Source organism: Pleurodeles waltl, chromosome 11 (assembly GCF_031143425.1).
Source record: "Pleurodeles waltl isolate 20211129_DDA chromosome 11, aPleWal1.hap1.20221129, whole genome shotgun sequence".
NCBI classification, from domain to species: domain Eukaryota; kingdom Metazoa; phylum Chordata; class Amphibia; order Caudata; family Salamandridae; genus Pleurodeles; species Pleurodeles waltl.
The window spans coordinates 613260459-613332547 of NC_090450.1; positions in this window are offsets into that span (position 1 = coordinate 613260459).

The following is a 72089-nucleotide window of genomic DNA, read 5'->3' on the forward strand; positions in this document are numbered from 1 at the left end:
GTTGATAAAGAAGCAATCACTGGCTTCTTATTTGTCTACTATTCCCTTGATGGCAACAGCTATATTTCGTGCAACCATGACTCGTAATTGGTATTTGCCTCTTCTTCGGATGCTGCATTTTGTTGACAATACTTTAGCCTTGTCTTAAGATCACCCTGATTCTGATCGTCTTTTTAAGATTAGGCCTGTCCTTGATCATTTTGTGGATCATTTTTCAGAGGTCTATATTCCAGGGAAAGAAATATCTGTAGATGAGCCTTTGGTCCTGTTCAAGGGCCTTTTGGTTTTTAGGTAGTACATTCCTAGCAAGAGGGCACGTTATGGAATTAAGATGTATATGCTGTCTGAAAGTAGTACAGGATATGTTTATAATTTCCGGGTCTATACTGGTTGAGATTCCAGTATTGACCCCCCCTAGTTGTCCGCCCAGTTTTGGAGTTAGTGAGGAAATTGTGTGGGAACTTGGTAGACAACTATTAAACAAAGGTCACAATTGTACCTAGATAACTTTTAAACTGGAGTGCAGTTGTTCAGGGAATTGTTCAGAGTAAACACTGTTGCTTGTGGCACATTACACTTTAACCAGAAAGGCTATTTAAGGGAGCTTGTGTGTAAAACAATTGAGAGGGGCAGTGCAGTGACTTGCGGAATGACGAGCTGCTAGCTGTGACATTTGCAGACAAGAGGGATGTCTACATGTTAACTACCATCCATGATGAGAGCACTTCCCCTTTGACTGTTTCGGGTCAGGTTGCCGAAGTGCACAAACTGTGGGCATTTTGGACTACAGTAAGCACATGGGTGGTGTTGATAGAGTAGATCAGAGGTTGGAACCTTACAGTGCTGTTCGTAAGTCTTAAATTTGGTATTAAAAGTTGGCTATGCATTTGTTTCATTTAGCAACTTTTAATGCTTTTATTGTGTTCAAGGATGGTTCCCCTGAGTCAAGGATGAAATTTGTTATATCTCAGGAGTCAGTGATAGAGAGCCTTGTTGTGGTGGAACAGGCAAGAGTTCCTAGAGTGGCAGTGGTGCAGAATGTGGCTAGATTGAAACATCACCACTTTCCTGATCAGATTCCTCCCACTCCCAAAAAAGAATGTCCTGCTAATAAATGTTGAGTCTGTGCCCAAAGAGGTATCTGGAGGGAGACTCGTATGTACTGGCTCAATTGTCCTTCAAAGCCTGGGCTGTGTGTGGTCGGCTGTTTCAGGAGTTTCCACACCCAAAAGAATTACTGGGAACTACCGTGAGCGACAACTGCTTGTTTTATATTTTCATATGTTTAGTTTCACGGTTGCCATTACTGTCATGTATTTAGTTAAAGCTTTTGTGTTTGTAGTTTTGTACCTATAATTAGTTAGTGTTTTCTTGTTTGTTGAAAAAACAGTGATGGCGGTGTGCATGTAGTGGCGCTTTGCTGGCAGTATAAATAGTGACACTGTTAGCCAAATGCCAGTCCACAGTTTCCGTCACCTGGTGTGAGTGCTGTGCAAGGCACGTGGGCGTACAGAAGTGATGGGACTTTGAATGGTGCTGTCTGTTGATGTAGAGTGTTGTAATGTGCTGGGCCCATGGCTGGCGGCGTGAATGGTCTTGTGAATGTCATGTATGAAAAGTGTGTGAATGGACTCTAAAGCAGTATGTGCCTTGTCGTGGCTTTACAGCTCATGAGCTGTGAGTCATTGGTTCCTTTTTTTGGCCTTTCAGGTATTAACAGTGCATTTCATTTTTGTGAAATCTCTTGTTAATAAAATTTGATCTATTGAACCATCACTCCCCCTTGTGCCAAATCCAACCAGTATGTGTCGTAAAATGAAAAATGAAAAAACCCCTCCACTGTAATCAAGCGTTGAAGCACACCTGTGACATGCTAGGTGACTCGGTGGGACCCTGATGATGAAGCATGCCACCAAATAGGTTGGTGGGTGAGGGGTCTTCTTAGCATAACCCAAGGGCATTTCTTTTCACAATTTGAATGTTTGGATGTTTGGAACATAACAAAAGGGTGTGGACACATCAAAATGATCTCTTACGGAACTACTTGTTTTTGCATGGGGGGCACCTGCGTTTTTGGTCCTAGGTGCGGTGGTCATCTAGGGAAACCTACCAAACCCAGCAATTTTTTAAAACTAGACATGCAGTGGAGTACAGGGAGGTGTGGTTTGCATGGATCCTCCAACATTTTCTTACCCAGACTCACTGCAAACCTCAAACTTTGCAGGGAGTCTGGGTAAGCATCTTTTCCTCAATTTTCTTTGCCCAGACAAATTTCCTACCACCCAATGTTCCCCTTGGTCTGCTGATAAAAGTGATACCTCACTTGTGTGGGTGGCCCAGGTGCCTGCAACAGGAAAGGGCCAAAAACGTGTAGAGATTAGGGGGATAGCACAGTGAGTTGATAAGCACAATTTTTTAGGCTGACTCCGCTTTGGGGACCCACACAAGTGAGGTATCATTTTACTTGAGAGACTGAGGGGAATGCTGGGTGGTAGGAAATTTGTGCGGGTGCAGTGATTCTACAAAGAAAAGTGAGGAAAATATGCTTTTTAAGGCAAATTTTGAGGTTTGCAGGGAGTCTGGGTAAGAAATTCTTGGGGGATCCATGCAAGCCACCCCTCCCTGGACTCCACTGGGTGTCTAGTTTCAAAAAATGTCTGGGTTTGGTAGGCTTCCCTTGATGATGCCGCACCCAGGACCAAAAACGCGGGTGTCCCCTGTCCCCTGCAAAAACAGGTCGTTTTGTAACAGATCATTTTGATGTGTCCACTTTGTGTGTTGGGGCATTTCCTGTCACGGGCACTGTATCTACCTACAGAAGTGAGGTAATATTTTTATCGGGAGACATGGGGAATGCTGTGTAGAAGGAAGTTTGTGGGTCCCCTCAGATTCCAGAACTTTCCATCACCGAAATGTGAGGAAAAAGTGTTTTTTGTTTTTGCCAAAGGTTGAGGTTTGCAAAGGATTTGGGGTAACAAAACTCAGGGAAAGTCCCACAAGTCACCCCATTCTGAATTTCCCTGGGTGTCTAGTTTTCAAAAATGTATAGGTTTGGTAGGTTTCCCTAGGTACTGGCTGAGCTAGAAGCCAAAGTTCACAGCTAAGCACTTTGCAAAAAAACATGTCAGTTTTCTTTGGGAAAATGTGTCCATGTTGTGTTTTGGGGCATTTCCTGTCGCGGGCACTGAGCCTACCCACACAAGTGAGGTACCATATTTAACGGGAGACGTGGGGAAATGCTGGGTGGAAGGAAGTGTGTGCGTCCCCTCAGATTCCAGAATTTTGCAGCACTGAACTGTGAGGAAAAAGTGTTTTTTGCCAAATTTTGAGGTTTGCAAAGGATTCTGGGTGACAGAACTCAGTGAAAGCCCCACAAGTCACACCATTCTGAATTTCCCTAGGTGTCTAGTTTTCAAAAATGTATAGGTTTGCTAGGTTTCCCTACATGCCAGCTGAGTTAGAGGCCAAAATCCACAGCTACGCACTTTGCAAAAAACATTTCTGTTTTCTTTGGGAAAATGTGATGTGTCCATGTTGTGTTTTGGGGCATTTCTGGTGGCGCGCACTGGGTCTAACCACACAAGTGAGGTACCATTTTTATTGGGATATGTGGGGGAATGCTGGGTGGAAGGACGTTTGTGGCTCCCCTCTGATTCCAGAATTTAGCAACACCGAAATGTGAGGGAAAGGTGTTTTCTGTGCCAAAGTTTGAGGTCACCATGGATTCTGGGCAATAGAATCTGGTGAGAGCCCCACAAGCCACCCCATCCTGGATTTCCCTAGGTGACTACTTTTTAAAAATGCACAGGTTTGCTAGGTTTCCCTAGGTGCCGGCTAAGCTAGAGGCCAAAATCCACAGCTCAACACTTTCCAAAAAACATGTCAGATTTCAATGTAAACATTTTTATCAGGAGATATAGGGGAACACAGGAACACAGAATAGAAGAACAAGTGTTCCTGCCCATTGTCCTTCTCTACATGTCCTCCTTTGAAATGTAAGACAGTGGGGGTCATTACGACCATGGCGGTCAGCGATAATGTGGTGGTAAGTACCGCCAACAGGCTGAAGCCAACCCGTCAATGTACCAATCCAACAGCCATGGCGGTAACAGCCGCTAGGCTGGAGATATCCATCTCCAGGCCGGTGGCCACCATTGTTCCGCCTGCGGGATTATGACCCCGCCTACCACTGATTTTCATGGCATTTGTAACGCCACGAAAACCATGGCGATAGGCCATATCAGTGACAAGGAATTTCTTCCCTGTCACTGATAGGGGTCTCCCCCCCATCCTCTCCACATCCGCACACACTTCCAAACATGCACGCAGACATGCATTCACATTTCACAACATACACGCACTAACACGTCCGTACATGCACACACACAACGCACACCCGCATTCATGCACACACATACATTCACACACCCCCACACACACACAACACCCCCCATACCACTCCCCTGTCGGAGACCTGACTTACGTGGATCCAGGGGGTCCTCCGGCAAGAGAAAGGATGGGGCGCAGTGTCCGCCAGCAGCGTCCGCTAGCAGAACACCACCAGGCCGTATGATTGGTCATAATACAGCTGGCAGCGGTCTACTGGCGTGGCGCTGCTGGTGGTAGCAGCGCCACCTTACCGCCATCTGCCAGCATGGCCACAGCCAGATGTCCACCATTCTTGTGGCGGAAATACGGCTGTGGCCATAATATGGCGAACGGCTGGTAGCCGCGACAATGGTTTTTTGGTGGCCGTCGCCGTGGAGGTAGGCGTTTTTTACCGCCAAAGTTGAAATGAGGGCTAGTGTGTAATAAAGAAGTGTATTTGAGAAATGCCCTGTAATTCACATACTAGTTTGGGGACCCCCGAATTCAGAGATGTGCAAATAAACACTGCTTCTCAACACCTTATCTTTTGCCCATTTTAGACATATGAAAGATTCCTTGATAACTATATTTGACTCTTTATATTTTACCAAATGAGTTGCTGTATACCCAGTATAGAATCAAAACCCATTGCAAGGTGCAGCTATATTTATTGGCTCTCGGTACCTAGGGTTCTTGATGAACCAACAAGCCCTATATATCCCCCCAACCATAAGAGTCCAGCAGACGTAACGGTATATTGCTTAAAAAAATTCTCCATAGATGGAAAAAGTTATACAAGAAAATGTGGACAGAAATGGTTCTTTTTCCACCTCAATTTCAATATGTTTTTTATTTTAACTGTTACTTTCTGTAGGAAAACCTTGAAGAATCTACACGAATGTCCCCTTGCAGAATTTAGAATTTTGTCTACTTCTCAGAAATGTTTACCTATCCGGGATTCAGCATTGGTTTTATACCCATTCTGTCGCTAACTGGAAGGAGGCTGAAAGCACAAACAATAGTTGAAATTGGGTATGTCCCAGTAAAATGCCAAACTTGTGTTGAAAAATGTGGTTTTCTAATTCAAGTCTGCCTGTTCGTGAAAGCTGGGAAGATGGTGATTTTAGCACCGTAAACCCTTTATTCATGCCATTTTCAGGGGATAAATCACAAGCTTTCTTCTGCAGCCCTTTTTGCCATTATTTAGGTCAAGCATTCAAGACCTCTTGTATATACTTTAATATATACTTCTATACTTCTGTGTGGAGTCTCTGTTTTTTCACTTGTTTGTTTTAGTGTCCTTAAAAAATCCTTGCTTGCTAGTGGTCAATCCTTACTCTTTGTCCCACCTTTTCCACAGTTGAATACTCCCCTGGAGCATGGCCCTAGTACTTGTAGCCTTCCACTTGTGCCTATGTAGCACGAGTGAACGTGAGACCCAGTACAGTTCAAAAGCTTTTCTTTTTCTTCCGAGGAGGTAGGTAGCATTTGTGCTCTTGGAGTGGGCGTGCCCGCTTTCATGTTTCACCATCACACTAGAGGGTTGAAATGTGAGCTCCCAGCTCTGCAGATCGTTCTTCCCTGTCTGCCTTCTGCCCCCTCCTTCACACAGCAGCTGGTCCATCCTACATCATTGAAACTAAATAAACAATGACATTCCGCTGCTCTTCATACAACCCCTGTTTTTGTTTTCTGAATTCTATTGCTTCAGAAGTCAAGCTTTCCAATAAAAGGGGCACCTCTTTAATTCTCCAGAAAGGCCCGGAACTCCACATTTTTCCTGCCTACCTTTGCTTTGTACATTGACTCTCATGTAATGTTGCATGGAGCACCTAATTACGTAACAACGGCCTTTGCTAAATCACAGAATATTTTAGGAGGTTAAAACCTGCCCTTTCCTCCTAAACACAGAAAGAATCCAAGTTAACAAATCCCACCCGGTGCACTCTACATTTTGGTACTGATTCCAAAACAGGTAGAGTGCCGACGCCTCTCGTCAGAGACTGCACTTCCCCATTCATAGACGGAAGTCCCTTCTCCGACCCCTGTCGGACTGACACACCCATGCCTTCACTCCCAGGAGTTGGTAAATCACTGGCATGAATGCTAGCCTCACTGTTTGTCCTAATCCTGCAGTCAGAATGCAGTTTCTCTTTTGTTGTTTAAAACAAGGCATAAATACTTGTGTTGTGTTTTTCCCTCCCCGCTATTACTCTTTCCATTTCCATGTCCAGCTCGTCTCACTTTGGCCCTCATTATGACCTTGGTGGTGAGTGATAAAGTGGCGGTAATACCGCCAACAGGCTGGTGGGAATTATTGCCAAATGATGACCATGGCGGTGATAACTCCCATAGACAGCCAATGTACCACACCAACCGCCAGGGCAGAAACAACACTCACCACAGCGGTAGCGGTGAACAGCCAGGCTTAAGACAAAGTAACACCCACCATATTTTGACCCATCAATCCGGCATGTTTTCTGAGTGGTACCAACGCCATCAAAAGCCTGATGGAAACACATCACAGAAGAGCAAGGACTCACCATCGGAGACACAGGGACGAACAACGCCGCCATGGAACCAGAACTGCAAGTCTTCCCGATGTTCATCTACATCATGCTCCACCTGCAACACCAATGCCGACGAAGACGACAACAGTGTGTACAGCCACCTAGCACACAAGGGAGGGAGGGAGGAAAACGAGAGTGACACACACATGCATCACACACACCCGACACACACACCATACATACAACCAGCTGCAAATGAAAAACAATGGCACACAATACACGGCAGAATAATGCTAGGACAACAAGAGTGCACTAATGAGAATGTATTGCTATAAACAGCAACTAAATAATCCAATTGTACGTGAAACAGATATGTACAAATGTACACAAAGGGCCACTGCCCAGTCCAATGTACTAAGGGCCCATATGGCCACATGGTACAGTCCAAGGCCCAACTCGAATCCTGACTTCATCCGGATAGAACTCTGCAGGGTCATCCGTTTGTTAGTGGGCAGGCACCTCAGGGGAATGGGGGGCGGGGGGCACCTCAGACGAATACGAGAACAAGCCCACTGGTTCTGGAGGGGGCTCCATGCCCATTACTCTGTGCTGAGGAGTGCAAAGCCACAGTCTCTGGAGTGTGTGTCTTTCCCACTGGTTCTGGAGGGGGCTCAATGCCCATTTGTTAGTGGTGGGGAATGCAAGGCCACAGTCTCTGGAGTAGGTGTCTTTCCCAATGGTTCTGGAGGGGGCTCCATGCCCATTACTCTGTGCTGGGGAGTGCAAGGCCACAGTCTCTGGAGTGGGTGTCTTTCCCACTGGTTCTGGAGGGGGCTCCATGCCCATGTGTCAGTGTTGGGGAGTGCAGGACCATGATCTCTCATGTGGGGAACATGCCTACTGCTTCTGGAGGGGGGCCCTCGTACAACAGCCCCTGGAGGGTGGCCTACATGCCCTCCGCTGGTGGTGATGGCTGCATTGTGTCATCTGGAGGTGAGGGCTGAACTGTGGTGGCAGGTGAAGGCGCCTCCTGGGCAGCCTCTGCTGGTGGTGGGGGCTGAACTGTGGTGGCAGGTGAAGGCGCCACCTGGGCAGCCTCTGATGGTGGTGAGGGCTGAACTGTTGTGGCAGGTGGAGGTACCTCCTGGGCTGCTTCTGCTGGTGGTGGAGGCTGAACTGTTGTGGCAGATGGAGGTGCCTCCTGGGCAGCCCCTGCTGGTGGTGAGGGATGCACTTACTCAGCTGGCGGTGGGGACCCTGTGACCACTGGTGGTGGTGGTGGTGAAGGTGTCACCCTGACAGCCTCTGCTGGAGTCAAGGGCTTCTAACCCCTTCGTGGCCTGAGGCGTGGAACCCTCACCCTTCCTGGCAGGGGTTGAGGGCTTCTTCCCCTTCATGGCAGGTTGTGCGTGTTCCTTAGCCTCCCAGGCAGGAGTCAAGGGCTTCTTCCCCTTCATGGCAGGAGGTGCAGGCTCCTTCCCCTTCATGGCAGGAGGTGTGGGATCCTTAACTTTCTTGGATGGTGGAGTGGGATCCTTCACTGACTTGCCACCATGATTAGGTGGTACCACCACTGTCTGCGTGGACTGTTTGGCTGAGGAGCTGGGCTGGGATGTTGGAACCCTGCTCATACGGGCAGGATGGGGGGAGAGGGAGGTAAGAGGTCAAGTTGGGCAAGGAAAAGCTTCTTAGGGACAGTGAGGCGGGAGGAGGGATGGGAGTGGAGGTTGAGGGAGTGTTTGTGGGTGGTGTATGTCTGCTAGATTTGGGTGCAGTGGCATGGGCAGTGTGCTGATGTGAGGTGGATGGCTGTTGGGTCTGTGACTGCTTGCGTTTGTGTCCTTTAGGATGGGGGGCAGACAGGGTGAGAGAGGAAACAGGGGATGCATGCATGGATGTTGTGGAGGTGTCTGCTAGTGAGGTGTGTGTGCTGCTTGGTGTGGTGATGCTGGTGGTGGATGTTGATACAGTGCATGCAGGTGTGAGTGTGCACATGACTGTGAGGGAGGTGGAGGAGGAGGAGGGGAGACAGTGGAGGCAGTGGATGTGGTTGTGTCTGAAAATGTCTGGTGTTTGTGTGAGTGCTTGTGGGATGAAGTGTGGTGCCTGTTTGACTGTGCGACTCTTGGGTGTTGTCTTGTGTGTATGCTCATCTGTATGTGTGCATGGGATGGGCTGGGGTTGAGGAGACTGGGACTGGGAAGTGGTAGTTGGAGGGGGGATGGTAGAAACAGGGACAATGGCTGCCATCATAGAGGAGGTCAGAACCTAACTCGATCTCTGTTGGGCCGCCAATCCACTGAGGATGCCCTACAGGAATGCACTGCATTGCTGCATCTGGGATGACAGCCCCTGGCTGGCATTCACAATGGTTGACTGCCCTACAGAAATGGATCTCAGGAGGTCAATAGCCTCCTCACTCAGGGCAGCAGGGCTCACTGGAGCAGGGCCTGAGGTGCCTGGGGTGAAGGAGATGCCCACCCTCCTGGGTGAGCGGGCACGGGCAACTCGCTGAGGGGCTATAGGGAGGGCATTGATGGTATGGGGGTGGCGGTTGTACCTTAGCTGGGGTGGTCACAGAGGTGTCCACCACCACCAGGGAGCTTTCATCGGAGGAGGTATCTGAGTCTGTGTTGTCACCTCCTGTCTCCACCTTGGTGTTCCCCTCACCCTCCGTCCGACTGGTTCCCTCGGCAGCAGTGGACTCTGCCTCCTGGGTCCTGTGGGATGCAGCTCCCTCTGTCGCCGGTGCCCCTGCTCCTCTGCCAGATGATGCTAATGCACACATGGACAGGATGACAGAAGAAAAAAGGGAGGGAGAGAGAAAATTGAAACACTGGGTCAATTACTGCACCAACACCACAGTTGGCACACACAGCACCGTCCCACACAGGGATCAGGCTTCAGCACTATATATTGCACCACCAGTGATTTGGCTAGATGCCACGGCAAGATGTGGGCCATATACTGGCAACTGCACCCCTCTTGAGACCAACAAAGCCCTGACTGACATGGAATGCTAACAAGCTAGGTTACTTGCATTTGCCATACACCCATTACCCCAAAGTTGACTCACGCTGCAATGTCTGGCCTGGCCTTAGGGGCACCCACTAACTCACATCAATCACCCGGATCCCATGCCACCTGCCAACTTTTTTAATAATGCTCACAGTACCCACTCCCTTGTGGCTGCTGTGATTCCCTCAAGCGTCCATCCAGCTCTGGGTAGGTCACCACCAGTATGTGGGCCATCAAGGGGGTCAGGTTCCGATGGGCACCCCTTCCTCATTGGGAGGCCACCCCCAACTGGGCCTCAGCGGTCTTCTGTGCCCAGCATCTCAGGTCCTCCCACCGTTTCTGACAGTGGTTGCTCTGCCTGCCATGGACCCCCAGGGTCCGCCCGTCCTTGGCGATGGCACGCCATAATCCCTTCTTTTGATGTGCGCTGACCTGCAGAGGTAATACAGACAGGAGAACACCATTACACATACAATCCAGCCTGTCACACAAATGGCCCACCAATCCCATTTCCATCACCATTGGCACATACATCGGCCGGTGTGCACACCAGGTACACCACCCAAGACATTCCTCCCCCGATGACACGATGCTTGCACACACATCTCCAAGCATCTTTCCCACATGCATTGTGCCAAAATGTGTACTCACCTGTTGGTCTGGAGGCCCATACAGCAGTCCGTACTGGGGTAGGACCCCATCCACCATTCGCTCCAACTCCTCCGAAGTGAAGGCAGGGGCCTTTTCCCCGGTCACATGGGCCATGGTAGTTTCCAGACACAGCAGCACACGTAGTGTAGGTATTCTCCAGTTGAAGGTCAGGAAACAAGTGAGGAATCAAATAGAAAATGGCGGTGACGTCCGTGGCGGTGTACACCATCACCACCAGTGCAGATCCCCATTGGCCACTGTACTCCATAGAGTCCCATATTATCTAATGAGGAATTGCACGGTGGTGCAAGACCGCCTTCCGCCACAATGCCCAACGTCGGCAGAGTTACCTCACTTCCACCTGTACCAAGATACAGGACAGGCGGTCGCCATTTCATGGTGGCGGACAATGGTCATATCAACCTTAACTGCATCACAGCCTAGATTAGCACATACCTCACCAATCCCACTGTCCCATCACATAAATGCACTATGTACACTGAAGTTGTGGTTCCATTGTTCAAATTGTGACAGCCTACTCACTCTTGTGTCCCTTAGGTACCTACTGCTGTGGATGAATAGGAGGAGGAGAAGACATACCCCGTGCACAGCCCCCTTGTGGACTTGGCTACACTGGAGGACAGACTCATTATACTCACCTATAGACTGGACAGGGCCACAATAATTGAGCTGTGTGCCCAACTGGAGCCAGACCTACTATCTGCTATCCGTCATACCACTAGGATCCCCCCTCTTGTGCAAGTGCTATCAGTGCTCCTTTTCCTGGCAACAGGTTCTTTCCAAGTGACAGTGTGCTTGGCAGCTGAAATGTCACAGCCAATGTTCTCAATGGTGCTGGCAAGAGTTTTTTCTGCCCTGGTAAAAACACATGGGCAGCTACATTTCTTTCCCCCAGGTGGAAGATTCGGCCACAGTCAAGGCCTGATTCTATGCAATGGCACATACCCCCAATATTATTGGAGCGATTGATGGAACACAAATTGTGCTTGTCCCCACTGCCAGAATGAACAGTTGTTCAGGAATTGTAAGAGTTTCCACTCACTGAATTTGCAAATGGTGTGCCTGGTGGACCGGTACATCTCCCACGTCAATGCTAAGTATCCTGGGTTGGTGCATGACACCTTTGTTCTAAGGAATAGCAGCATCTCAAATGTGCTCAACTACAGAGACACAGGGTGTGGCTAATAGGTGAGCCAGGGTCCCCACCCACTGTATGTTGGTGTATGCCTTCAGGTGTCATCCATATAGCATTGTGTGAGGCTAAATGTTGTCCCTCGATACTTGCAGGTGACTCTGGCTATCCAAACCTGTTGTGGCTGCTGACCCCTGTGAGGAATGCCAGGACAGGGGCAGAGGAACATTATAGTGAGGCACATGGGCGAACCAGAAGGATCATCTATAGGACCCTCGTGCTCCTTAAGGCCAGGTTCAGGTGCCTCCATATGACAGGTAGATCCCTGTGCTATTCACTTTGGAAGGTCTGCCAGATAGTTGTGGCATGCTGCATCTTGCACAACCTGGCCCTCAGATGGCATGTACCCTTTCTGCAGGAGGAAGAGACTGGAGATGCCCCTGTGGCAGCAGTAGACCCTGAGGACAGTGAGGATGAAGAGGCTGAGGATGAGGACAACAGAACATCAGTTATCCGTCAGTACTTACGATGGCACACAGGTGAGACAGTGCATCTGACCATTCTTCTGACTATTGATGTATTCTGTGTGGCTGTAGCATGATGGCATTAACATCCATTGCATCTAAACTTGCTGTCACCTATGGCTTGTCATTTTACAGATGTTGGGATATAACAACTGTGTACTGATGTGCTGACTACAGAGAGCTACTGGTCCTTATTTCCATGCTCTCACAATGTTCAGCACTAGATGTAACTGTTTCCATAAATGCACATTTTCAAAACATAAAATACTAGTAGGTACGTTGTATTCAAGGGTGTTTATTGTAGCGCTATGAAACTGAGGGAAAAGTGCAATGGAATGGGTGATGATGGAGGAATTTCCAGGGTATTGTCGTGGCACCTACTCTCCGCTGACATTGGCTGGGGTACCTGTGGGGATGTAAGTGATGTATTATGCTTCATGTCTGTGACATATTGTACATCCCTGGCTTCCCCTCTATGGTTGCTGTTGCCCTGCCACCTTTTGTTTGTGTATGGTGATGTATTGTGTGATTGTTAGTTTCCCTATGCTGTGCATGATTTGGTGATGAATGTCCATTCAGGGCTGGGAGGGGTGTCTATGCATTGGTATGGCATGCACGGCTTGGCACTGGGGTTAGTCATATGTGTAGGTGCAGTGTGTGGGATGGAGTAGAGTGATGGGAGTGAGGGTGAGGGCGTGAGATGGCCTGCAGGTATGGGGGTGATAAGTGGTAAATGTTGACTTACCTGTGTCCAGGCCTCCAGCTACTCCAGCGAGTCCCTCAGGATGCAGGAGTGCCAAGGCTTCCCATGCTGCTGTGAGATGTGGTGGAGGAGGTGGGGGTCCATCGCCAGTCCTCTGGATGGCGATCTGGTGCCTTTCTGCTATGGAATGTGCCTTCCCCGTAGGTCATTCCACCTCTTCCTGATGTCGTCCCTTGTTCTTGGGTGCTGTCCCATTACTGTTGCAATGAATATTTGCTCTACTTGTGCTCCAAACAGCTGTGGCTCTACCCTGACAATTTCCTCCACCATGACCCTTAACTACTCATCAGTGAAACAGGGGTGTCTTTGTGGGGACATGGGTGTTGTGTGGTGTGTATTGGTGAGAGTGTGTTGAGTAATGTTGTGGGGTGCATGATGTGGGGTGCGTGAGGGATGTATGGGTGCATGTGGTGTGTGTGTCTAGTTGTTTCTGTGCTGTTTGTGTCAATCTCCTGACAGTAATTGTTGTTCGTAAAGGGTTGAGGGTACTGTGGGTGTGTTTTTTATAGTGCTGTGGGCGGGTGGGTGTGGTGTGTGTATGAGGGTCAGGTGTGTGTTTTTGGTATTGGCCAATATAGTGTTGTTTTGTATGTGGGTGTCCATTCTGAATGCAGTGGTTTGTACCGCCAATGGTTTACCGCCATTGAATGTCCGCTGTGGTGATTTGTGGGTCAAAATGTGATGGGCGTTGTTCTGTTGGTGTAACGGTATGGGTGTTGGTACCGCCACTTTATCACTGATCTTTGGGCGGCGGATTTGTGTGTGTGATAGGAATTCTGTCAGATTGTTGTGTGCGTGTCATAATATGGCGAATGGATATTCGCCACCGTGGCGGTATGTTGGTTGCCGTCACCAAAGGCAGTAAGCAGCATTTACCGCCAATGTCAGAATGAGGGCCTTTGTCTTGTTTACTTTGGGGGTTGCCAAACAAAAAAACTTCACATACAATCTCTTCAGTCTTTTTGTTTCTGGCTAAGAAAGCATTGGTGCACATCTGTGACCATTTACTCCTCCCTATCGCTGTTAAGTAATAGTCCAAACAGGACACTTTGGCATTTACTGCTCTGGCCACAGAAAAATAATCCTAAGCATACCACCAGTGAACTTGCATACCCTGCCTCTTGTCGTCTGTAGAGCTGGTGCCAGACACACAAAATATCTTACGCAGATTGCCCATCTTGTGACAACTGACAAGACCATTACCAGGAACAACAATAAACGTGATTGTTGGTGAGAAGTGAGCATAAATGAGTTTGGAGTTAATAGTAAATGTTGTAGCTCTCAGAATAATGTGCTGCATGGCTAAATACTTATAAGGTCCAGAAGGCGCGACCTATTGGCTATGCCAATGCTTGTTTTAAAAGAAACAACATTTTTGCTGTATTTTGGTTAATTTCTTGGTTTCCTCCAGGGGAACACACAAATTCTGGATACCTCTAGAATCCCTAGGATGTTGGAAAAAGATCACAAATTTGGAGTGGGTAGATTATGTGGTCAATAAGTTATGACGTCCTAAGCGCGAACTGCCCCAAATAGCTAATAAAAAGGCTCAACACCTGAGGGGAAAAGTTCTGGCAGCGAAGGGGTTAAGTGTGTTCATGGTGGTTAATGACGGTTGCATTTAAATAACGTCCTGTAAAAACGTATTGGATGATATGATATTTCAAATAAAAAATAGTACATAAAAACTCTTTCAGTGTCATAGGTAAAGAAAAATCTAGAAACCGTGCTGTTTGACAACACTTTTCTTCCTACCCTCAGTTATCCCTTCCCATTTCCTTTTCTCTCATTCCTTTCCTCCTCAAGTCACCAAAGCGAAACCATCAAAGCCAACGGAGTATTTGAGTTAACTATAGCTATACAACACCAGAAGTAATTTTTCAACCAATTACCTATATGAGCTTTGACCTACAGTCTGCATTTTTCTACAGGATGAAGGCATTTCTGTGAACTAGCAATCGTTTTTCGGCATCCACATTCCAGCTTTTATTGATAACGTAGAGTTACAATGATTAACCTTTAGGAGCAACAACTAAGTCTCCACAAGACTGACGAAAAGTTGCAAGATGAGTCAGAGGGGCCACAAAGGAAACCAAAATCTCACGTTGTGAAAGCAAGACGACTAAGAAAAACCCTATGTCGAAAAATACAATTCACTTTCTGTTTGAAATCAGTACCCAGCATATTGACTGAGGCCCATATTTATACTTTTTTGCGCTGTATTTACGTCATTTTTTGATGCAAAAGTGGCGCAAACTTACAAAATATAATTGTATTTTGTGAGTTTGTGCTGCTTTTGAGTCAAAAAATTATGCAAATGCGGTGTTAAGAAAAGTATAAAGATGTGCTTGAGGAACTTAATGTAAACACATTTCCAACAGGGCCAGCCTTTGGTGTAGTGTGGATCACTGCTGTTTCAGGATGTAATTTCTTTTAATGGGGTGAATGCAAATAACTTTGGGCCTTATTTACAAGAAACTGACGCATCGTCATCCATGCGTCAGATTTATTGCGCCTGCCGCACATCCTCTAAAGACGCCATGGATGTGCTGTATTTACTATACAGAGCTCCATGGGGCACGTTTTCAAAGATAAGTCAGAAATTCTGATGCATTTCTTGGCGTTAACGTGATGCATTGCTGGAGTTGTGTTGTTAGACTGCTGCAACTCCAGCAATGCGAGGAGGGTCCGATTGGAAAAAGCCCTGCGTCAATTTTACACCTGATCGGAGCAGGCAGTAAAAGTTTGACACAATGAAGTAGTAGAGTGACGCAGTGAACATTTTTTAATTTCACTGTGTCAGTGCTATACGGCTTTTTTCCATGGGAATGCCTACCCTGCATACATTATACTTGGAGCAGGTATATTGTGATGCAGGGCTTTACATACTGATGCGTTGAGCCCAATGGGTCAGTTTGTAAATGTGGAGCAGTGTAGTGCACCACTAGAGCCACTGCTGCATTCAAAAAAATTATGCTGCAGCGGCACAAGAAGCTAGTAAATGAGGCCCTTTGTTTTGATGTTGCACATATTTCCACATACGCATGAACAACCTTGAGGGCCATATTTACAAGGCTTATGGTGCAGGATGGTGCAGCTGCCCTGCACCAATGCAAAAAGATAGAAATGTGCCATATCTACAAGATACAGCACATTTCTACCCTCTCCCACTGCACTGGCACACAAATGGCTGACATGCACCAAAGCATGCACCCTTGCTCCATGGTGCAAGGGTGCCTGAGTTGTGAGGATGATTGTTTTTGTGCAGGAAGGGGCACCTTCCTGCATAGTAACAATCAATGGAGGCGATTTCCTCCTTCTATGTGTGCTGCAGAATGCAGCACACATACAAAGAGGAAAAAGCGGAAGAAAGAATGCAATTCTCTCCGTTGCGCCACTCTTATGCCACCACTGGGGAAGCGTAGGCTTTTGATGCATTTCCAGGCTTACAATACCTTGTAAATCTTGGAATGCATCAAAATCCATGGGTATTGCTTGGTAACACCTACGGAAATACCTCCCTTGTGCAAACTAAGGAAACACATTGACTTGTGCTGCGTTGTCTTACTCCATATCTACAAGGCCATGTAAAACCATGCAAAGTGGCTTTGCGTGGCCTTGTAGATATGGTGTGCAGCCTGCGCCGCTAGTGCATCCCAAAAGGTGACGCAGCAGCAGCACAGCCTACTTGTAAATATGGACCTGAGTGTTGATTTGGAAGAATTCTTTGGTGGGTAAATCGGGCCAGTATGTGCCACTGTATGCCCAGTGGCACAGGCCTAACGTAGCCACATAAAGAATAAATGGCTATTGAGGATGCCCTTGCAGCAAAGTCCATGACAGTTATAGGCAGGGGGGCTGAGAATGAGGAGAACCAGTAGGAAACAAGGTTGCCTGGCACACCCTGCATGAGGAGCAATGAAGCCTCATGGCAAAATGTTTGGGCCTGGCAATCAGTGTACCCTGGCTGTTAGTGTCCTGCTCTCTTCACGTGACTCCAACAATTGGAGAATATTGTAAACAACTATGGGGCATATTTACAAGCCCCTAGATCCACCTTGCGCTGCCCTAGCGTAATTTATTTTACGCTAAGGTGGCATTAAGGAGGCCTTTCTACCATGCCATATTTACAAAGTGGTGCAATGCTCACATTGCACCACTTTGGAAACCCTTGCGCCACATTATGCCTGCATGAGGCACAATGTATGCAAGAGGGGCGTACCGATGCCGGGATGCCCGAAAAAATGGCGCAGTGAAATTTACAGCATTTCACTGCTTCTTTTTTCCATCATTTTTAACGCCTGCTCAAAGCAGGCATTAAAAGGATGCACCCATTGAAATCAATGGGCCTCCTTGCACTTTGATGCAATAGCGTCAATGTTTATGACACTAGTGCAGCAAAGAGCTACAATAGCATAACAAATGTTGACGCTATGGGCCTAACGTGCGCCATGGTGCATTGTATTGTAAATATGGCACACCCATGATGTCATTGGGTAATGGGGGTGCGCAAGAAATCTGGTGCCTCAGTACTGAGACACCAGATTCTTGTAAATCTGAGACTGTGTGCTGCATTCTGCAGCACACACAGAAGGAGCAACTCGTCATTAAAGACTGTTTTCTGACTAAATTGGTCTTGGGTGGTTTGGATTGAGTGGAGTGGACTGGTGAGAGGAGAGGACTAGTGTGGATTGGAGTGGGGCTGAATGGAGTGGGGTGGATTGGGGTGATTATGTGTTACAGCATAATTTCAGAAATTACACATAACAAAGAAGCAATGTTGTTTTGTAATATTTAGAAGAAGATAATCCTCATCTTTTGATAACAGCACCCATGAACAAAAACAAAAGATAACATGAGTTCAAAGTCAGAAAACGAGACTTGGCAAAATAAAATAAAGTCAACTATTAAAAAGAAATCTTTGCAGTTTTATTTGTCTTGCTGGGCATGTTTTTGCCAGTCACATGCCTTTTGTTTTCATGGCACTAAGGGCCTCAGTAATGAGGCCTGTGATGCAGGGCAGCACAGCAAGTAGCTTGCTGCTCTGCCCTGCGCCACCAGGAAAATGCAGAAATGCATTGTATCTACAACATACAGCTAATTTCTGTCCTCACCTCCTGCGCTGCTGCACAAATTGCTCCCTATGCCCGATGAATGCACCCTTGCACCATGGTGCAAAGATGCCTGTATTGCACGGATGATTGTTATTGTGCAGGAAGGCACGCCTTCCTGCACAAAAACAATCAGAAAAGGTGTTTTCCTCTTTCTATATGTGGTGCAGAATGCAGCACACATAGAAAGAGGAAAAAATAGGGAAAAATAAAGATATTTCTCCTGTTTTGTCGCTCTTACACCCCCCCTGAGGTGACGTAGGAATCTAATGCATTCCCAGACTCGTAAATCTGTGAATGAGTCAGATTCCTCCCAGCTCCATGGGCGTTACGTGGGAACAACCCAAGCAACACCCATGGATCCCCCTTTTCACACAGTGTGCCATTAGGGTCTCGTAAATGAGACCCCTAAAGTTAAAAGCAACAAAATAGTACATCAAATACAGACCCTAATTAAGCTGAATCAGTCCGTGCTTGGCCCCTGCTCCACAGAGAGGAAGGGAAATTACGCTAGCCTTGCAGGGACAAATTACAAGGCTGTAAAGAAGAGTGCCATGCAGGCCAATAAATGGTAATCAATGGTCGGACTCCAAGTCCTTTTTGTTAACAACAGTTTCTTGCAATCCAGATGAATGTGCTCACACATGCTCTCACAGACTCGATTATAAAATAATTCTAGGCCATCCAGGAGATTCTTACTGGTTTGAGAGTCCGAGAATTGTCCACGGTCTCACATTTATGAGTGTGATGTTTAGTAAGGAGCGTTTATACTGGCATGTGGCAGTGATGGCAGTTTCAGTTGGTCGTGCAGTCTGCAGTGTCCTCCTGAGCAATACCTTGGGCCCTGGCAGTTTATTTGCAAATTAAGCACAAATATCAATGCATGTAGAGAAATAAAGCTCAAAATGATGGAAGGCATGGTGGAGTGGGGAAGCTGAATGCATAGTTTAGATCCTTTGTAAAACTACCACTGACATTTTCTAAGACTGCCGAGAGTGTAGCGGTAAAGAGTTTTACACACTGTTTTTTGGGAATTGGAGCACTGGGAGTTTATCAAAGCCTTTCACTTTCCTCTGACACTTCCCTTGCCAGAAGAACCTATGTATGATAACAGCAATTGTTCTTCCACCCAGACCCCACTGAACGTCAATTACTTGGTCTCCATGTCAAGACCCTCATGTGTTTTACGTTTATTGCTTAACGAGTTTCTAGAATTTGTTATATCAGTAAGTGGTAGCAGGCAAAGTCCAGTGTTGCATGAATCCGTAAACCGAGGCCCTATTTATCTTAATAACCTTGTGACGACTATAGGAGACATATTCTCACCACCCATAACTGCTGTCTAGCATCAGATTCCTGACTCAGTCTGTGGCTTCCTTGCAATGTGAAATTAACACATTCGTCATTCCGCTGCACGACACCATCTGCAAGGTGCTTCAATCGGCGATTGACATTTGTCTGGACAACTAGTAATTAACTATGTCTATGTCTAATTTAAAATCAGTGGATAATCAGGCCCTTTCTTACTGCATATTAAAGCGCACACCCTACACCACCAGCATTTTCAGATCGGACAGCGCCTTGAATACCCTCTGAAGCAGAGCATTCATCTAGATTTCCAATCTTTTGTTACAAGAGACACAGCAGGCGATTCCTCTTCTACTGAAAAGAAACAGAATCAAGATAAACTGGTATTCTATCAGAAGTCTAAAATCCACTTTGTTTTGTCTGTCCTCGCAGTACTTCATTCTTTGACACGAATAATTTTGTTCTATATTGTCGTGTTCTGCTTCTCAAGACAGCTGTACAACTGGAGTGCGAGGTAAGTACGTCATGACTTCTTTCTTTGCCACTGATTGATGCAGCATATCTATAGCGTTTATTGATCTAGGCATCTGTGCCAAAACACACAGAGCCATTTGAAAAGCAAGTGCTGGCCAAGCCAATAGGTTTGGCTTCCATTGGAGCCCTGACAGAGACATTAAAAATAGACTGCTGCAGTGAATGCATCCTCTGAGTAAAGCAATTTGTGTAGGGGATTTTGTGCTGGTAAGGTGGGATGTGTAAACAGGACACCGTTCTCACTACGTGGCAGGATTGTCACTGGCACACCATCAGGGGTGACGGCACACACTGTGACGGCCGCATGCAATCACAGGCATGCAAAGAGCATGAGGATAAAGGTGTAGTACTTTTTTCCTCTCCCAGCAGGGGCGCACTCAGTAGGATGCAGTAGAGGAGGATGAAATGCGGGAGAATCTCTCCTCACTTGTAGGTAGTTCAAAGTGGAGAGCACTGGCCATGAGAGGTCCTTCGGGGATCAGGCAGCATTTAAGTGGATTTCGGGGTGTGAAGGTAGAGTGTGGAGGGTTGTCATTTGCAATAAAAGTCGGGGAGCTCAGGGGATCAAGGTCTTGGGGTTTTACAGAGACGGGTGAGGGCCCTTGGTGGGGTTTGGGGAGCTCGGAAGTGTGATGCTGTGGAGGGGTGGGTAGTACCTATCTGTGCCTGGGATTTGAATTATGACTCTGCACCACTAGGGGATACACTATAAGGAAGAAGAAGGAATCAGAGGCAGGGAAGGGTTTGGGGCAGCATAACATGAGGAAGTAAGGGGACACCATTGGACACCATTTGCGCCAAGGGAGAGTGCAGACATGGAAAAAGTGAGTGCAGGAGAGAGGACAAGAAGATGAGATCAGAAAGGAGAGCGAGGATAAGCAGGGGCAAAGATTAGACTGAAATGGAGCCATGTTAGGCAGGGTGAAAAGTGGGCATGGAGGAGGGTGGAAAGCTGGAAATTATTAATGGGCTCGAACAGTTAATGTAATTGCTAACAGCGATAATTGCGAAGATAAGGGCCAACCAGTGCACACGGGCTGAAATTAATGAGAGTCAGGAAAAGGATTACAGTGGGTAGGGCAGACTAAGGAGGTGGTATGGCTTGGGGCAGTGAGCCATAAAGGAAGAGATGTCTGACCATTGGGGTAGGTGCACAGCAACAAAATGACAGTGCTGGAGGAGACTACAACAGAGGTATATGAGTGACAGGTGGCAGTCTAGACAGAAACCTGCTGAGAGCGGGAGATGAAGTGGAATATTGTGGCACTGGTTTTAGGCCGTGAAAAGTGGGAACTGTTACGTAGACGATAAGAAGAATGGACTAAGGATGCTAAAGGGTGATGGACAAGCACTAGTGGGGTCAACAGCAAAAATGTAGCATGTTTATAAGAAGTCAGGGGTAAAGGTAGTAGACAAGTCTCAGGATGAGGTTCTGGATACCCCGATAAGCTCGCAGACAAAGAAGGAGGAGGACAGGAATGAAGAGGGTCAGAGGGGCAATAGATCCAATTATGTGAGTGATGGATGAGGAAAGAGGTGGATTCCTGTGGGAGGCTGGCCTGGTTTGTAGTGGGTACCTTGGGGTCTTATACCTTGTGCCAGGTCCAGTTATCCCTTATTAGTGAAGTAGTAGTGTTCTAGCAGCTTAGGCTGATAGAGGTAGCTATAGAAGAGCAGCTTAGGCTGAACTAGGAGACATGCAAAGCTCATGCAATACCACTTATAGTTACACAGTACTTATACACAAGTAAAGACAATACTCAGTGATACAAAAAATAAAGGTTTTTATTTGTGTGGCACAGTACCAAAAATATCTTAGAGACAATACTCTGGAGGTATTATTATACACAATATATACACTAGTCACCAAAATTAGACCAGTAAATAGTCAAAGAACAATGCAAACAGTAGGAAATCCTATAAAATGCAATGGGAGAAAATAGGTCTAGGGGCAACACAAACCATATACTAAAAAAGTGGAATGTGAATCACAAATTCCCCCCTAGACAAGTGTAGTGTGTGCAGAATCTCTGGGAGAGTAATAATACAGTAAAGGTAAGTAAATTACCCCACCTCAGAGCCCAGAAAAGCAGGAGTAAAGTACTGCAAGTTTCCTTAGGACAGACTACACCTTGTTTTGGGGATTTTGCAGCAGCCAACCAAGTCTGCAAAGAACAACTGCTGGATTATTGGACCTGAAGACCTGCAAAGGAAGGGGACCAAGTCCAGAAATCGAAAGAATTTCCAGGAAGGACAGGAGCCCCTGCCAACCCAGAAGAGAGAGCAAAAGAAGAGTCCCCAGTTAGTTGAAGACTGCAGAAATGCACCCTAGGAAGATGCCAGTGGGTTCCTGCATGATGCAAAAGATGTCCCATGGCATGAAGATCATTGCAGATGAGATTTCGTGTTGGAAGTCACCAACAAGCCTGGGCTATGAAAAAAGTGAATTTTTTTGTCAAAATGGCTCTGGATGGACCCAGAAGGGACCTGGGGGTCTCAACTCTGTGTGAGGAGGAAGAGAGGGCTCTCAGCACCTCATAGAGCCCTTCAGATGCCAGCCAGCACCCCCAGGAGTCACAGGATCTGGGTTCAAAGGAGGTACAAAACACAGTTCATGCAGCACAACAAAAGAAGGCCCCAAGCCGCCGAAGAACAACTCAGTGAGTTGAGCATCTTAGGATGGGGTGCTGGGGACCTGGGCCAGGACGTGCATGAAAGAATTTTGCAAAGAGTGCACAGAGGCCTCAGGAGGCAAAGAAGACACAGTACACTGGTGTACCGTTGTTCTCAGGGAAGGCAAGGTCTTACCTCCTCCAAATTGCGCCAGCAGGACCTCAGGACAGTCTATGTTGATGATATCCACCCTCTGTGTCCTTAGGTGCATGTTCGTCATTGTGAGAGGAGCCGCTGGGTACCGGTCGTCGTCTTGAAAGGTGCCTGCTTGGAGCAGGGGAGAATTCCTTCACTCCACTGGAGATTTCTTCGGTTCTTCTGGTGCAGGATGAAGACAGGGAGTCCCCAAAGCGTGCACACCATGGAAACTGTTGCAGTTGCTGACGTGGAGCTGAGGTTGCTGAAGAAAAGTGTCTCTTGTAGACACTTTGTTGCAGTTACAGCATTTCTTGGAGCAGGCTGCGGTTGATCCGAGGTCAGAAGAGTCTGAAGTTGTTGCAGAGGATTCCTGAAGGAAACTTGTAAGCAGAATCTGAAGAGAACCCACAGGAGAGACCCTAAATAGCCCAGAGAGGGGGATTGGCTACCTTATCGGGTATGGACCTATCAGGAGGGGTCTCTGATGTCACCTGCTGGCACTGGCCACTCAGAGCCTCCAGAGTGCTCCCACACCTTGCAAAGCAAGATGGCTGAAGTCTGGGACACACTGGAGGAGCTCTGGGCATTACCCCTGGGGTGGTGATGGACAGGGGAGTGGTCACTCCCCTTTCCTTTGTCCATTTTCCTGCCAGAGCAGGGGAGAATGGGTCCCTGAACCAGTGCAGACTGGTTTATGCAAGGAGGGCACCATCTGTGCCCTTCAAAGCATTTCCAGAGGCTGGGGGAGGCTACTCCTCCCCAGTCTGTAACACCTATTTCCAAAGGAAGAGGGTGTAACACCCTGCTCTCAGAGGAAATGCTTAGTTCTGCCTTCCTAGGCTGCCCAGACCCCAGGAGGGTAGAACCCTGTTTGTAAGGTGTCAGCAGCTGTAGCTGCAGTGCAAGCGTCAGAGAGCTGGTTTGGCAGTACTAGGGGTCCATGGTGGAGCCCCCAGGATGCATGGAATTGGCTCCCCAATGCCATATTTGGAATGGGGGGACAATTCCATGATCTTAGACATGTTACATGGCCATATTCGGAGTTCCCATTGTGAAGCTACATATAGGTATTGACCTATATGTAATGCACACCTGTAATGGTGTCCCCGCACTTACAAAGTCCGGGGAAATGGCCCTGAACTATGTGGGGGCACCTTTGCTAGTGCAAGGGTGCCCTCACACTTAGTAACTTTGCACCTAACCTTCAGCAAGTGAAGGTTAGACATATAGGTGACTTATAAGTTACTTAAGTGCAGTGAAAATGGCTGTGAAATAACGTGTGCGTTATTTCATGCAGGCTGCAATGGCAGTCCTGTGTAAGGGTTTGTCTGAGCTCCCTATGGGTGGCAAAACAAATGCTGCAGCCCATATGGATCTCCTGGAACCCCAGTGCCCTGGGTACTTAGGTACCATATATTAGGGACTTATAAGGGGGGTCCAGTATGTCAATTGAAATTGGTAAATTACGTCACAAGCCTACAGTGACAAACTTAAAAGCATAGAGAGCATAAGCACTGAGGTTCTGATTAGCAGAGCCTCAGTGACACAGTTAGGCACTACACAGGCATACACATTAGGCCACAAACTATGAGCACTGGGGTCCTGGCTAGCAGGATTCCAGTGAGACAGGCAAAACACACTGACATATAGGTTTTTATCTATGAGCACTGGGGTCCTGGCTAGCAGGATCCCAGTGACACAGAAAAACACACTGACACACACTCACAAACAAGCCAAATGTGGGGGTAACCATGCTAGAAAGAGGCTACTTTCTCACAATTCCCTTGGAAAAGTAAGGGAGGTTTCTCTTTAAAAATAAAAATAAGTGGTGTGGAAAGAAAGGAGGAGGAGAGAGAAGTTGGAGAAGAGTTAGTCATTGGCAGAGGACTGCAGGTGGGTAGCAGTGAAAGTGGGAACAACCGATTCATATGAAACAGGGCAGAGCAGGGAGACGTATGAAAAGGGACACAGGACTGTCAAAGGAAAGACTCAGAGGGTTCAAGTCAGAAAGAAAGTCATGCGCAGAGGAAGAGTTGTGTACTATTAGAGGCTAGGGTATAGGCAAGGGTGTATGTAATGTCAGTGTGTAATGGGAGGAGGAATCAAATGAACAAAGCAGCCAAAACGTTTGACATGGAGTACCGGGAAAGAAATGGAGGTAATGATGAAGGTTATGGTACCCGAGCCGGGCCCACTTGGGTAAATTGGCAGCGGGGAATTTTATTTTGCCAACTGTGAAAACATCAAAGCCACCATGGTTAAGCAGGGATTTGGAGGCGGATACATCAGATCATGTGTTAAAGGATTTTAAAGGACAGATTCTTAAACTTCAGTCCTTCTTTCTTCTTGCACTCTTGCTCTTGGAAGCAGCAGTGAAGGGGTTGTTGTAGTACGAAGATGTAAGAATAGATCTGGAAAAGTGTTGCCAGTGCAGCAAGTGTATAGGTCATTTGTGAATTGAAGATCAACATTTGCTATTATGATGTACATTATGTGGGAATAAAAATCATAGCTGGCTTTAGGACTACAAACAATTGGGGAAGATGTTCATATGTTGCATTACAGTAATGAGAATAGTTATACATGGACTTACTATGAGTGGTTCAGACGATACAAGAAGGTGCATCCCGAGTTTCGCAGGGAAAGGAAACATGCTGACATTTGGATGGATGCAGGGGAAAGAGCATAAGCCCCATTTTATTCAGCCCCCAGCATAGATGGGGCAAGCGCTGAACGAAACATGGTTTAGAAGAAAGGTGTACTTCTGCCAGTAGATGAGGGTCACTCATATTTGCAAACAACTTGCAGATTCCCCCTAAATGCAGCAGGTGTGGAGGGACACACTCCACAGAGCAGTGTCGGGAAACATCAGCTGGGTAGTTTTGGGAAGAATGGATGGCTATGAAGATCACTGAAGCCAGTAACAATGATGGTAAAAGACACAGAGATAAGCAGCGGAAGTAGAAAAAGTGAAGTAATAAAGCAGGGTCAAGGCTTACACACATCTACTAAGGAGGGCATTGGTGGATTGTGACAAGGTGGAAGATACAGAGGGACAGATTTCAGAGCCCCTTGCACCATCTAACAGCACATTAGTGTCATTTTTTACGCCTCTGTGGTGTTAGATGGCCAAAAACGCTGCACCAGATTTACAAAGTGATGCAATGCATGCAAAATAGTTCCTTCTGTATTGCAGGGAAGCAATCTATAGCATTATGAGATGTAAAAGTAATACTTCATTCTATGAATATTTTAAAGAATTGTTAACAACAGGGCACTGCGGTAATCTTCCATCCCTGACAGCCCTCTTTTGTACTTTTCCTTGGCTTACATTACACAAATTACATTCATAAATGTATAGGAAATCAACAGTTTACGTCCAAATAATAAACACATCTCTCTTTGGATACTGCAAATTAATAAATGAGGGCAAAAGGGCAAACCACTATATTTTGATTTCAAAAATTAAAAACCTCACTTCACAAATTGATCTTTCTTTACAAGTCGATAACACAGAATACCCTTGGTTTAGTAAGCATCTCCCCCTCTCTATTTTTACATTCCTCAGTAGATAAAAGGCTAAATGAAGTTGGCTTTCTTTAGGAAGAGCCTGAGGACACATTTTTAGGTCGAGCGTAAGCATATGACCTCTTTTATACTTTTAAGTATACTACTTCTGCAGGCTTCCAGCTATTTCATTTGTTAGTTTCAGTGTCATTTAAAAATCCTTAGTTGCTGGTGGTGAGTCATGCCTCTTTGTCTCTCCTTCTTCTATGTGGGAGCAGGGACCAACTACTGTATAATTATGCTTTGTCCTGTTTATCTGGTCTGTAGAGGGCTTTTAAAAAAAAAACTGTTTCCTGCTCCTGTCCAGGGAAGCTTCCTTTTTCATTAGCTGTAAACAAGGCTATAAATCAGGCTGTTACTGTGGACAGATTTGGTCTTTGAGGGCTCTCTGCACCCTCTCTCAGCTTCCTGGCACCTGCCCTTCCTTGGCTTGGATTTTCTTTAGCACCTGTGGGATGCTGAAATCAAGGGCAGAGGATTGCATATAATTGCTTATAGTCTAGGCACCCAGCTATACCAGAGCTTTGCAATCCTTACAGACAGTGCCCACTTCTGCCCCATACTGGGATCCCACTTGCAGCTCCATCAGTGCATCTCATTTCACACACTCCAAGCTCTCAGTCGTGGCAGGAACCACGCATGCGTTGTCTGCCATAGAACCTATGTTTTTCCAGTCAGAACACTGCTGCTCCAGTACTGGAACCTCAGGCACAGCTCCATCCGTGCACCTCAATTCACACACTCCAAGCCCTCAGCCGTGCCAGCGGAAGGAGCCCCACATGAGCTGCATGCCAGAGCACTTCAGTTCTTGCAGTCAGTACACTCTGCTGCTTCTGTACTTGGACCTCGGGCGCAGCTCCATCAGTGCATCTCAGTTCATACACTCCAAGCCCTCTGCCATGCCAGTGCCAGGAACCCCATGCACGCTGTCTGCCAGAACACCTCAGTTCTTCCACAGTCAGTACACTCTGCTGCTCCAGTACTGGGACCTCGGCACAGCTCCATCAGTGCACCTCAGTTCACACACTCCAAGCCCTCAGCCCTGCCAGTGCCAGGAACCCCACACGTGCTGTCTGCCAGAGCACATCAGTTCTTGCAGTCAATACAGTCTGCTGCTCCACTACTGGGACCTCGGGCACAGCTCCATCAGTGCACCTCACTTCACACACTTCAAGCCCTCATCTGTGCTAGTGCCAGAACCCCACACACGTTGTGTGCCAGAGGACCTCAGTTCTTACAGTCAGTACACTCTGCTGTTCCAGTACTGGGACCTCAGTCACAGCTCCATCAGTGCACCTCAGTTCTACCCTAGCAAGGTCATTTCCTTTCCTATACTAGGACCCCACGCACATACCTTTCTATTACAGCATCTCAATTCTAATATTCTGTTCCACTGCCAAGCCAATAGTGGACTAAAAAGAGCAAAACATAGCTGAGCCAACGCACCTTAAGTCTAACATCCAATGCCACTGTTGATGGGAACCACCACAACTCCGTTAGAATCCATCAATTCAAACATTTAGTACACATTTCTTCTCAGGACTCCTTGCTGCTGTTCTTCAGAGGCAATGCCACTCCCATGCTGGGCTCCACTTGCAGCTTCACCAGGGTACCAGTAGGCTAACACTTGCCAACACTGGCACACCAATACTAGGTTCCACACATAGCTCCATTAACATACCTCACTTCTGACCGTGTGTGCCCGTTACTATTCCAGTACTGCAGCCCACATATAACTCTGTCAGTCCACCTCAACCCTAACCTGCAGCTCCCCATTATTCCAATACGAGGAACGACAGGGCGCTCTGTTTCTCTTTCCGCACCCGCTGCCTTTCTATTATTCCAGCACTGGGCCAGGACACAGCTCTGTCTATACCCCCAATCCTGATCTGAAGTGCCCCAATTGATGTACTGGGGTTCACATACCACTCTCCTAATGCACTTCCTGCTGTTCCAAACTTTAACTTCTGTTTGAGGACGAGGGGGAGCAAATTAAATCTATTCTTAGCTGCCATCTTTATTTGGTAGGGTCTGTTTCACCTATCTCACTCCGTTCTCTCCTTTGCTCTGTTTAATCTCAGTGTTTTTTTTCTCCCCAACTTTTCTATTAGCAGCTCTTAAAATCCACATTCACTCTTTCTTTCAACTGTTTTTTTATACTCCTCTCTCTATTTTTTATTTCCTTCTTTCTGTAGCTACCTTCTCTTTCAAACTTGCAAAAACGTGGTCATTTGTTTCTTTGTTTCATTCCTCTCTTTTTTCTTCATCAGGCGCTCATTCTTTTACTATTTTTTCTCTATCCTTCATTCTTTCTTTGTCTTTTTTATTTGCTCTTTCCTTTGTTTTTCTTAGCTTTATCTGTCAATTCACATTTTACTATAAATCCCTCTTTTTCCGGTCTGTATGTGGAAGCCACAAGTTATTTGTGAGGACCCAAAGTGCCAAAGTGGTTTTCCCATTCTGTGTATGTGGGAAATGTGTCAATACATAAATGTCCTGATACTTTCGCTGCTTGTTTCTCTCACCATCTATTTTTTTTCTCTAATGTTCATTTTTCACCTTGTTTTCACACTTCTTTCATTATTTTTTCCTCTTTATCTTTCGTGCACTAGCTTCCTTCCCTTTTTTGTCTCACACCTTTGCTCTATTTCTTCTCATAATTGTGTTTTCATTTTCTCATTTTTTTTCCTTTCCCTTCTTTTCTATTATTTCTTTGCGACCCCCTTCTCTTTCTTCCTTTTCTCTGTTGTATTCCTTTCGCTTCACTTTTTCTGCCCCATCTGCTTTCTCTCCTGAGGCCCAGTTAGCAATAGAGCAAAGGTGCAGTGGCAAATTGGCCCAGAGAACAACAGACCTCACGCAACTCTAATTACTGCTATATTTCCTACCGAAATTCCAGTCAACCATTTTCCTTTCTTGCTCCAGGGCCCATGACACCATTACTACGCCACTTGTCCTCTCCATATTTACTCCTAAATCCTCCTCCTTTCACCCTCCAGTCTGTCACCCTTCAATATGTCCCAAATGATATTTTTGTTATGGTGTTTTGAGCACTACACTCTAATACCAAAAGTTTATTTCGTGTAAATGTTTCTATGATAATTGTATATGTTTTAACATAGAGGAAGAAGGTAAATGAAAGTGCTTTAGTTAAATGCTGGGCCACTCAAATTATATGGCAGGAAAAGATGAAATTATGAGGCAGGAGAAAAGTCCAGTTATGAGTTTACAATGCCAATAGCTCTAACTCAAGAAAATTCAAGACCTATTGCATTGCAAATGCTTGTTAATTCTTATTGTTGAATTGTACGTTCACTGACAGAAAACCAGGGTCGATAACATTTTCAACCCTAAATTCCCATTTTCCAAAGTAACATAACTTTAAGCTACAGTCTTAAACTGTTTCTTTAATGAATCTCCAATGTAAGAGAATTGCAGACTTCTTTGTGAAGATGGATAGAGTAAAAGTTAGAGTGATTATGAGTTCTGTTGTGGCACAAAGTCTCTCGGTATCACCCATGGAGTTTTCACACAACAGCACACCTTGCATACAGCGCTATGCAAGATCCTGACAGTTGATTGGTTACAGCAGAAAATGTCTCTTGGCATACCATGTTGGCTCAGATCAGTCTGCCAAGGACAAACATAACATGAAATTGCTTATCATGAAACTTTGTATATTTTGTGGAATGCAAATTTTGCTAATTTTTCAACAATAATCCTAATTTTGCCGAGGGTACTGACATCCTCTGGTCAGTTCAGTGAGTGCTTCTTGTCTTTGAAAGTCCCATGAGATGATGCTGATGATGTCTGATGGAGATGCAAGGTATTTCTGTCCTATCAGTTATCACGCCCAGCCATCATAGCCTTTGGGACTTAAAGGAAGTAGTGATTCAATGTCCAATTCTTCAGTAAAATATTCCAGCAGCTAGAAAGCAGCACTGACATGTCACCTTTTCATTTTCTGTGGACGGCTGGTATGCTTTCATTTACTTGGATTCCTTGCGCCTCAAGACACGTTCATTGCCTCGACCATCCACATAATTCATTGGGAGATTGCAGATCAAGAATCTCCATCAGTCTGGAGTACAGACTATGCAGGCAAAGGACAAAGTTCATAACCAAAATTAACTTTAAAAAAAAATCTGTTGACACAGTGATACCATGTCTTCCTTAAAGAGATTATAGTTGTTTTACTGCATACTACATTTGAGGTCCTTCTTATGGACAGTTCTGGTAGACATTATGGAGGCTCAAGGGCAACACTGGAAAAATCCAGGGAACAGTAGATAAAAGAGGGAAATTGCGTCTCAATGTGGGTGTTATCATATCAGATAGTTTGAATCCTTCTAGCGGCAGAACAACTCAGTCTGCGAAACAATCCTATAAGAGGTCGTTTTTGGGGACAACGCAGTCTCCTGCCCACATGAGAGTTTGACACAGGCGGTGGCATAGCCAAGGCGCTAGGGACCTTATTCAGGGAAGAAAATTAGGCCCACTTCCACTGGTTTGAAGCAAAAAACAACCACTAATTGAGGTGAAGTAGATTGTCCACAACTCTGTAGGGAGGTGTCATTACACCTGCTGTACTATTGATAGCTATGCCCATAGACATTTAACCTAAAAATGTGGCAAGAGTGGATCGGCTCCTCGCATAAGACATAATGGAAACGTTCTGAGAAAAGAGCTAGGAAAGAATTGGCAAATTAAAGTTAATCAAGTCGTGTAAAAATCCACTTTACAATAAACATCCCTTTCAAGTAATGAACAATGCTTTTTTGAAGAAAAAAATATTTCAGAAAAAAATGCAGCTCGTGTTTCAAATGAAAGCCACGCTGACTCTGAGAAGCTGTTGGCCTTTTCAAGTTCACCATTTTCCTTGCAATTATCATATTTTAAAGAAGTATAAGAGCTGAACTGCGTCATCCTCTAGAAAATACCAGACTTCAGATAAATAAAACACATACATTATAAAGGGGAAATATAATAAGGCATAGTTTGTGGGATACAGACACAACATTGTTTAGTGGCAAACTACTGTGAATTTAAGAACATATTTTCATGTTAGTAGCGCTTAACATCTCTTTCTCAATAGTCATTAAAATATCTCAACTGGCACATACTCATAACTTGTCTCCATATATAGGCATATTTCATGGCTCTCAACAAACACTTGCTTTTAAGGGTCAGGCCCTAAATTTAACATATTTTTTCCAAAACATTGCTAATTTCCTGCTGTGGTCTTCAAAATATCAATCCGGGATATTCCATTTCAGCTGGAAGCCAGCGTTAAACAAGCAGGTCAAGTGGTCAACATGAGTCATTTACTTGACGAATGGCCCCCTTCTCCCTCTCTCTCTAGCTCTCTCTCTCTCTCTCAAAAACTCTCTCTCGTGCTTTTAGCCTCCTCAAGTAATAGACGACCTAGTGTTGCTTTGGCAAGATCCTGTGGTAATCGTTGAACCTACTAGCCTCGGGCAGCACGTTTACTATCACTTTAGACCTGCCAACGTTTTTAAATCTACCTCCTTCTTTAGCTGTGTAGTTTTGAAGCTTTGTCCTAATACTGAGCAGCCAATGCAGTGGACTCACAATCTTGGTATTGGTGGGGCAGAGATTAAAGGTGTAGGTGCTACTTAATACTCCTGTTGCAATCTAAGTTTGAAAGTATAGTGAAGTTTATACCCAAATCAGAATTATAAAGTCAGCGGTAAAATCTGCACATTCAATATTTTCCCTATTCACATTTCACCAGGATAAACCTGTCATACAGGAAAAACTTGGAGAAATAGATTGAAAATGTGCCTGTGGTCAAAAAATGTGTAAATTAATGACCAGACCCAAGTTCCACCCATTCCATGGCAGAAAACCTTTAATAGTGAGGTAATACCAGGCATGGTAATTACCAAACCCTGCAGCACCGATGGTTATTCTGTTTGGTGTATCTTCAGATAATTCATATTACATCGTTGACCTCATAATAGTAGATGTTGGAAAAATAAATATATGGTCAGAAAAATTTAAGACACCAAAACACAAAATTTAAATGGGAAAATAGAACATTTATATTTTAGATGACAGCTTTAAAATGTCTTCATTTTTTCCAGGAATTTTCGTTGGGTTTTATTAAATTTCTGAAGTTACTGATTTTAGTATTTAACCATAATGTTATTTCACAGAGGTAATCATTGAATTTATGATGGCATGCTTTATGAAGACCCATCCTTGCACATTTGGTACAGCCTGGGCACGACAGGTTTTGGGCATAGTGTGTGGCCTTTGTGTATGCTTATCGCCTTGTACCATCAATCAGAAAATTTCTAAAGTGCAACAGCTATTCCGAAGAGTGTCCCAGTACTGGGAAAGACTTCCTGCCATACCATCTACAGGAAGAAAGCCCCCCATAAAAGCAAAATCAAACAGCCAGGTTTTAATGTTTTTCCTAAATATTGCCTCACACCTAATCTTACTCAGATGGAGCGGAAGCTGATACCTCCAGTACCCAGTGCAAATGTCCTAGCTCATAAGATAATGGGTGCAGCATGTGGCCTTTGATTACTCGCTGTGTTTAGTTATCTCCACACCTCAGCACATATTTAGTCATGCCCATGGACATATAGTATAACGTTTTGTTAGGACCTGCAACCTCCCCATCCCTAGTATTTGTTGGCCATAGCTACTAACTATGCCCAGTGGGTACTCGTCAGATTACTTGGACATATGCACAACCTCTTTTTCTCAGTGCCCACTAGTGACAGGCATTGGTTTCACCCTGTGATCATTCCCTTATCTTCAGTAGTGACTAGGCCTTGGACTAGGGTGCTGGTTTTCGATTTTTCACAGGCCACATTCCGCACCTATTACCACAAGTATAGTACACCAGTAGGGACCAGATTTGAACATGCCCGGTAGGCACTGAGCACAAGATGCGGCATATGGCAACCTGTTCACAACTCGCACATCCACGCCATGGCCTCAGGCCAAGCCTTGCAGGGACTGCCCCAGAGCATAATCTTCGACCATGCCTGCTTCCAAAGCTCTGTCCTAAATGTCCACCATGCCTCGTATGATCCATGCATAATTCTCTATGTGTACATCAATGGAAAGAGCAACATTTTTGAAACCTTTGATGTCATCTAAATAGACCAAATTGTATGCACGTTTGCGAATTATACCGTGCTTGGCTTCAGAGTTTGGACGTTCTCTTACAAATTTAAAACGGCCAAAAGCATAAGCAATCCAACATGCTTTTTATAGCTCCCCAACAACATTGCGGATCAATACCAAATTTGATAAGGGCAAGTGTAAGTGTGAGGTGTAAGAATTGGAGTCGGATCAGTGATAGGGCAAGGCTTAGGGTTAGGGTTAAAGTGATTCGTAGTGTAAAGGCTACATTCATTTCCTCTCACCCCAAGACTGCTTTGATAGAAACAATTTGCATATTGTCCATGACTCCTGGGGTAAGATATATGAACATTTTTTTTTAAACTAATTAATAGATTTATTTTACAGAGACTCCTCTTGGCTCAAGCACTATATTCATGCCTAGTTATATGTTATTATGTCCAGCAGGTTTTGTAACACCAGTGAAAAAATTATTCCAACTGCAATTTGAATATGAATGGAACTGTGGGAGGCCCCCTCCAGCTTCCCTTTCCCTTCAACGAATCTGGACAAAACCTTTCAAGCTCGAACGAATCCCTATTTCCCATAGACTAGCTCCAAATACAAAGTGACTTTAGATGACTGTGAAAATTGCATTTACAGAGAGGCCAATAGCACCACTGCTGTTAGATTGAAACCCATTTTGACCACTAATAACTGGGCATTGTTTGTGCATTTTAGTTGAAATGGAAACAAAGATCTTATGGTCGATTTCAAAATGTCTATTTCCTCCACAAATTCTCATAGATACGTTTGTGAAATAATAACCCAAAAATGACTGGTAAATTTGTATTTAGTTTGGCAAAGGCATCCAGAGAGAGGGCATTGTCTTTTGAGATTTGGTGAACATTTGTAGAACCAATTTCCAAGTGAAAGTTTGGTTTGAATTTTGAATAAAAAATCGAATTTGATTGAAACTCTACCTCATTTCTATTATCAAACAATTTTGGCTTACAAGCCACCCTTCCCAGGTCACATATCTGGATGCATAATAATATGGTAACTGATTTCCATATGTGTATAAAAGGGTTAACAACTAATTGATTCTCTGACACCGTGTAGAATCTCGGTAGCTGGAAGCTATGGTGACCAGACCAGCTCTCCATTCCACCCTCATCGATCATGAATAGAGAATGGAGAGGGGTTGACTTGGCACAGCAGGATTGGACCAGGAGGTGAAGGTATCACAACAACTTGTGAATTTCAAAACTCTAGTTTTTCGATGCTGTACTGATAACATATTACCTTAACTCCCTTTCAGCTTTACTTTTTTAGTGAATTTCATTGGTTTGTGGAACTTATTTTGTTTTTGGTGTTCGCACATGATGTTGGTTGAATGAATGCATGATACTGGTTATTTTGACATAGAATGATGGATGTGATGGTTTGTCGAATTATGATAGTGAGCGTTGTGGCATATAGAATGGTTTGCGTGGGCGTATGATGGAGGGACTGTTGTCTTATTGTGGTGGTTGTGTGGATATGTAATGGGAGGGTATGTTGGCCTGTGATGGTGGGTTCGTTGGTATGTGATAGTGGGTTTGTTGGCATATGTTAGCTGTGTGCGAGTGTGATAGTGGTTGTGGTGGTGTATGATAGAGGATGTGTTGGTGTATAATGTTGGGTGTGTGAACAAATGGTTGTGAATGTGTTGAATATAAGTTGATGATTTTTGTGTGGACAAATGATGCCTGTCTTTTGGGAGTATTATTTTGAGCATGTTAGAGTCTGATGGTGGCTGATTTTGGTGTATGATCATGGTGTGTTACTGTGTGATGCTGGTTGTGTAGATGTATCCTGCTATGTGCGTGGTATGTGGACATATATTTTTGGTTGCATTGCTTCATCATGGTGGATGTTAACTCCTTTACTGATAAGGCTTTCCCCTCCACCCCTCTCCCCCCCATTATAGAGCATCTTTGTGATGTTTGCAGCACTTTGGCTTAAGCATCTATACCAATTAAAAAAAAAAGCTAACTGGGCCAAATTTGTGTCCTTTTTGTTACACGTTGCAATTCTAAAAGTACCAACGGTTATTGTGGGGAAACAGCCTAAACTTCGCAAGCTTAGCCACGCAAGACATTTGTCTGCAAACGGAACAACTCTTGCCTGAACCAACCATATGTCTTAACCATGCATATGCATGGTTGAGGCAGCAGTCTAGCTGTGTTGATTGGATGGGCACAGATCAGGAAGAAGAAGGATCAGGAGAGGTAAATTGGGCTGGGGCCAGGTGTGGGGGGGTTTAGGGGTGGGGTGGTTTTCGGGCTTAGGGTGGGGGGTTGGGGTAGTTTTTATTTTTTTATTTAGGGCTCAGGGCAGGGAGGTCAGGGTAGGTTGGGGGAGTTGTTTTTAGGGGTGGGTGGACAGTTTTAGGGCTCTGGGTAGGAGGGTCGGGGTAGTTTTGGGGATTTAGGGCTCATAGCAGGGGGAGTTGGGGTAATTTTAAGGGTGGGGTGGGGGACAGGTAATTTTAAGGGCAGGAGTGGGGTGAATTGCAGGGCAGGGGTGTTGATTTAGGGCTCAGGGAGGAGGGGTTGGAGTAGTTTGGGGAGAGGCTTGTTTTTACAGGTGAGTGGGTGGTTTTGGGGCTCAGGGTGGGGGTTGGGGTAGTTTTGGGGATTTGGGAGTTCAGGGGTGGCGGGTCAGGGTAGTTTAAGTGTCGGACAGGGTGGTTTAGTTTTCTAGATTTAAGGCTCATGGCGAGGATGGGGTGGGTTGGGGTAGTTTTAGGGGCGGGGTGGATTGCATGGCAGGGGTGTTGATTTAGGGCTCCGGGCAGGAGGGTTTGGAGAAAGGGTTGCTTTTAGGGGTGAGTGGGAGGTTTTAGGGCACAGGGCAGGGGAGTCGGAGGAGTTTTCTGGATTTAGGGCTCAGGGCAGGGGGGTTGGGGTAGTTTTTTGGATTAAGTGCTCAGGGGGCTGGTCAGGTTAGTTTTAAGGGCAGAGGAGTGGGGGAATCAAGGTAGTTTTTTGGATTTAGGGCTCAGGGAAGGGGGCTCGGTATGGTTTTAAGGGCAGGGGCAGGGTGGTTGCAGGGCAGGGGTGTCTGGTGTTAGGGCGCAGGGCGGGGGAAATTTACCACATATATTTCTTTACCACATATGCTTTTACAACAAAATTTGCATGGTAAAGACATGCGTGGTAAAGACGCGGTTGTTGTTCTGACCACGTTGTTCAGGCATGCGTTGTTTAGGAATGCATGGTTATGTCATACAGCCGTTAGTGGATTCCCCCGGGGAGGACTGAGAAAATAGTCAAAATGTAGGAAAAAAGGTAGAAAAATGGGAAAGTATATGCTTTTTTTCTTAGAAATGACATAAACAGTAGGTGTGTTATGCTAAGATCACGCACTTTCACATTTCAGGAACAGAGTCATAACAGAAACTTGCTTTCACCACAATGTTTGCATTTTTCTAAGCAGCAGTCAATATTTCCTAGGTCATAGGTCACAACTGTGAGGGAGCCATTATTTCTCAATGTATTTTCAGCCATATTGTACAGCAACACTACTTCTGTATAAAAAGACTCAAAGCTAAATAAAGGTACTATGATGAGGCAGCCCCAATGCTGTGCAATATTTCTAAAAACATTAACAAACCCAATAGCTCTTGTAGACGAGACCTATTGGGTTTGCCAATGCTGTTTCTGAGGAGTGTCACTTAATAAATAGCACGATCGTGGTGAGAGTTTGTAAGTCATTCTTATAGTTGTAAATAATGAAACTACACATCCCTGTATAAAATGTGATGTTGGTTAAATGCCAAGACTGTCTAATGTTTTCATACTTCTTGTAGAGATATAGAGGTGATTGATGGCTCTGTGGTGCATCATTACTTAATTCTCTTTGTGCAAAGGCATTTTTTATCACTATTACCTGGACTTTGGCCTGAACAGTGCCTGGAAATTTTATCAGGGCATGAGTTGTACGCTGCAGAGGTCGAGGAAGCAGAAGTCAACCTTGACGGGAAGGTTTTGCCCAGGCCTTCATGCCGAGATGGACCCCCGCCTCTTCTCCCTGCCTGCTCACTTTAAGGGGGGTTATAAAGGGATGCTGGGAGGGACTGCTACACTCAGCAGTATGCAGAGTGTCTTAATTGCCTGGGCCTGAAAGAATTCCCCGTGCCACACGATCTTGATGTTTACATCTGTTTTTCTTAACATCACTAATATAGGCCCTCATTACAACCCTGGCGGTCGTTGTAAAAGCGGCGGTAAGACCGCCAACAGGCCGTCGGTAAAAAAAATGGAATCACGACCATGGCGGAAACCGCCAACATAGGCAGCCACTTTAACACTCCGACCGCCACTTCAGTACAAACAAACAGCATGGCGGTCACCGCCAACAGACAGGCGGAAGACAATGTACTGCCCACACTATTGTGAGAGGCCAATCCACCACCTTTTCCGGGGCGGAACCAACGCGAACAAAAACACGGTGGAAACAGGACTTGGAAGGGAAAACACTCACCTCTACACAACCCAGGAGGAACCAGGACGCCATGGAGCCAGAACTCCAAATCCTCCCTGCGATAGTATTCCTGCTTCTCTACGTCGGTGTCGACGACCACGGTGAGTACTGCACCTACAACACAGGGGAGGGGGGAGGGAAAAGAGGGTGACACACACGCCACACCCGCATCCCCACTGTCACCCACAACAACATACACACTAATACATGCTGCAACATTACATTTACACCCCCCAATCCCCCCTGGAAGAATGCAATGACAAAAGGAAATGAGTTGAACGATTGTAATCAATAAAAATCCATTAGTCAAAACTTGAAATACAGTATAAACAATTATGTACACAAACTATACAAGTCTGGATAGTGCACCACTGGGCCCAAAATGCATAGGTGAGGCCCACACTCGATACCAAACTCCAAACGGAGAGAACACTGCTGGAGCATCAGATCGAAATGAAACAGGCACCTCATGGGAAAGGGAAGGGGGGACCTCAGCCGAATGAGTGCACGACGCCAGCTCCACGAGGGGGCTCCATGCCCATTGATGTATCCTGGGGAGTGTAAAGCCACAGTCTCTCAAGTCTCTCCAGTGGGTGGGTTGCCCACTGCTTTATCCTGGGGAGTGCAAAGCCACAGTCTCTCAAGTCTCTCCAGTGGGTGGTTTGCCCACTGCTGCATCCTGGGGAGTGCAAAGCCACAGTCTCTCAAGTCTTTCCAGTGGGTGGTTTGCCCGCTGCTGCATCCTGGGGAGTGCAAAGCCACAGTCTCTCAAGTCTCTTCAGTGGGTGGGTTGCCCACTGCTTTATCCTGGGGAGTGCAAAGGCACAGTCTCTCAAGTCTCTCCAGTGAGTGGTTTGCCCACTGCTGCATCCTTGGGAGTGCAAAGCCACAGTCTTTCAAGTCTCTCCAGTGGGTGGTTTGCCCACTGCTGCATCCTGGGGAGTGCAAAGCCACAGTCTCTCAAGTCTCTCCAGTGGGTGGGTTACCCACTGCTTTATCCTGGGGAGTGCAAAGCCACAGTCTCTCAAGTGGATAACAGTCTCCACTGGTTCTGGAGGGGGTTTTGTGCCCAGAGTGCTTCATCCTGCCAAGGACTGAGGTAGTGGATGCCTTTCTCCACTGGTTCTGGAGGGGGCTTTGTGCCCAGAGTGCTGCATCCTGCCAAGGACTGAGGTAGTGGATGTGACACTCCACTGACGGTGGTGCAACATGCAAGCTGCCCAAGCTCCTGGAACTGACCACCAGCCTCGGTTGACTGACCACTGGGGATGGCAGCCATGTCTGCGGTGGTGCCACTGGCTCAGGATGTCACGGTGCCACTGGTGGTGCTGGCGGCGGTGTCAGTCGCGGCGGTGCATGCGGCTGCCTCAGTGGCATCGGTGCTGGCGGCGGTGCCAGTAGCAGCGGTGCTTGCGGCAGACTTTGTGGCATCGGTGCTGGCGGCGGCCTCTGTGGAATCTGTGCTGGTGGCGGCCTCTGTGGAATCGGTGGTGGCGGCAGTCTTTGTGGTGGCAGTGCTGGTGGCAGTCTTTGTGGTGGTGGTGCTGGTGGTGGGCTCAGTGACTGTGGTGCTGGTGGCTGCCTCTGTGTCTGCGGTGCTGGTGGCGGTCTCTGTGGCGGCAGTGCAGGTGGCGGTGCTGGTGGCGGTCTTGTCCGCCGTGCAGGTTGGCGTCGACGTGGACCTGCCCTTGATTTTCTGGCCCTTCCCCACATTGTATGGTGGCGCAGCTGTCTTGCCACTTTCCACTTTTGTTTTGCCTGAGCCCTTGGTGGCAGGTGTTTTTGCCTTCTCCGTCCGGGATGTGGGCAACTTTTTGACTTTTGAAGGTGGCGGAATGTCCTTGTCCTCGCTCCGTGGGGCACTGGCAGCCCTGTTGCTTGGCGCACTCCAAAATCCCGCTATTGCTGGCACCACTGTGCTCGGTGATGTGGTGGATGAGGTGCTAGGTTGGGACCTGGAAAGGCGGGCCCTAGGGGACTGACGGACGGGGGGAGGTGTAGGGAAGAGGTCAACATTTGATAAGAAAAGCTTTTTAGACACACTGGGACGGGTAGATGGAGGGGGTTTGGGAGTGGAGGAAGAGGTAGTGGATGTAGGAGGTGTACGTTTGCTGACTTTGGGTGAAGGTGCATGCGCTGGAGGCTAGTGTGAGGTGGATGGCTGTTGGGTGGGTGTGTGGCTGCGTTTGTGTGCTTCGGGAGGAGGGCTCACAGACACACTGGTAGAGGACACAGGGGAAGTGTGAATGGTAGTGGGGGTGGTGAGTGGTGTGTGATGATGGGGGTGCTGGTGATGGAGGTAGTGGCTGAAGATGTAGTGCATGCAGGTGTGAGTGGAGACGAGACAGGGAGGGAGATGTGGAGGAGGGGGACACAGTGGAGGCAGTGGATGTTGGTATGTGTGCATGGGTATGATGCTTGTGTGAGTGCCTGTGGGATGTGTGGTGCTTATGTTTGCCTGAGCCACCCTTGTGTGTTGATGTGTGTGCATGCTGGTCTGATGGTGTGCTTGGGATAGGCTGAGGTACAGGGGATTGGGTCTGGGTGGAGGAAGTTGGAGGGGGGAGGCTTGACACAGGGACAGTGGCTGCCATCAGTGCAGAGGCCAGAGCCTGAAATGCTCGCTGTTGGGCTTCCTGGCCAGAATGAATGCCCTCCAGGTATGCATTTGTTTGTTGCAACTGCCTATCTACACCCTGGATGGCATTCAGAATGGTAGACTGCCCAACAGTGAGGGATCTCAGGAGGTCAATAGCCTCCTCACTGAGGACAGCAGAGCTGACTGGGGCAGGGCCTGAGGTGCCTGGGGCGAAGGAGATGCCCACCCTCCTGGGTGAGCGGCCACGGGATACACGCTGAGGGGCTGCTGGGATGGCAGTGCTAGTAGGGGGGGTGGCGGCTGTACCTGTTGATGCGGGGGCACAGAGGGGCCCACCACCGCAAGGGAGCTCCCATCAGAGGAGGAGTTGCTGTCGCTCATGTCACCTCCTATCTCTGCCGTCGAGCTCCCCTCGCCCTCCATCCCACTGGTGGCTTAAGACTCCGTTGTCTCGCCCTAGAGGGCCATGTGAGATGCAGCTCCCTCCTGCTCCGGTGGCACTGCTCCTCCGCCTGATGATGCTAATGCACACAAGAACAGGGAGACCACAAAAGGTGGGGGGGAGACAGAAGAAAGACATGTTCAGTGCATGCAATACCGCTACCTTTGGTGGATACTACAGACACAGCAGCCCTCTGCACTACGCTATGCACTTAGAGTTCCCTAATTAATCACAGGGACATGGGGAATAAGGCCTATGCCCGATTGCTGCACACATGGAAGTCACAGGAGCCTGACTTGGTGTAGATGGCTCTTACCACTGGTGGGGTTGGGGTGCTACATAGCCTGCCTCACGAAGGGACCTTGCCTAAAAAACTCGCCCTGGCCTAGGGGAACCCACAGCCCACCTCCCCCACCCGGACACCTCGTAATGCGCGCAGAGTCAGATGCATTTGAATGTACTCTCCCCCTTGTAGCTGCTATGATGCCCTCAAGTGCCCATCCAACTCCGGATACGCCACTGCCAGGATCCGGAACATCAGGGGGGTCATGGTGCGATGGGCAGCCCTCCCACATTGGGAGGCCATCCCCAGCTGGGCCTCCGCCGTCTTCTTGCTCCAGCGGCGAATGTCCTCCCATCTTTTCCAGCAGTGGGTGCTCCGTCTGTGGTGGACCCCCAGGGTCCGGACGACCTTGGCGATGGCACGCCAAATATCCTTCTTCTGGTGGGCGCTGACCTAGAGGTATAGTACAGGGGAAAAGGATAATCTTTCACCGTCCAGACCGTCACAGTCATTGACCCACATTCCCACCCTTGCCCTGACGCACATACACTCACCGTCCGCTAATGCAGGCCTCAGTCCCCCCCGTATCTTCCATCCACACCACTCCAAACAGGCATTGCCCTTACAGCATGCTCACAGTGTACTCACCTGTTTGTCTGGAGGACCGTAGAGTAGCGTGTACTGGGGGAGGACCCCGTCCACTAACTTCTCCAACTCCTCTGAAGTGAGAGCAGGGGCCCTTTCCCCAGACACATGAGCCATCGTTGCTTCCAGACTGAGGTCACAGCAGCACTTGCAGTGTAGGTCCTCTTCTGTCGATGGTCAAGTATCAAGTGAGTGAACAGACAGAAAATGGCGGTCACGTCCGCAGCGGTGCATACTGTCACCGCCGGCGTACATCGTCATTGGCTCCTCGGACCCATAGGGTCCAATGTTAACCAATGCAGGATTGCGCCACGGTCTTCGACCGCCGACCGCAACGGTGTACAACGCCAGCGCAGATACCTCATATCCCCTTGTCCCACATTACAGGTCAGGGAGCCGCCATTTCAGGGGGCCACATGGCATTCATTTTAAATGTGTCACACCTATCTAGGCCTTGCATACACACAGTGACAGGCACATTACGATTGACAAATGTGTGCAATAAATTCTTTTTTTAATACCTCAGTGTTGGCTGACTCTGTGCTCGCTGTTCTCGTCCATAGGGCACGTCCGCTGGGGCAGGTGAGGAGATGGCGGCATCCTCCAGTGTACAGACCGCTGGTGGACCTGTCGACAATGGAAGACAGACACATCATTATCACTTACAGACTTGATCGTGCCACAGTCCAGGAACTGTGTGCCCAGTTGGAGCCAGGCCTGATTTCAGCTATCCGCCATCCCACAGGAATCCCCCCTCTATTGCAGGTCCTGTCAGTACTCTATTTCCTGGCAAGTGGGTCTTTTCAAACAACAGTGGCCATTGCATCAGGGATGTCCCAGCCTATGTTCTCAAACGTGTTGTCCAGAGTGTTGTCTGCCCTGCTGAAGCACATGCGCAGCTACATCGTTTTCCCTCAGGTGGAGGATTTGCCCACAGTGAAAAGTTTCTTCTATGCCCTGGGACATATCCCCAACATCATAGGTGCCTTTGATGGGACACATGTGGCACTGGTACCCCCCCGCAGGAGTGAACAGGTGTACAGAAACAGGAAGAGCTACCATTCGATGAATGTGCAGATGGTGTGTTTGGCTGACCAGTACATCTCCCATGTGAATGCCAAGTTTCCAGGCTCAGTGCATGGTGCTTACATTTTCAGGAATAGCAGCATCCCTTCTGTGATGGGGCAACTCCAGAGGCACGGGGTGTGGCTAATAGGTGAGGGCAAGGACCCTATACCGTGTGAATGATTGTCTGGGTCTGGGGTTGTCCCTAAGGGTTAGTGTCTGTCTAACAGTTGTCCCTCGACATTTGCAGGTGACTCTGGTCACCCCAACCTGTTGTGGCTACTGACCCCAGTGAGTAATCCCAGGACAAGGGCAGAGAAACGCTACAATGAGGGACATGGGTGAACTAGGAGAGTGATCGAAAGGACCTTCGGCCTCCTGAAGGCCAGATTCCGGTGCCTCCATGTGACAGGTGCTTCTCTCTACTACTCACCAAAGAAGGTGTGCCAGATCATTGTGGCCTGCTGTATGCTGCACAACCTGGCTTTGCGACGACAGGTGCCTTTTCTGCAGGAGGATGGTCCAGAAGGAGGCCTTGTGGCAGCTGTGGAGTCTGTGGACAGTGAAGAAGAGGAGGCAGAAGAAGAGGATATCAACAACAGAAACGACGTTATCCAGCAATACTTCCAGTGAGACACAAGTAAGAAGAGATCACTGCCTCCTACATCTCATACATCTGTTAGACCTATCACATGTCTGTCACTTTCACCCAGTGTATGGACCCTGACTTGTCACTTCGCATTTCCATTTCACAGATGTGGGTCCCACTGTGTGACCTCTGCTATATTACCTCATGGACTAGAGCTGTGTGACATAGGTATGTTGACAATACAATGGACATTGCTAATTTCCTTAGTTATAAAATGGTCAGGTGTGATGGTGGAGGAATGTCCATGGCAGAGTCCGGTTATTTGTCTCACAGGTGCATTGTCCAAAGGGGCATAGGAAGTGGAGCTAGGGCAGTTTAAGGATGGACAGGGTGACGAAGTGGGACAATAGGATGACATTCAGGGTGGTCTCATGTCTTGGTGGGGGTCTTGGCATTGTTCTCTGTCTTTGTCCTGGATCTCAGGGACCGTTTGTGGGGGGGTTCTCCATCTGGAGGGGGTGGGGTGCTGGGGTCGTGGTCCTGTGGCTGTGCCTCCTGTCCATTAGCGCCGGTGCAGATGGTGGGCTGTTCTTCATCGAGGCTAGTGTCAGGGGCCCCTTGTTGTGCCACAGTATCCCTCCTTGTGTTCACAAGGTCCTTCAGCACCCCTACAATGGTGACCAGGGTGGTGTTGATGGACTTGAGTTCCTCCCTGATCCCCAAATACTGTTCCTCCTGCAGCCGCTGGGTCTCCTGAAACTTGGCCAGTACCGTTGCCATCGTCTCCTGGGTATGATGGTACGCTCCCATGATGTTGGAGAGGGCCTCATGGAAAGTGGATTCCCTGGGCCTGTCCTCCCCCTGTCGCACAGCAGTCCTCCAAGTTCCCCGTTTTTCCTGTTCTTCTGTCCCCTGAACCGTGTGCCCACTGCCACTGCCCCCAGGTCCCTGATGTTCTTGGGTTGGTGGGTTTGCCTGGGTTCCCTGTAGTGGTGGACACACTTCTGTTTGATGTGTCGTGAGGACAGAGGTATGGGCCCGATGAGTGGGTTCTGTGCTGGTGTTTCCTGAGGGGTGAGGCTCTGTGGTGGCATGTGCCAGTGTGTGGGGAACCAACTGTTCCAAGATCCCAGATGGGCTGGGCTGGTCATCTAGATCCAGTTGGACAGAGCTGCTGTCATCACTGTGGGCCTCTTCTGTGGGGGGAGTGGACATGTCTGGAACCTCCTGTCCGGTGACGTTGGGTAGGGGTCATGCAGGGGTGTAAAGGCATGATTATTGCATCTGTGTGTGCCATTGTGTGCAATGGGTAGGTGACCCTGTACCCCAGTGCCTACATTCTTGTCTAGGACCTTGTGTGATATTCGGTTTGGGGATATGTGTTGGTATCTCTAGTGGACATGCTTTGGTGATGGGTGTCCATGCTTTGGTGTTGCATGCAGGGCTTGGTATTGGGATGTGTTGGTTGCGAAAGTGGGCCATATGTGCGGTGTTGGAGTGATGGGGGCGAGGGTGAGGGTGGGGTATGTGATAGCATGCAGGTAGGGTGGGGATGTAATAGTTAAGATTTGACTTACCAGAGTCCATTCCTCCTGCTACTCCTGCGAGGCCCTCAGGATGCAGTATAGCCAAGACCTGCTCCTCCCATGTTGTTAGTTGTGGGGGAGGATGTGGGGGTCCGCTGCAAGTCCTCTGAACTGCAATCTGCTGTCTTGAGACCACAGAACGCACCTTCCCCCATAGGTTGTTCCACCTCTTCCTGATGTCATCCCTAGTTCTTGGATGCTATCCCACTGCGTTGACCCTGTCTACGATTCTGCGCCATAGCTCCATCTTCCTAGCTATGGAGGTGTGCTGCACCTCTGATCCGAATAGCTGTGCTCTAGCCCGACGATTTCCTCCACCATGACCCTGAGCTCCTCCTCAGAGAACCTGGGGTGTCTTTGCGGTGCCATGGTGTGGTGTGGGTGATGTATAAGGTGGTGTGTGTTGTGATGTGTGAGGGCATGTGTTTGTGTGTGTTGTGTGAGGTGTGTGGATGTTGTGTGAGTGATGGTGTTTTGTGCCTGTGGATTCTAGTTTGTTGATGGTGGTGTCTCTCTCTGTGCTTCGTTCTCAATTTGTGTTGTAGGGGTTTGTGGGTGATGTGGGTGTGTGTTTTATATTGTATTGGGTGTGTGGGAGTGGTGTGTGTATGTGTATCAGGTGTGTGTATTTCGAATTGTCCAATGTGGTTGTGTTTTGTAAATGTGTGTGTATTTTGAGAGCGGCGGTGTGTACCGCCAATGGAATAACGCGGTTGAAAGACCATCGCGTGGATTCGTGGGTTGTGATAGTGTGGGCGTATTCCTGTTGTCATGACGGTGGAGGTTTTGTTATCGCCAGTTTATCACTGACCTTTGGGGTGGCGGACTTGTGTGGGTGTCTGGATTTTGGAGGATTCCGGCCTGTGGGTTGTTATAGCTGTAGCAGATTTCCGCTGCCACAGCGGTGTGTTGGCGGTCTTCTGCATGGCGGTAAGCAGGATTTAATGAGGGCCTTAGTCTTGCACTGCATTTTGTGTTCTCTTTTCACACACTTGGTGATAGTGACTCACATAGCCATGCTGCTTGTCCATTATGACTGTGGCTCCCAACCTATGGTCCTGGGCCCACTGGAGGTCCACGAAGTCTCCTCAGGGGGTCTGCGACTGCATAGAAAATGAAAAAATGCTAACAGATTAGGTCCCCAGCTTTCAGTAATGACTCAGGTAAGGTGATAAGAGGAAAGTGGCAATCCTACCCAGCAAGGGAGTGAATGAGTAATTTTTCTACCTCTTGCCCTTTAACAAGGCAAGGGGATAGGAGGCATTTGCCCTAACCTCTTGTGGATGGAGAATCATACTCCCTTGCCCTTGTGCAAGCTGCAAGGGGAAGGATGATTTTCTTCCCTAGGCAATGTTGCACCCTCCCGCCACTGTTAGGCAAGTCAAGAAGAGTGGTACACATAGGGGCAGCAGAAACCTGTCATGATAATATAGTAGAGTGTACATCTATTATTTAGCATGGTGGAAGGTGATGGGTCACATTGCTCCTACCCCAGCCAACAGGCACGGCCATGGAAGGAGTAGATAAATACCTTCACCCTTGTGCATTGTGGATGGAAGCTTTTGATTAATACCCTTGTCACTTGCTGGCAAAAGTAATTATGGGGCAAGGGATTTTTTTCTTTTTCTATCCCTCTCCAGCTTGTATTAATATTCATAGGTGAATGGCTTAACTACCACCTAATAAATAATGCAGTCTGGATCTAATAGCCCAGGCTGCTGCTTCTTTTTTTCAATTTTAGTTCTTGCATGCAAGATAATTTTAGGTATCACGTAGGTAAAAGCCTTTTGTGAACTACATCAGAAACGTACAGTGGACTTGGCCCAATTAATTGCTTAACATTGGTTGGCTTTGTTGTCACTCTTATTTTCTTGCTTTTTATTCAAAGGTTTTCTTTATCCTATTTTTGTTTGATCCTCTCCTAGAGCATAAACATCCTTTTAATTGAATGATGTGTACCCTTCCGCAGCACACAGTTAGGGATCTATATTTTTTGTTTCAGCACTCAATGAGAGTGAATGTGTTTTCTAGATGTCTTCCTCATGTGTTGCTTCCCTTCCCTAAACACCTATCCACCCCAGGCTTATCCCTCTCAAAAGGTCATTCACAGCTTTGCCCACTCCTCTCCCTGGCTTTATTTGTTTGTATTTGGTGTCCCCATCCCAGCTGCATGCGCATCTGTTGCTCCCTAGACCCCTCTCACTTCCCATTGCTCCCCCCAACCCACTCCCAAACTGCTCCTCCATTGCGCTCAGATCCTCAGGTAATAATCTTTTCATTTTCATTTGTGTAGATGGCCCAGCAGCAAATTACTGCCTGGTCACTTTGCCTTACAAAAAGCTCTTTTATTGAAGTCAAATGTATTTTTTAATTTAACAATCCATTTTGGACTGGCAAATAAACAAATGATGCCTGCATCATCCTGAAAGGGTGTGCATGTGTGCACCTTCGAAATGAAACAGTCATTGGCAGCCATGCCACCATGCCCTTTTATTCATTATTTGTTTGTAATTTTGTCCGATGGTGCACAGTGTTGACAAACAGCAATGGCAAAGTCAATACTTCAAAAAAGACAAGACCTAGTGGCTTTGCCAATCTTTGTTTTCTATTGTTTAGCTTTAATTGTCAGCAAACATAGGTAGGATAACAATTGGGGGCTTATTCAAGCAAGATGGCCAGCTAATCGTTCTTTTCCAAGCACCTGCCAGCACCAGATAAAATCCAGCATTATCCACCCTGCCTAGAACCCATCTGCCCCCATCCTGGCCTGCCTAATCTGGGGGAACTTTGTGGGCATCTCAACTGTAAAAACAGGCACTTGTGAAGCAGCTGGAGGCACCTGGAGTCTGGGCTGGCTGCTCTACCTGCCGTTGTACTCGAGCGATGGACCCTGTTCAACCGGAGATGGCAACCCACGACAGAAGCGAGGTGGGGACCCCTGAGTTGTCACACTTGGGCGGAGCCTGAATGCTTGACCTCACTGGGGGCCACGGGGAGTTTTTGGCCACCAGTTAGGCTGGGATGGCTGGACCCTCAATTGTCCCTGGACCGTCCTTTTGGGATGATGTGATGATCCTTACCTGCTCTGGTGAGAAGTGAGGTGAAAAGATTTGGAACGGGTTGGTGCCTGTTGGTGTCCATGCCTGGGGTGCTATGTCTGGGCAGCATGGCACTTTGGGCCTGAGCTGCTTGGTAAGAGGGAGCAGTACAACATCGGAGAAGGGCCAGCAGGATCCTGCTGTGCTGGACTCTCCACTACTCTGTGAGTGTGTCTTCAATTTACTGCAAGGGGCAAGGGGAGAATTCAACCCAGGGCTGTCTGTATGCTGTATTGGGCATAGGACCATGCCTCCTGCTTTGCTTGCTGATCTGCCTGGAGGTGCCCTGGAGAAGGTTGGGCCTTAAAACTCATGGTGCTGGGAGGAGGACTATCAGAACCTTGACTACCCTGTTTTACTATCAGGAGCAAACATCTGAGCCAGCACAAAACACTGCACTGGACAAAATTCTTCAGCCCGAGCTACATTATTACTCTCCTTTGACGGGCATTGACTTTCTTGTGAGGGAGGTATCGTGGGACTGGGGAGCCAGAGGAGCGTGACTGGAGCCTTGGCCCACATGTAGCATTCCCGATCTCTAAAGGTGTTGGACACCCATTGACCTGGCACTCATGTGTATCCCTTATGAGGCAGTAATGGCAGCGACCATTGTGGATAGCCTCTCAATCTCGGCCAGACCCTGTCTAAGAACCCCCTAGCACCAATGTGGCAGGGACAGTGACCTTGGAACCTTGTCTCCTAGAGTGACAGCTCTGCGGGGCCCTGGAGGAAAGGTACAGGACCAATGGTGAAAATCCCATGATCCTCAAGCCACAAATATGGTAAAGGATAAGAGGACACATTGTGTCCAGTCCAATAAAATTGTTCACCATACCGAGCAAGGTCCGCTGGGTGATACTTCTAAGACAGGGGAGCCTAAAGACTCGGAGACTGGTCACAATGCTGTGTCTGAACAAGCACCATCCCACAAAGAACTGGATAAAATAAATTGACTCCGTTGCCATAGATATCCAGATGGCACCCTTATGGACACTGGTGGGCAGTTGGACTCCCAGGACCAGTTTCAGCGACGCAGGAGTGACCAAGGCACAGGCAGTGAAAGTACTATCAGGGGTTCATTTTAATGGATATTTGGGTACTATAAGTTTTGTCTTGGTGCAAAAAGGAGCCCAGAAGGATGACTGCAAGGTGTATGGGCAAGACTCAGAACCTCGAATTTCCCAGACACTGGTAATACATAACGGTTTCAGGAGGGGGGGCATTGTACAATGGAGGCTTTCATTGCTTCCATTATTGTTTCTTTAGCAGGTATATTATTATAAACTGAAGCTATTATCGATTGGACGGGTGTGTACCAAATATCTATTAGATGTTCCTACAGCTGGCAGGAACAGTAGGGCAGAAAGGGGTCAAATGCAGAGGAAACTCCTTGAGTGCTTTGGCCTCTCAGTCACCCACGATGCTTTAGCCTCTAGCACAGCATGGGGCAGAGAGGGGAGGAGGGGTTTTATATTAAGAGACTTTTGTTGATTATTTTATTATTAAGGGCATGGGTCGGGAGTTTTTGATCTCCCTAGTTTTGTGCAGGATGAGTTAGTGCTACTTCCCAAGGGGCGGGGAGTGTTGGGGGAGTGTTTTTTTTGCTTGGTTCCTCACGTTAGGGGACTTAACCACTGCTCTCATGTGTTGTTGATCGGGTATTTCTATCTGCAGTGCCGTATAGGAGGGTTGTATGCTGACTCGCTCTGGAGGTCTGAGTGATTGTGGGATCTGGTTCTGCATGACGATGGTGGATGAGGTGTTTGAATTAATAATAGGGAACGTCAGGGGGTTGGCCATTTAGAGAAACATCACAGACTGCATGCCTACCTAATACACTGTCATGTCTCCATTGCTTTTATGCCAGAAACACATGTTTGGGGGGACCGCAGTACAAGTCTTTGGAAAAGATGGAGGGTGCAACTGTACACCACCTAGTAATCCAGATATGCTCCAGGAGTTATGATATGGATTGCCCCGGGGGTTCCCTTCCGCCATAAGGACATGTGCTTGATCCAGAGGGGCGCTATGTTATCCTATTTGGTACCCTAGATGGGTGAGTTATGTGTTTGGTAAATGTTTATGTCCCTAACTCTGATGTGCCACATTTTACCTGAGTGTGACGGAGGCAGTAATGCCATATCTGGCAGCTGAAATAGTTCTGGCAGGGGGTTGTAACTGTGTCCTTAGTGGGTTACTTGACCACACATCACCAAAACCCCACACCAAACCAAATATGAGGAAGATGCTACACGACATGTTGCAGGGCCTGGGCCTGATTGACATCTGGATCGGAAGACATTGAAACACTAGGACATGCTCTTATTACACACCTGCAGGCAGGACATATAGTTGAAAAGATGATAGTTTCTAGATGCCTAATCTGGCACAAGATGTGAAAGACCTCTCCTGTTCAGCCGGTTATCTGTCTGATCACTCCAGGTGCTAATCTGCCTAGGGAAAAGGCATAGTCGTCCAGTGGTTCCACTTTGGTGCCTTAGGGAGGAAGCCCTTTAGGACCCTCCATATGACATGATGGTGAGGGAGGGGTTATCCCATTATTTTACTGACAACTAGTGAAGCGCTGGGAGTAGGGCCCTCAAATGGGACGTGATGAAGGTGGTCATTAGTGGTATATGACTTAATACCTCCCATGGCATTAAAAAGCAACTAGAATGTGATCTGAGCCACCTGGATTCCTGTCTGGCTGAATAAGAGAAAACCTCCAGCCCAACCTTCTAAGCTTGTGGAATGGAGGCAAACATGCAAAGGTCTATTAGGCAACAGACATAGGCTGGAGAAACATATTTATACGGTGCATCGCCAGAGGTTACATGTGGAGGGGTATAAAACGGGAACACTGCTGGCCCGTATGATAAAACGGCAGGAGGGTTGCGAACCAGTGCTGCTACTCTGGTACAGTATGGGGTCCCTGGTTAATTCCAAGATGGCCATCAATGACGCCTTTCGGGCCCACCTGAGCACAGCATATGTGGCACAGGGGGATGTCACCGGTGGCCATGGAACAGGCTTTTTAGCCAGAATAAACCTTCCATGTTTGTCCGAAACTCATAGAACCTCACTGGAGGGACCCATCACTTGGGAAGAGATCCTGGCTGCCATGAAAAAACTAAATACTGCAAAATCACCAGGAAGTGATGGCCTCCCAGCTGAATTTTACCAAAAATATAAGACTCCAGTCATGGATCGGCTGTTGGAGTATCAGGAGGACATCAGAGGAGTCTGGACAACTCCTCCAACAGGTCGATCTCGCTTTTAAATGTGGATGTGAAAACTCTCAGCTTTATATTAGCAGCACGACTATTACCACATCTCCCAGGTTTGGTCCATGATGACAAATCTGGCTTCACACCACAGAGCACCACTGCCCAAAATCTTAGGTGCCTGTCACATGTGTATCATGATACCCATCGTGAAGACAGGAACTATGCCCTAGCTTTTGTAGGCATCGAACAGGCAATTGATTCTGTAAACTGGCAACACCTATGGCGGGTGCTCACTAAAGTAGGGCTCAGCCCATGATATATAACCTGGATAAAACTACTCTATATGGAACCGGGAGCCAGGGTTCACATGAGAGAAATTGTCTCCAGTAAATTCCAATTGCACAGAGGCACTCTCTAGGGATGCCCTCCTTTGCCTCTATTATTCACAGTGGTCATGGAACCTTTTGGCAGTGTTAACAAGACTGGTACTGAAATCCCTGGAGGATTGTAGTAGGCAACGTCTCCCATGTGATATCCTTGTATGCGGACAACACTTTAGTGTTTTTAAGGAACCAAAAATATTCAGTCCCCTTACTGCTAAATGTCTTCCAAATGTTCAGTGAGGCCCGAACCTGTATGTTAACACTCATAAATCCCAGCTCTTCCCACTGGGGTTGATCCCCCAGCAACAGCTCTCCTTTGTTTGGCCCTACCGTGGGGATTGGGAATTCTATTACTTAGCAGCACATTTACAACATGCTATTCATTAGCTGGACCCAGCAGACAACTGAGAAAAGAAATTACTGAAGGTCTTCCACGGCAACCAGCCACTTCATATCTTACTTATGAGGGGGCACGGGTTCCATCAGATATGCCCTTTATCATTTCATCAGGTATGTTGAATATGGGCAATAACGGTTAAAAGGATACTGTGATGTGCCTCGTATGCTAGGGATATGCCTACATGGGACCTGCAACTGTTCACACAAATCGTGGCTGTAGTGTCTATACAGAAGTGAAGGGATGGAGGCTGTGATGTACTCTGTGACCTTTACCTCGGGGTCAGTTTATAACCCGGGATGATGCAATGGACTCCTTTGCATTTTATATGGGCCAATATTTACAGTATGTTAAAATCTCCACAACAGCACAGGAGATATGGCCCAGCTTCCCTGAGGAGCCAGAACCCTCACAGGTGTTAATATTACATTGTCACTGGGGGCCGTGTGTACATTGATTTTGTTGCTCTACTGGACACTCAGAGCAGATTTCCTGAATATTACATCAAAAGCCCATGCCAAGTTAGAGGCGGCCCGGGTAGAATCTTTTTCCAATCAGAAGTGGAGCAAAATGCAGGCAGGAGTACAAACGGTCAGCTCAAATGCACAGTTTAAATTGATTCAATATAACTACACACACCAAGCATATCTCTCTCTGAAACTCTTACATGCCATTTACAACACCTGATCGGCCAGATGTCCATGGTGCGGACACTCTGAGGCAGATTTTATAACATGTTATGGTATTGCCCATTGCTGACACAGTACTGGACTGATATAGTTACGAGTCTTAATAGGGCCACCAGCTGGGACATACACCCCATACCGTCCTGCTGGGCCTTGTTCCAACTCTGGACAACAAGAAATTGAGTAGGAAATTCCTGTTATTGGGTCTCCTGCTTGCAAAAGGACTGGTTGCAATAAAATAGCGGGGGTCTTCCCATCTGGGGTACTCGGACTGGATCTGGGATATGTCAGAGTGGGCAGTCGCAGAAGAAGTGCAAATGAAACATGTGCAGTAGGAAGAAAAAGTGATGGATGATCTGGCTGCATAGGTGGCAATGTTAGCTAACTTACAGGATACCCCAGATCCTGGTGTGTGAGTTTGGAGGAAAAGACAAACATGGAGCCGGTGTCCTCTTCTAGACGGGGTTGGGTTGGGCACGAGTGGAGACCAGGGACCATCTGGGGGACTGGCTGTGTTTCTGCATGATGGAGATTAGTCTGTTAGAAATGGGTGCTGGATTTATGTGGGACCTAGGTACTCATGGTTTAGGAGATATGCAAAAAGCTCAAGACCCACAGTTGGAATCCGGAGGCTTGAAAATTCCCATTTCATCCTCATCCCACTGAGTATTAGTCCACATATTAATGTGGACGACTGAAAGTAGTGAATGGCGAAGGAGGGACTGTCGGGGATTTTTTTGTATTGTTGTACTCTTTCAGAAACCGATATATGTGGCATAACTGATCTTTTTATGATGTCATATTTGTCCTGTGAAACCAATAAAAAAGATTACAAAAAAGTAGGATAATAATTCTAACTGTCAAATACTGTGCATGCGCACTGTTAGTCTTTTGTCTGTGTTTGGCAAATTTGCAATTTTTTTTCAATATGTACATTCTTTGTGATGTACACTCAATATACGCATTTGGCATCAAATACCTAAGACAGCTAAAAGGATTTACAACAAATAACCAAAAGACCACCATGCCATAAAACTGAGGTGACAATCCATTCAGTGGTTTCAGAGTTACACCTGCTGATAAAATCATATAGGAAATCCCATTTTAAGGGTGAGTGAAAAACAAATTTAGGACCCCTGTATAATTTTGGAACCGATTGATTCTTGTGCACTAAATTTAGCACACACTTAGAAGTCCTCCAAAATATTTTTCCTAGAGTTTAGGGAAAATCGTTCACAGGGCGTCAAGGTTATTAAGGGTCCAAAATCGAACCTTGTAAGGATAACCCTTTACTTATAGCTAAGAGGTGCAACCCCATATCTTCAGGATTAAAAAATATTGTTTTCTCCTATTATCACTGAAACAGAAACTAAGGTCCTCATTACAACCCAGGCGGTAGATGCTGCTTACCGCCGTGCAGAAGACCGCTAACATACCGCTGCGGCCGTGGAATTCCGCTGCAGGTATTACGACCCACAGCTCGGAATCCGCCATAATACAGACACCCACACAAGTCCGCCACACCAAAGGTCAGTGATAAACTGGCGATAACAAACAGACACCCACACCGTCACGCCAACAAGAATACCACACTATCACGACCCACGAATCAACGCAGCGGTCTTTCAACTGCGGTAATCCATTGGCGGTACACACTGCTGCGCTCAAAATACACACACATATACAAAACACAACCACATTGGACAAATCGAAATACACACACCTGATACACATACACACACCACACCCACACACCCAATTCAATAAAAAGCACACACCCACATCACCAACAAACCCTAACTACCAGAAATTTGAAAGCAGGCCAGAGAGAGACACTACCTAAAACAACACCAGCATCCACAGACACACAACAACATCACTTACACAACATCCAAGCACCTCAAACAACACATCCCCTCACACATCACAACACACACCACCTCACACATCACCCACACCACATCATGGCACCTCAACGACACCCCAGGTTCTCTGAGGAGGAGCTCAGGGTCAAGGTGGAGGAAATCGTCCGGGTAGAGCCACAGCTATTCGGATCACAGGTGCAGCAGACATCCATTTCAAGGAAGATGGAGCCATGGTGCACGATTGTCGACTGGGACAACGCAGTGGGACAGCATCCAAGAACAAGGGATGACATCAGGAAAAGGTGGAATGACCTATGGGGGAAGGTGCGTTCCGTGGTCTCCAGACACCAGATTGTGGCATAGAGGACTGGCGGTGGACCCCCACCTCCTCCCCCACAACTAACAACATGGGAGGAGCAAGTCTTGGCAATTCTGCATCCTGAGGGCCTCGCAGGAGTAGCAGGAGGACTGGACTGTGGTAAGGCAAATCTTTCCTACTTTATCCCCCACCCTACCTGCATGCCATCACATACCCCACCCTTACCCTCACACCCATCACCCCACAACCCACAGATACCCCCAACAACACAACCCACACATCCCAAAAACAAGCCCTGCATTTAACACTAATGCATGGACACCCATCACCAAAGCATGTCCACTACAGATATCCACACGGACCCCAAACCAACTATCACACAAGGACCAAGCCAAGAATGCAAGCACTGGAGTACAGGGTCACTCACCCATTGCACACAATGGCACACACAGATGTAATAATCATGCCTTTACACCTCTACAGGACCCCTACCCAAAGTCACCGGACATGAGGTGCCAGACATATCCAGTCCCCCCACAGAAGAGACCCACAATGATGACAGCAGCTCTGCACAACTGGATCAAGATGACCAGCCCGGCCCATCAGGGACCTCAATACAGTCTATTCCCCTGACACAGTCACAAGCCACCACAGAGCCTCCCCCTCAGGAAACACCAGCACAGAACCCACCCAGCAGGCCCATCCCTCTGTCCCCAGGACACATCAATCAGCAGTGTGTCCACCACTACAGGGAACCCAGGAAACCCCACTAACACAGGACGATCAGGGACCTGGGGACAGTGGCCACACGGTTCAGGGGACAGAGGCACAGGACAGCAGGAAAGCTGGGAGGACTGCTGTGTGACAGGGGGAGGAAGGCCCAGGGAACCCACTCTCCACGAGGCACTCTCCAACATCATGGGAGCTTACCATCATTCCCAGGAGACAATGGCAACGGTACTGGCCAGGTTTCAGGAGAGCCAGCGGCTGCAGGAGGAACACTACCTTGGGATCAGGGAGGACTTCAAGTCCATTAACAACACCCTGGTCACCATTGCAGGGGTGCTGCAAGACCTTGTCAACACCAGGAGGAACACAGTGGTACAAGGGGCCCCTGACACTAACCTGGACGATGAACAGCCCTCCACCTCCGCCGGCGCTAGTGGACAGGAGGCACCGCCACAGTAACACAACACCAGCACCCCTCCCCCTGCAGAAGGAGAACCACCCCGCAAATGGTCCCTGAGATCCAGGAACAAGACAGAGACCATTCCCAAGACCCCACCAGGAAATGAGACCCCCCTGAATGTCACCCTTCTGTCCCACTTTGTCACCCTGTCCATCCTTCAACTGCCATTGCTCCACTTCCTATGCCCCTTTGGACAATGCACCTGTGAAACAAATAGACTGGACTCTGCCATGGACATTCCTCCACCATCCCCCCAGCCCATTTCCCAACCCCCTCCACTTATTAGCACAGAAATAAACACACTTCAATCACAAAACAATCTGGAGTCAGTCTGTGCTTTCACAATTGTGTAATTGCAAGAACCATGGAATATAGCAATGTCAATTTACTTGTGCACATACCGATGTAACACAGCTGCAGGCCTGGAGGAAATATAGCAGAGGGCACAAAGTGGGACCCATGTCTGTGAAATGGAAAGTCAAAGTGACAAGTCAGGGCCCATACACTGAGTGAAAATGACAGACGTATGCTAGCTCCAAAAATTATATGAGATGTGGGAGGCAGTGACATCTTCTTACCTGTGTCTCACTGGAAGTATTGCATGATTATGTTGTTTCGGTTGTCAATATCCTCTTCTTCTGCCTCCTCTTCTTCACTGTCCACAGGCTCCACAGCTGCCACAAGACCACCAGCTGGCCCATCCTCCTGCAGAAAACGCACCTGGCGTCGCAAAGCCTACAGCAGGCCACTATTATCTGGCACACCTTCTTTGGTGAGTAGTAGAAGGAACCACCTGTCATATGGAGGCACCGGAATCTGGCCTTCAGGAGGCCGAAGGTTCGTTCAATCACCCTCCTAGTTCGCCCATGTGCCTCATTGTAGCGTTCCTCTGCCTTTGTCCTGGGATATCTCACTAGGGTCAGTAGCCATGACAGGTTGGGGTAACCAGAGTAACCTGCAAATATCGACGGGCAAGTGTTAGACACACACTGACACTTAGGGACAACCCCATACCCAGACACACTAATGCCACATGTGTCCCATCAATGGCACCAATGATGTTGGGGATATGTCCCAGGGCATAGAAGTCACCTTTCACTGTGGGCAAATCCTCCACCTGAGGGAACACGAAGTAGCTGTGCATGTGTTTCAGCAGGGCAGACAACACTCTGGGCAACGCGTTAGAGAACATTGGCTGGGACATCCCTGATGCAATGGCCACTGTTGTTTGAAAGGAACCACTTGCCAGGAAAGGAGTACAGACAGGACCTGCACTAGATGTGGTATCCCTGTGGCATGGCGGATAGCTGACATCAGGTCTGGCTCCAACTAGGCACACAGTTCCTGGATTGTTGCACGATCAAGTCTGTATGTGACCAGGATGTGTCTCTCTTCCATTGTTGATAGGTCCACCAGCGGTCTGTACCCTCAGAGGATGCCACCATCTCATCACCTGCCCCAGCACATGTGCCCTATGGAGGAGAACAGCGAGTAGAGTCAGCCAACACTGAGGTATCCCAAAATTTAATTTGCTCAAATTTATTAATCCGCAATGTGCCTGTAACTGCGTGAATTCCAGGCCTACATAGGTGTGATGCAGTTATTATTAATGCCATGTGGCCCCCTGAAATGGCGGCTGCCTGACCTGTAAGGTGGGACAAGGGGACATGAGGTAAGTGCGCTGGCGTTGTACACCATCGCGGTGGGCGTTCGAAGACCGCAGCGCTATTCTGCATTGGTTAACATTGGGCCCTATGGGTTCGAGGAGCCAATGACGATGTACGCCGGCGGTGACGGTACGCACCGCCGCGGATGTGAATGGCATTTTCTGTCTGTTCACTCACTTGATACCTGACCTTCAACAGGAGAGGACCTACACTGCAAGTGCTGCTGTGACCTGTGTCTGGATGCGACGATGGCTCATGTGTCTGGGGAAAGGGCCCCTGCCTTCACTTCGGAGGAGTTAGAGAAACTAGTGGATGGGGTCCTCCCTCAGTACACGCAACTGTACGGTCCTCCAGACAAACAGGTGAGTACACTGTAAGCATGCTGAATGGGCAATGCCTGCTTTGAGTGGTGTGGATGGAAGATACATGGGGGGCTGAGGCCTACATGTGCGGATGGGGAGTTTGTGTGCATCCTGGCATTGGTGGGAACTGGTGGGCAATGAGTATGACTGTCCGGACGGGTGAGTAATGTCCTTTCCCCCTATACCATTCCTCTAGGTCAGCGCCCACCAGAAGAAGGCTATTTGGCGTGCCATCGCCAAGGACATCCTGACCCAGGCGATCTACCACAGACGGAGCACCCACTGCCGTAAAAGATGGGAAGACCTGTGCTGCTGGAGCAAGAAGACGGTGGAGGCCCAGCTGGGGATGGCCTCCTAACGTGTTAGGGGTGCCCATTGCACCATGACGCCCCTGATGTTCCGGATCCTGGCGGTGGCTATCCGGAGTTGGATGGGTGCTTGAGGGCATCACAGCAGCCACAAGGGGGCGAGTACATTCTCATTCAGCTGACTTTGCGCGCATTACAAGGTGTCTAGGTGGGGGAGGTGGGCAGTGGGTTTCCCTAGGGCAGGGCGATCTTTGTAGGCAAGGTCCCTTGTGAGGCAGGCTATGTTGCACCCCACTAGTGGTTAGAGCCATCTACACCTAGTCAGGCTCCTGTGACTTCCAGGTGTGTAGCAATTGGGCTTAGGCCTCGTACCCCATGGGCATGTGATAAATCTAGGAACTACAAGTGCATGGCGTAATGCAGAGGGCTGCTCACTGTCTGTTGTGTCCGCCAACGGTAGTGGTATTGCATGCACTGAACATGTTTTTCTTCTGTCTTTCCCCCCTTTTTGTGGTCTCCCTGTTCTTGTTTGCAATAGCATCATCAGGCAAAGGAGCATTGGCACCGGAGCAGGAGGGAGCTGCATCCCACTTGGTCCTGGAGGGTGAAGCTACGGAGTCTGAAGGCACCAGTGGGACAGAGGGCGAGGGGAGCTCCACGGCGGGGACAGGAGCAGAGACCAGCGTCAGCGACTCCTCCTCTGATGGGAGCTACCTTGCAGTGGTGGGCCCCTCTGTGCCGACCGCATCATCAGGTACAGCCGCCACCCCCCCTTCCAGCACCGCCCTCCCAGCAGCCCCTCAGCGTCTGTCCCGTGCCCACTCACCCAGGAGGGTGGGCATCTCCTTCGCCCCAGGCACCTCAGGCCCTGCCCCAGTTAGCCCTGCTGCCCTCAGTGAGGAGGCTATTGACCTCCTGAGATCCCTCACTGTTGGGCAGTCTACCATTCTGAATGCCATCCAGGGTGTTGAGAGGCATTTGCAACAAACAAATATATACCTGGAGGGCATTCATTCTGGCCAGGCAGCCCAACATCGAGCATTTCAGGCTCTGGCCTCTGCACTGATGGCAGCCATTGTCCCTGTGTCCAGCATCCCCCCTCCAACCTCCTCCACCCAGACCCAACCCCTGTACCTCAGCCTATCCCAAGCACACCATCAGAACAGCATGCACACACATCAACACACAAGAGTGGCTCAGGCAAACATAAGCACCACACATCCCACAGGCACTCACACAAGCACCATACCCATGCACACATACCAACATCCACTTCCTCCACTGTGTCCCCCTCCTCCATGTCTCCCTCCTCCCTCCCAGTCTCTTCTCCACTCACACCTGCATGCACTACATCTTCAGCCACTACCTCCATCACCAGCACTCCCATCACCACAGACCGCTCACGTGCACTCACCACCCCCACGACCATTCACACATCCCCAGTGTCCTCTACCAGTGTGTCTGTGAGCCCTCCTCCCAAAGTACACAAACGCAGGCACACACCCACCCAACAGCCATCCACCTCACAACAGCCTCCAGCCCATGCACCTTCACCCAAATTCAGCAGACGTGCACCTCCTACAACCACTATCTCTTCCTCCACTCCCAAACCCCCTCTATCTACCCATCCCAGTTTGTCTAAAAAACTTTTCCTGTCAAACCTTGACCTCTTCCCTTCACCTCCCCCCCGTCCTTCCCCTAGGGCCACGCTTTCCAGGTCCCAGCTCAGCACCTCAGCCACCACATCCCCTGGAACAGTGGTGCCAGCAACTGCGGGGTCATGGAGTGTGCCAACCATCAGGGCTGCCAGTGTGCCACGTAGCGAGGGCAAGGACATTCCGCCACCAGCCAAGGTGAAAAAGGTGCCCACATCCCAGAGGGAGAAGCCGAAAACACCAGCCACCAAGGGGTCAGCGAAAACCAAAGGGGATAGTGGCAAGACAACTGCGCCACCATCAAAGGTGGGGAAGGGCCAAAAACAGAGGGGCAGGCCAGTAGAGAGCATGGTGGCACAGACTGAGAGACCAGTGTCACACCTTCTGTCCACGTCCACGCCAACCTGTACGGCGGCGAACACCGCCACCTGCACCCCCACCTGCACTGCCTCCGTAACGTCTACAGCCGCTGCGACAGTCCCCAGCCTCTTCCCCGGTGGGCAGCCGTCCGAGGCTGCAGGAGACATCCTGCTTTCTCCCTCAGCAGGTGCTGACACATGCCCTGCCGCCACAGACCCCGCCGCCAGCACCACGGCCACAGACCCCGCCACCAGCACCGCCACCACAGACCCCGCCGCCAGCACTGCCGCCATAGACCCTGCAGCCAGCACTGCCGCCACAGACCCCGCAGCCAGCACTGCCGTCACAGACCCCGCAGCCAGCACCGCCACGACAGACACCGCCACCAGCACCGCCACCACAGACCCCGCAGCCAGCACCGTGGCCACAGACCCCGCAGCCAGCACCGCCACGACAGACACCGCCGCCAGCACTGCCATGACAGACACCGTCGCAAGCACTGCCAGCGGCCCCGCGACATCCTCGGACAGTGGCGCCACCGCTGACATGCCTACCATACCCAGTGGTCAGTCGTCCGAGGCTGGTGGTGAGTTCCAGAACCCTGGGCAGCTTCCATGAAGCATTACTGTCATCACTGTTGTCACCTGCAGTTGGAATGCGAAGCCGCAGCAGTGTGGGGTATGTCGCTGCCTCCATGGTGTATCATGCTACCTGTACCTCAGCAATCTCGTGGCACACACACCTAGGTGAGGGAATTGTACCGGCCACACTACTCCAGAACCAGTGGAGATTGACATGCACTACCTCAGTCCTTGGCAGGATGAAGCACACTGGGCACCAGGCCCCCTCCAGAACCAGTGGAGAGATACATCCACTACCTCAGTCCTTGGCAGGATGAAGCACTCTGGGCACCAGGCCCCCTCCAGAAACAGCTGAGAGATACATCCACTAACTCAGTCCTTGGCAGGATGAAGCACTATGGGCACCAGGCCCCCTCCAGAACCAGTGGAGATTGACATCCACTACCTCAGTCCTTGGCAGGATGAAGAACTCTGGGCACAAAGCCCCCTCCAGAACCAGTGTAGATTGACTTCCACTACCTCAGTCCTTGGCAGGATGAAACACACTGGGCACCAGGCCCCCTCCAGAACCAGTGGAGATTGACATCCACTACCTCAGTCCTTGGCAGGATGAAGCACTCTAGGCACCAGGCTCCCTCCAGAACCAGTGGAGAGATACATCCACTTGAGAGACTGTGGCTTTGCACTCCCCAGGATAAAGCAGTAGGCAAACCACCCACTGGAGAGACCTGAGAGACTGTGGCTTTGCACTCCCCAGGATAAAGCAGTGGGCAAACCACCCACTGGAGAGACTTGAGAGACTGTGGCTTTGCACTCCCCAGGATAATGCATTGGGCAAACCACCCACAGGAGAGACTTGAGAGACTGTGGCTTTGCACTCCCCAGGATACAGCAGTGGGCAAACCACCCACTGGAGAGACTTGAGAGACTGTGGCTTTGCACTCCCCAGGATACAGCAGTGGGCAAACCACCCACTGGAGAGACTTGAGAGACTGTGGCTTTGCACTCCCCAAGATACATTAATAGGCATGGAGCCCCCTCGTGCAGCAGTGGCGTTGTGTGTTCATCTGGCTGAGGTGCCCCCCCTCCCCCTGAGGTGCCTGTTTCATTTCGATCTGATGCCCCTCCAGTGTTTTCTCTATTTCCAGTCAGGTATCATGTGTGGGCTTCGCCCATGCATTTTGGGTCCAGTGGTCCATGGACAATGATTGGTGCACTATCCGGACTTGTGTAGTTGGTGTACATAATTGTGTTTACTGGATTTTGAACTTTGATAATGAGATTTCCCATGATTACATTCGTTCAAATCAATTCATTTTGTCCTTGCGTTCTTCCAGGGGGTGGGGGGGGGGGGGGTGTATGTGTACTGTTGCACCATGTATTTGTGTGTATGGTGTTATGGGTGGGGGTGTTGCGTGTGTGTGTGTCACTCTCTTTTCCCTCCCTCCTCCTCTGTGTTGTAGGTGCAGTACTCACCGTGTTCGTGGCTGCCGTCGTTGGTGCTCCTGATAGAAGAGAAGGAAGACCAGCATCAGCAGTATCTGCAATTCGGGCTCCATGGCATCCTGGTTCCTTGTGGGGTGTGGAAAGGTGGGTGTTTTCCCTTCTGTGTACTGTTTCCGCTGTGTTTTTGTTCCCGTTGGTTCCACCCTGGAAAAGGTGGGGGATAGGCATCTTGTGATAGCGTGGGTGGTACATTGTCTTTCGTCTGTCTGTTGGCGGTTACCGCTGCGCTGTTTGTTTGTACCGCTGTGGCGGTCGGAGTGTTAAAGTGGATGTCTATGTTGGCGGTTTCCGCCATGTGATGATTCCATTTTTTTTCTGCTGGCCTGTTTGTGGCATTACCGCAGCTTTAACACCGACTGCCAGGGTTGTAATGAGAGCCTAAGTTTGCTACTCATCCTCTACTAGGTCAACACCAGCCAAGTTCTCTGGATGTATGGCAATTGGAGGACAGCAGGAGGTCTTCCCTAGACATGCAATAAGTAAGGCACTCTGGCATGAACCCAGCAATCAGGCTTCTCCGATATTCATATTTCTCCAAAAAAAAGTCAGTCCTGAGTTTGTACATTTTACCATTAAATATTCTTCATCTGTTGTCTTCACACACTATGCCATGATAACCACTTCTGACCATACACCCAGAAGATATTCAAGCTTCTAATCTGAAAAGAAATGCACCTTTAAGCCACTGTGCATGCACCCATCGCATAAGGAGGAAGCAAGTTTCAGGCAGAGTCAATAAGAGCAGGACAAAATCAGTATTCTTGACCAGTAAACTATTCACTGAAATGTCAATAAGCTATATCTCGGCACTTAGCATTCAGAAAAATAAAAAAGAAGAGACTCATGTAAAAGAAAAGGCAACTTGATAAAAACATACATTATAATGTATCTATTAATTAATCTTAAAAGACCGATTCAGAAAGTGAAGGAATATTTTACTGCAACCATTTGATATCATTGCAATGGCCTGAATGGTCTGGCATCAAAGCCAAGTAAAATAGTGTCCCAAAGAGTAAACTACATTAAGTTTGACCGCTAAGGCATTACCTCCTCGGGGTTGCCATTTTCTTTATTGCTTCCGAAGTGAACCTGGAATTAGAGAGGTGGAAAATAAATCCGTCTGCCGTGCCTCATGCTCAGACAAAGCACTGGTCAGTAAACATATTGGTTCTATTAGAGTGCAGCTCCGCCCTTGCATTACCTCTCCAGATAGAAGACACGATAACCGAGACCTTGATCTCAGAGCCAATGAGTCAGCGCTGGGAGGTAGCCTCAAGGTAACATTTACACGCTACACAAAATGTCTTAAGTAAATAATTTAACTGTACAACACACATCCTTCAAAAACACTCTACATTGTCCTTGGAAGCAGGGTTTCTGCTTGGCTTACTGTGATTCACCTTTGTCCGGAATGGCCGGCTCTAGAGGACAATGTATCCTATTGCTTAAAATAATGTGCATATTGTCTCCAGTAATCGAATCCGGTGGCTACATCCTGTAGCTTTTTATGGAAAACATCAAAAAGCTACCTGAAGAAATGGAAGTATCCAAATAAAAGTGAAAAAAGTAAAATTATACCATATATCCACGCAAAACGCACTTGAAATAAACGTGTGCATGTCTCAGGCACGAATACAGAAAAGTGTTTAGCTCGGAATTTCTGCTCAGTACCAGTATTGAGTACATTAAATAATTATTCTTTATAATAGGTCGAAGTGGGCGGGGTCTATGGGAACAATGTGCTCCAGAGGTTTTTTTAAAAATTTTTACTAAAACATTTACCATCGTTTTTGTTAAAAAAGGACTGTCGCTGGACGGTAATGCTAACCTCCAGGTGACTTTGGCTGAATGCGATGGGGAGGGACGGACAGAGAACTAAGGGCCTGATTTAGAGTTTGGCACATGGGATACTCATGACAAACAGCGCATTTTCATCTGCCATATTACAAGAGCATTATGGCCTATACCACTTGTTATATAGCGGACGGTATATCCCTCACATTTTGACAGAGTATTTTATCCATATAACCACAACATCATAGGCAAAACAATTTATAGGGTTTCAACAGGAATTACCTTGCTTTTTTATGTCTTTTGCCTCAAGTTTGTGTTTATATTATTTCATATTATCCAGGACCATTCTAAAAAAGGTATGAAATATGCAGTATATTGAGCACCGATTGTATGACATATAACAGTGTGACTGCAGGATGCTGTATGAATGAGAAATCAGTATAGATCTACGGATCCTAGTCATTATGAAAGCCAAGGTCCCATGCTGGGGCCAAACTAAGGCTGAAAGTTGTAAAGCCATACCTGTTGTTGGAGGAATAGTAGCTCCAAAGCACCATCAATTTGTTTTAATCATCTTTTTGTCCCTGCTGCAGTAAAAAATATCTTTTGGAAGGAGCCTGAGATGTATAAACCACAAACCGGATTTTGCGCCTCCATTCCAAAAAGTGCTCCCCAAAATCAGGGAGCCTTTTCGTCAGTGTAATAATTTCTGGCGAATATGGCTGTCCCATGATGAAGCACAGTACCCAGGTTGGTGAGGGCTTAACATTAAATTATTTGTAATCCCTAGGGTTTTGCTGTACACATACGCAGCTGTTAGGGAATTTTTAAGGTGTTTTAAACATCTGATAGCATTTTATGAGCAAAATAAACTATAACATACCTTAACAAGGGTTTTCACTGATAATTTGTCGTTTTTTATGATATGCTACATCCAAAACCAATACTTTCTTATACTTTCATATTCCACTATCCCACGACCTTTGTAGCCAAGCCCTGTTTGCATTTTTGTGTGGAAGGGGAGAAATCTTAACGACCCTGGATCCAAACCACCATTCTGTTGTAGGGCTGTATCGTTAGTTATTGTAAAGTGTTATTTTATGGGCCTGCAGATTTTGAATGGGGTCCGGGGTTTCAGAAGTTCAATTCTAAGCATGTGGTCGCTGGTCTGAGCCCACGCATTGCTGGTTTCACCAAAGGGCTGTGAATACTATGGAGCAAATATAGCTTCTCAGAAACTAACCAGGGTTGTGGGCAGAATGTCAGAAATGCATTTATTTTTAACTGAAGGCAAAATTTTAATTTTTGTCTCAACACACCTGATGCCTGTGTGAGCCAGGGGATGCTTTTTTGCCACCTTATGCCCTAACTATGTTTTGTGCGGCAAAAATTATCCCATTACAACCAGCCAATCAGATAGCTCAGTTCTGCGTACTATAGTAAGGGTCCATGGATCCCTACTTAACAAGGAGAAAATGCTGTCTTGTACAAAATAATAATAATATATATATATATTTTTTTAAATATGGGCCATGGTCCCCACATGGATCCAGATTTGCAGAGAGTCAGAAAATTAGCAGTTAAGATACACAACCAATTAACTCTCAAGACCCACAACACGCATTTTATAACATAAATATCTCAAACACTGCTGAAAGGAAATACAACAAGCTACAAAATACCCTCCCCTAAGTAAAATTCTATTTTCCTGCCATCAGATGTGTAATTAAATTAAACAGTCATTGCTGCAGGAAAGAGAAATAAAAATCCTATGAGAGCTTGAACAGGAAACACAACTTTTTGTAATACCCCATTTGCTTTTTGCCCCCTTGGTGGGTCTGCTGGCACTTAGGGGCTGATTTAGAGTTTGGTGGAGAGGGTGCTCCAACGCAACAGCAATGGATTACCCTCTTCACCAAACTGAAGATCCTCCCACCCCATTTCGAGATGGCAGACCTTCATTTGGTTGGCAGCGGAGACTATTCCCTTTCCATTGCTGATATAAACGTCTGACAGCCCGACAAAGTAAAGGCCCTCACAGGTTTGGCCCTGTGCCTGCCCACCCGATTTAGAGTGAACAGACACATGGCCAGTTTTCACTGTCAGTTACCGCTAGGTAAAACGTGATGGTGAAAAGTAATAAAAAATGGCAAATGCTACCCTTGCCATGGGAGAAAACTGCCATGGCGAGAGGGCCATTATTTCTTTTTTTTTCTAAAACAAAATCCCAGTTTGTTTTTTTGTTTAGGAAAATAAAAAACAACCTTGTAAGTTTGCCATACAGCTCCGTCATATTGATGGAGCCGACTGTCAAACTTACAAATTTACAGTGTGTTGAAAGGAGCTATCATTAAGGCAGTTCTTTCCAATGCTAAAGATGTCCACTGTGCTAGCAGACATCTCAGGATTTGGCAGACATGGGCTCCATCAGGGCTTCAAAGTTCTTAACTCCATCGTCCTGAAGGAGTGCACTCAGCTCTCACCTGCACCTTTACGCCACTCCCACCCACATTTTCCCATACCGTGCTAGCCCCTTCCACAGTCCTGCCTCTTCTTAATAGCAGGTGCAGCGCAGGTGCACCATTGGCATGTAGAAGGTGTGCCAAAAGCAAGCCCATCAGTAATTGTGAGCACCCTACTGAACCCAACGCCAGGAATCCTGGTCCACCAGCCACCCATTGCAGTCTGTGTCACTGTTCATCTGAACCCAACCATGCATTGCACACTCAACTACATCACACCAGACACCACCTACACACAACACCCCCACCCTCTCCTTTCTTCTTCTTGACACCCCCTCTTTTGACAAACATGACATAGAAGTTTGAGAGACCTCCTGCACAACCTTTCTCCAGACTTACAATTCCTCAACGAAACTGGCCACTCTCCAGATGCAAGATAGCAAGGCAAGACAGAGATAACAAACCCAGAGGAGAATTTGCTATCTTACACAGAGAAAAAATCATCACTTCATCAAACAGTGACCACCTAAAATACATGGCCTTCACACTCAGGACATCAACACCACCACCCTGGAAGGAGCACTCGTCTACTGGTCCCTAGACCTAGACACATCTTTAGAGCCCCATTTGTGAACCCCATTAGCCCTCTGGCACTCCCATCCTACTCTTACATCCTACTCAGGGACTTATACTTCACCTAGACTTCCAGACCACTCTAAGATTGCCACACTACTGGAAGACTTGAGCATACTTAGACTGACTCAATGATTTAACAGCCTCTCCCACAATGCCTCCCTAATAGTGCTCCTCCAAACGTGGACTGACGAAAGCCCCTCTAACCCAGCCAGAAACTTAGGCATAGTGATTGACAACCAACTCTCTATGATTCAGTATCATTCACCTCAACCTTCTTTCCCACACTGAGGCTTCTCAAGAATGTCTTCAGATGATTCTCACTGAACACCTGTAGGTTCATCACTCAAGCTTTGGTCATCAGCAGACTGTACTACAACAGCACCCTCTATGTCGGTAACACCCTCTACTCTCAACTCACCAGGATGCTTCAAGTCATATAGAAAGCAGTTGGAAGACTTAGGGCCTCATTAAGAGTTTAATCGTTTGACAAGCCGCCTGCCAAACTCGCAAGGAGGACGTCACCACCTCTTCCACATCTCCTCTTCCACATCAGTGCCACCTGCTCAATCTTATAGATCCAAAAGAAACTGAAAATGTGGCTCTTCCAAAAGATCCCAGACTGGCCTAGACCACAATCTTAAGCAGTAGGATCCCTTTCGGGTGTCATGCCATACAATAAATAAGCACCACACAACATAACATAACGTAACAATATATAACATAATGTAAAATATTATTATACTTGAGTTGTAAATATTTTAGTTCAAGGAATTGTTTTGAATTTGATTTTTTACTTATTGTGAAAGAAATGATGGGTCTCAGAATTTAAATAAACTTGTTTCTTGAACTCAGAAGCAATTGTATTTTGCAAAAAAATCCACACTGTGCTGCCCCCTTTATTTACATTTTTGAGATTAACGGCCCGATTATAAGTTTGGAGGTCTGACCACCAAATGACAACCATGATGGCAGTCATACGGACCGCCGTATTACGAGTTACACAGGCAGGACTGCCTAAAGCAAGTCAAAAAACCCACACAGCAAGTACTGTTGAGGGTGAGAAACAGGCGGTCTGACCACCAGTACCGACAGCCCGTCAACAAACCACTGAATGTATTACAAGTCAAAAGTCACAGTGGTAGATACCCATTTCAGTCCACCAATGGCGGTCTCAACCACAGCAGTTTGCAGACAACAAAGTAATACACACCACCACATTGGACGGGTTTGAAAACAACACAGCTTTAACACATTGTCACGGCTGACACACCTGCAAAGCACACCATAAAACACACTCCTTAACTAACCACAATCATCTCCAACGCCAAACACCCTAGACAGAGCACATCCAAAAATTACCAAACCATAGGCTAGGCACCCCCACAACTTTCCCTAAGCACATATTTCACAATCTCAACATACTCCTATTCTCTATCACATCCATTTGCACTTCCCAACACCATTAACTCACTGTCACCTGTTCATTTCCCACCACTTATCTTTTAATCCCCACCATGTCACCCCAGAAAAATCATTGTTTCACTGAAGATGAGTTAAGAGTCATGGTGGAAGAGTAGAGCCACATGTATTTGGAGCACTCGTCCAACACACTACTATCACTAGGAAAATGGAAATGTGGCAAAGGATAGTCGACAAAGTCGACATTGGAGAGTTCTCACCTGGAAGGATGGCATCTGTATAGTGTGTGTTTAGCACAGGCACTGACAGAACTGATAAGACCAAGAGGCACTGGTACTGTCACTTGTGAGAAAGTAGCCTCTTTCTAGCCTTGTTACCCCCACTTTTGGCCTGTTTGTGAGTGTATGTCAGGGTGTTTTCACTGTCTCACTGGGATCCTGCTAGCCAGGGCCCAGTGCTCATAGTGAAAACCCTATGTTTTCAGTATGTTTGTTATGTGTCACTGGGACCCTGCTAGTCAGGACCCCAGTGCTCATAAGTTTGTGGCCTATATGTATGTGTTCCCTGTGTGGTGCCTAACTGTCTCACTGAGGCTCTGCTAATCAGAACCTCAGTGGTTATGCTCTCTCATTTCTTTCAAATTGTCACTAACAGGCTAGTGACCAATTTTACCAATTTACATTGGCTTACTGGAACACCCTTATAATTCCCTAGTATATGGTACTGAGGTACCCATGGTATTGGGGTTCCAGGAGATCCCTATGGGCTGCAGCATATCTTTTGCCACCCATAGGGAGCTCTGACAATTCTTACACAGGCCTGCCACTGCAGCCTGAGTGAAATAACGTCCACGTTATTTCACAGCCATTTTACACTGCACTTAAGTAACTTATAAGTCACCTATATGTCTAACCTTTACCTGGTAAAGGTTAGGTGCAAAGTTACTTAGTGTGAGGGCACCCTGGCACTAGCCAAGGTGCCCCCACATTGTTCAGGGCCAATTCCCCGGACTTTGTGAGAGCGGGGACACCATTACACGCGTGCACTACATATAGGTCACTACCTATATGTAGCTTCACAATGGTAACTCCGAATATGGCCATGTAACATGTCTATGATCATGGAATTGCCCCCTCTATGCCATCCTGGCATAGTTGGCACAATCCCATGATCCCAGTGGTCTGTAGGACAGACCCTGGTACTGCCAAACTGCCTTTCCCGGGGTTTCACTGCAGCTGCTGCTGCTGCCAACCCCTCAGACAGGCATCTGCCCTCCTGGGGTCCAGCCAGGCCTGGCCCAGTATGGCAGAACAAAGGACTTCCTCTGAGAGAGGGTGTTACACCCTCTCCCTTTGGAAAATAGTGTGAAGGCAGGGGAGGAGTAGCCTCCCCCAGCCTCTGGAAATGCTTTCTTGGGCACAGATGTGCCTAATTCTGCATAAGCCAGTCTACACCGGTTAAGGGGACCCCTTAGCCCTGCTCTGGCGTGAAACTGGACAAAGGACAGGGGAGTGACCACTCCCCTGACCTGTACCTCCCCTGGGAGGTGCCCAGAGCTCCTCCAGTGTGCTCCAGACCTCTGCCATCTTGGAAACAGAGGTGCTGCTGGCACACTGGACTGCTCTGAGTGGCCAGTGCTACCAGGTGACGTCAGAGACTCCTTGTGATAGGCTCCTTCAGGTGTTGCTAGCCTATCCTCTCTCCTAGGTAGCCAAACCCTCTTTTCTGGCTATTTAGGGTCTCTGTCTCTTGGGATTCCTTAGATAACGAATGCAAGAGCTCATCCGAGTTCCTCTGCATCTCTCTCTTCACCTTCTGCCAAGGAATCGACTGCTGACCGTGCTGGAAGCCTGCAAAACTGCAACATAGTAGCTAAGACGACTACTGCAACTCTGTAACGCTGATCCTGCCGCCTTCTCGACTGTTTTCCTGGTGGTGCATGCTGTGGGGGTAGTCTGCCTCCTCTCTGCACTAGAAGCTCCGAAGAAATCTCCCGTGGGTTGACGGAATCGTCCCCCTGCAACCGCAGGCACCAAAAAGCTGCATTACCGGTCCCTTGGGTCTCCTCTCAGCACGACGAGCGAGGTCCCTCGAATCCAGCAACTCTGTCCAAGTGACTACCACAGTCCAGTGACTCTTCAGTCCAAGTTTGGTGGAGGTAAGTCCTTGCCTCACCTCGCTAGACTGCATTGCTGGGAACCGCGACTTTTGCAGCTACTCTGGCCCCTGTGCACTTCCGGCGGAAATCCTTTGTGCACAGCCAAGCCTGGGTCCACGGCACTCTAACCTGCATTGCACGACTTTCTAAGTTGGTCTCCGGCGACGTGGGACTCCTTTGTGTAACTTCGGGTGAGCACCATTTCACGCATCCTCGTAGTGCCTGTTTCTAGCACTTCTCCGGGTGCTACCTGCTGCTAAAAGGACTTCTTGTCTTGCTCGACGTCCCCTCTACTGCCTGGTCCAAATTGCGACCTCCTGGTCCCTCCTGGGCCACAGCAGCGTCCAAAAACGCTAACCGCACGATTTGCAGCTAGCAAGGCTTGTTGGTGTTCTTTCGGCGGGAAAACACTTCTGCACGACTCTACAAGGCGAGGGGGATCCGTCCTCCAAAGGGGAAGTCTCTAGCCCTTTGCGTTCCTACAGAAACCGCAGCTTCTTCTGTCCAGTAGAAGCTTCTTTGCACCCGCAACTGGCATTTCCTGGGCATCTGCCCATCTCCGACTTGCTTGTGACTTTTGGACTTGGTCCCCTTGTTCCACAGGTACCCCAGATTGGAAATCCAGCATTGTTGCATTGTTGGTTTGTGTCTTTCCTGCCTTATTCCCCTATCACGACTTCTTTGTCCTTTGGGGAACTTTGGTGCACTTTGCACTCACTTTTCAGGGTCTTGGGGTGGGCTGTTTTTCTAACCCTCACTATTTTCTAATAGCCCCAGCGACCCTCTACAAGGTCACATAGGTTTGGGGTCCATTCGTGGTTCGCATTCCACTTCTGGAGTATATGTTTTGTGTTGC